This window comes from Notamacropus eugenii, chromosome 1, assembly GCF_028372415.1.
Source record: "Notamacropus eugenii isolate mMacEug1 chromosome 1, mMacEug1.pri_v2, whole genome shotgun sequence".
In the NCBI taxonomy this organism is placed as follows: domain Eukaryota; kingdom Metazoa; phylum Chordata; class Mammalia; order Diprotodontia; family Macropodidae; genus Notamacropus; species Notamacropus eugenii.
In genome coordinates, this window is record NC_092872.1 from 414,668,023 (window position 1) to 414,739,941 (window position 71,919).

At 43.6% G+C, this 71,919-nt stretch overlaps 1 protein-coding gene and 1 pseudogene across 1 annotated transcript; both read left to right on the forward strand.

The window, feature by feature from the left end:
- Positions 1-21,644: 21,644 nt before the first annotated feature.
- Positions 21,645-22,161, forward strand: LOC140526374 (large ribosomal subunit protein eL24-like; annotated as a pseudogene).
- A 38,627-nt stretch (positions 22,162-60,788) lies between these two features.
- N4BP3 (NEDD4 binding protein 3) lies at positions 60,789-71,139 on the forward strand. Its single transcript, XM_072631193.1, has 5 exons — positions 60,789-60,984; positions 67,364-67,759; positions 68,009-68,545; positions 68,778-69,020; positions 70,081-71,139. Exons 2-5 carry the CDS (start codon positions 67,394-67,396, stop codon positions 70,612-70,614), a joined length of 1,680 nt encoding a protein of 559 aa, XP_072487294.1. The 5' UTR covers positions 60,789-60,984; positions 67,364-67,393; the 3' UTR covers positions 70,615-71,139.
- Positions 71,140-71,919: the final 780 nt, after the last annotated feature.

The following is a 71,919-nucleotide window of genomic DNA, read 5'->3' on the forward strand; positions in this document are numbered from 1 at the left end:
TGGGCATCTCCTCAATTTCCAGTTCTTTGCTACCAGAAAAGAGCTGCAATAACAGTTCAAAATTGCTCTACATGATGGTTGAATCAGTACACAATTCCACCAACAATGCATTAGTGTCTCAATTTTCCAATATTCCCCTCCAATATTTGCTGTTTTCTTTTTCTGTACTATTAACTAATCTAATAGGTGTGAGGTAGTACCTTAGAATTATTTAATTTGCATTTCTCCAATCAATAGTGATTTAGAACATTTTTTTCATATGGCTATACACAGTTTTGATTATTTCACCTAAAAACTGTTCATATTTTTTAATCATTTGCCAATTGGGGAATGGCTCTTATTTTCTTATAAATTTGACTCATTTCTCTATACATTTGAGAGACGAGGCCATTATCAGAGAAACTTGCTTCAAATTTTTTTCACAGTTATGATTGCTAATTATATTTTCCTCCATCCTATTCCCTCCATTTATTCTATTCTCTTTCTCCTTCACCCTGTTTCCTCTTCAAAAGTATTTTGCTTTTGACTACTGTCTCCCCCAATCCACCCTCCCTTCTCTCATCTCTTTCCCCTCCTACTTTCTTGTAGAGTAAGATAGATTTCTGCACTCACCTGAGTGTGTATGTTTTTCCCTCTTTGAGCCAATTCTGATGAGAGTAAGGTTCAAGCATTCCCTGCCACCTCCTACATCTTCCTCTCCACTGTAAAAGCTCTTTCTTGCTTCTTTTATGTGAGATAATTTACCCCATTACCCATCCCTTTCCCTTTCTCTCAGTACATTTCTCTTTCTCACCCCTTCATTTTATTTTTTTAGATATGATCACATTATATTCAACTCACACCTGTGCCCTCTGTCTATATATACTGTTTCTAACTGCCCTAATAATGAAAAAGTTCTTAGGAGTTGCAAGTATCATCTTTCCGTGTAGGAATATAAACAGTTCAACCTTATTAAGTCCTTTATGATTTCCCTGTCCTGTTTACTTTTTTATGTTTCTCTTGAGTCTTGTATTTGAAAGTCAGATTTTCTGTTCAGCTCTGGTCTTTTCATCAGGAATCTTGAAAGTCCTCTATTTCATTGAATTTACACTTTTTCCCCTGAAAGATTATACTCAGTTTTGTTGGGTAGGTGATTCTTGGTTGTAATCCTAGCTCCTTTGCCCTCTGGAATATCATATTCCAAGTCCTCAGATCCTTTAATGTAGAAGCTGCTAAATCTTGTGTTATCCTGGCTTCATGATACTTGAATTGTTTCTTTCTGGCTGCTTGCAATATTTTCTCTTTGTCTTGGGAGCTCTGAAATTTGGCTATAACATTCCTGGGAATTTTCATTTTGGGATCTCTTTTGGGAGGTGATTGGTGGATTCTTTCAGTTTCTATTTTATTCTCTAGTTCTAGAATATCAGGGCAGTTTTTCTTGATAATTTCTTGAAACGTGATGTCTAGGATCTTTTTTGATCATGGCTTTCAGGAAGTTCAATGATTTTTAAATTATCTCTCCTGGTTCTGTTTTCCAGGTCAATTCTTTTTCTAATGAGATATTTCACATTGTCTTCTATTTCTTCATTCTTTTGATTTTATTTAATTGTTTCTTGATGTCACATAGTCATTAGCTTCCACTTGTTCAACTGTAATTTTTAAGGAATTATTTTCTTCAGTGAGGTTTTGTACTTCCTTTTCCATTTGGCCAGTTCTATTTTTTAAGGAGTTCTTTTCTTCAGTGAATTTTTGTGCCGCTTTTTGCATTTGGCCAATTCTGCTTTTTAAGGCATAATTCTCCTCATTGGATTTTTGTACTTCTTTTACCAACCCGTTGACTCTTTTTTCATGATTTTCTTGCATCACTCTCATTTCTCTTCTCAATTTTTCTTCTACCTCTCTAACTTGATATTAAAATCCTTCTTGAGCTCTTTTATGGCTTGAGACCAATACACACACATATACACACATATATGTATATGTACATGTTTATGTATTTAAGGCTTTGGAAGTAGTTTTGACTTCTCAGTGTGTTTTAATCTTCCTTGTCACCATAATAATTTTCTATAGTCAGAATTTTTTCTGTTTGCTCATTTTTCCAGCGTATTTCTTGACTTTAAAGTTTAAATTAAAGAGTTTAAATTTTAAACTTTTTGCTAAAGTGGGGTCTGCTTCCAGGGTGGAGGGCACACTGTCCCAAACTTCAGGGATTTTGTGCAGCTGTTTTCAGATCTATTTCTAGGGACCTATAAGTTTTCAGTTCTTCCTAGGTGGCATGATCTAAGGAGAGGTGTGTTTATTGCTCTCTGGGCCCATGCTCTAGTCTGTGAGTGACCCTGAGCACTCTTTTCTGCCCTGGAACTGTGACCAGGGTCCCTGTTGCATTTCAGCCACAAGCTCACTGTGCTAGAGCTACTTCTCAACCTGGGACTGACACCCAGGGCTGTGACCCAGATCTGAATGTGGGCAAAGCAACAGAGTCCTGCCACCATGCCAGCAAAGAGACTCTCCTTCTGATCAGTTGTTCAACATCCTTACCATCCATGTGTTGAGAGCTCCAGAAGTAGCTGCTCCTACTGCTGATTCAGTTGCTCCCAAGACCCTCTCTTGGTTTGCTGGAATCTGGTCTTATGCTGACTCAACCCGTGCTAGACTGCACTCCCCTCTCACCCTAGTGCAACAGACCTTCCTTGCTAAACTTTTAAGTTGTCTTTGGCTGGAAAATTGTTTCATCCTATCTTTTTGTTGGTTCTGCTACTCCAGAATCTGCTTTAGGGCATTATTTAAAAGTCTTTGAGGGATTTAGAGGAGAGCTCAGGTGAATCTCTGCCTTTCCCATCTTCAAAAAAATAAAAATTATAATATACAAAGAGAAATAATTTCTTTGAGGAGGAAAACTGTGAGTTTTTTAAAGAACACAAAAAACACAGGAAATTCACCAACCAATTTACCTTTTAAAAAGACATGTGCAAGAAGACAATGCCAGTAGAACACGGTCTCCAGTTGGATTCAGCTGTTTTGTTAGGTGTCTCTGCTTAATTGCTTTATTTTTTTCTTGCTGAGTCTGTCTTCACAATATTTTTTGCTTCTACCTCCTACTCTTTACTTATATGACCTTAATTTAGACCCTCATCACCTCTCACTGGACCACTGTAATAACCAATTGCTTACCTTTTGTCCCCTTTCTCTCCTTTGCAATTCATCCTCCACTCAGCTGCAAGATCAATACTCTTAAAGCCAGGGTCTGACTACAAATCACTTCCTTTTTCATGAAACTATTGCACCTTTCTATTGTTTCTAGGTAAAGGGTCAGCTCCTCTGTTTGGTGTTTAAATTAGCCCTTCACAATATGGCTCCAACCTGGCATTCCAGGCTGATTTCCCATTATTTTCTCCTCTTATGCTCTGAGTTCTATCCAGACTTGCTATTCTCCATATATGATAAGAATCTCTGGAAACTTTGTGTTTTTGCATAGGCTGGTTGGTCTCTAGGCTGGGAATGCTCTCTATCATCACCTCTTCCTCCAGGAATCTCTGGCTCCCTTCAAGGACCCCTTTCCATTTTAGGTCTTTCCTCATCCCCCCCAGTGGTCTCCACTCCCACATTCCCTTGCATTTCTTTGGCATATGTTTGATACATAATTATCTATGTACTTGGTGTTTCCCCTAAGAAAATATAAGCTTCTTGAGTATAGTGACTGTTTTTGTTTGTTCATCTCCCATGCCTGAGACATAGTAGGCCCTTAAATGTTTGCTGAATTGAATTGAATTTTTTGTTACAAGAGAGAATTTGATAAAGTGGAAAGATATTTTGCAAAATGACTGTGGCATGATAATAATAGCTTACATTTAGTTAGCACCTAGTAGATATCAGGCTGGAGAAGGAAATGGTAAACCACTTCTAGATCTTTGCTAAGAAAATCCCAAAGAAGGTCATGAAGAGTTGGACACAAATGAAATGACACAACAAAAAAACACTATGTGGCAGGCAGTGTACTATGTGCGTTGCAAATATCGCATTTGATTTTCGTGACAACTCTGGAGGTAGGTGATATTATTTATTCCCATTTTACAGACAATGAAATTGAAGTCAAAAGGGGTTAAAGTAATCCCTAGTTAGTAGTTGCTAGTAAGTATCTGAGGCTGGATTTGAACTCAGGTTGTCCCAACTCCAGACCCAGAACTCTATCCACTGTATCACTTAGCTGCTCCCATGCTATTAAGAAACAGGGAATCTGGAATAAAGAAGGCCCTAGCCCCCATGTACTCTATTCAATTGTGTTCTTTTTAGAGTAAGACATTGATAAATAGTGGAGTATCCAGAGCAGAAAAATAACAGTACTAAAGGACCTGGAATTTGTGTTGTGAGAAAATTGGTTTAAGGCACTGAAGGCTATTTTAGCCTCAAGAGGACAAGAGTTAGAGAGGACATGAATGCTGTCTTCAAAGAGCTGAAGGGCTATCACCTGAAAGAGGGAGGTTTGGCCTGAAATGGTGGAATTAGAAGCAATGGATGGAAGTTGCCAAGAGGCAGATTTAGGCTTGATATGAGGGGAGCTTCCTAACAAAAGTGGAATAGACTACCTAGGAAAATGGTGGCCTTTCCCTCATTAGACATCTTCAAGCAGAGCCTGGACCAGGGGTGGGGAACCTGCTGCCTTAAGTGTGGCCTTTTGACTGAATCCAAATTTTCTGTAAAATTTGGATGCAGTCAAATGGCCACACTTAAGGATCTAGGAGGCCTCATTTGTTCCACAAAATTTGGATTCAGTCAAAAGGGCTTACTTAAGAATTTAGAAGACTGTATGTGGCCTTAAGGATGAAGGTTTCCTACCCCTGGTGCTGGACACTTGTTAGGGTTGTTGCTGGATAAAGAAAAGATTATTTTTCAAGCATAGGATGGATTAGATGACTGCTGAAGTTCCTTCCAATGCTGAAATTCAGTGATTCTATAATTTTTCAGAATGGTATAAGAGCCAGAATGGCCTCAGAAGTCATCTAGTTTAACCCATATTTATTCAAAGCCCTCTTTCCAAACATCCCCAGTCCATGTTGAAAGACGAAGCCCACTACTTTCTGCGGCTACTTATTCCACTGTTAGAGAGTCCTATGAATTAGAAAGCTTTTTCTTATATTAGAACCTAAATTTGCCTTTTTGTAACTTCTGTCCCTTGCTCTTTTCCCTGCCTGCTAGGGCCAAACAGCGCAAATCTAGTCTTCCTTCCCCATGATTTCTGTTTAGCTATCACATTCCCCTTTGCCAGGTTAAACAGGTCCAGTTTCTTTAACTGATCCCCATATGGCCTGATTATAACACAAGCTTGAGAAATCACTGCTGGGCCCATAAGAGCTGGAATATGGCAGCATTCCCTTATGTTACCAGGGGCCCCTCTGCTCTGAACCCAGACATATAGTTGGACTGAGTTAAGTCCTGGGGAACCTGGCTTCTTTTTCTCAATATTTGTGTCTCATTAAATGTTAACTTGGTGCATGAGGGACAAATTTTGCTCATAGTTCAGGTTGTGGCTCACAGCTAGTGCTTCCCCAAAAAGGTAGGAGTAAAAAAGTCAGTATACAATAAAAATCAGTTATGGGACAGGTAATTTATTTCTACATCCAGAAAGAAGGCTAAACATTAAAAAAAAAAACAAAAACAACTTCACATTAACAGATGTCTTTAAAACAGGATTCAGTTGACTTTTAACTACTATTAAAATCTTTTAGAAGACATGTTTAAACTTCATCAGGACAGTACAGGACTGCTGATTAGGTATTTTCCATTTCTATTCTGTCCGAACAGCTCCTGATACGTCTGCTAGTTAAACTGTCAGGCTTGGGCCATCCTCTTATTAGTGGTTATGTTTTCCATGAGCAGTGGAATAATTGCAGGGAGGACTCCTATGATAGGACCAATATCTGCCAGAATTCCCTTACTCCCAAACTCTTAGTTTTCTCTGCCCCTGGGACATAATTAGTATCGTCTCCCTCCCCCCCCCCTCCCCCCACCTTCCTTGACACAGTTTCCTAGCAACCTAAGAGCACAACAATACTCACCCAAGCGAAGTCAGTCCCTCTGATTTGGTGAATATCTGAAGGCCAATAGAATCATCATACCCTGTCCTGTTGACCAGTTGAGTTTCCAAATGGGGATGAAACTAAGTGCTATTATTTCCTTGTTGCATATCCTTGCTGTGATTTGGGCTAAGGAACTCTTTTATTTTATTTGTACCAGGACTGAAACTGAACTACAAGGGAGTCAGGGTCAGACTCACTCTTAACATCTCCCCTGCTATGATTTTGCTCCAAGTCAATGGGATCACTGCACCCCTCAAATTCACAAAGTCATTCTACCTTGAAGTTGATGCTTAGTCACCTACTTAGGAAAGGAAACACAAAATGAAAAAGGCATACATAAGTCCAACCATAAGCTTGTCTAATTGAGTCCATCCTGATTAACTACCCTCACAAGGAGTCAAGAGACAAGAAATTTCTTGCAATACATGAGTGCTGAAGCAAAGAGACAGACCTGAAAGCAATCTCTGATTCAACATTTTGCCTACCTTGCTCCTGTTGGGTTTGGGGGAGAATGAAGGGGTAACTAAGGGCTTGCCATATCAAGCCCTCTCACTATCTGGACAGAATTAGGCACCAAAGTTCCCATGTGGTCAACTAGAACCAGGAAGGGTGGCTCCCATCCTGTTCCATGAGATGGCCTTTGCTACAATAAAAATCATAGGTTCCTAGATCTAGAGTTAGAAAAGACTGTCTAACCCAACTTTCTCATTTTCCAGCTGCAAAAACTGAGGTGGATAGAGGTGAATTGACTTGTCAAGGTCACATAGGTAGTAAGAAAGCAAACAGATTTGATCCTGATCCGTAAGAGATGAAATTACCAAGCAAGGAGCTGAGGCAGAAAGTCAGACAAAGAAAATGAATAACTCCAATTACTGGAAGCCAAGATTCAAACCCAAACCCTCTGATCACAAATCTTCTGCCTTTCCAATGCACTGCACGCCTCCCAGTCTCAAGGCCCTTCATTAATCCTCCACGTTCATTTCTAGATGTGCTTAGGTCTCTAAATAAATTAAGCAGTTGGTATTGGTTTCCATGGTGATACCCAGCTTGATTGACAGAAAAGCCAATCTGGCCTCTGTTTGGGGATCTAAATACTTTCCTTTGTTGCTATTGTCTCCTGCCCATTCTTTGGTCCAGCTGAATCCTGAGAAGGAAGGGCTTCTTGGTTTCTCTCATCTCTTTATCCTATTGGTGGGTTGTCATTGTCTCCTAGGACTCTGTCTTGGTGAGATGGCCTGTGGTATATGGTGGAGTTCATTTCTGGACTCCAGGTTTCAATAAAGCTATAATAAGACAATAAGACAATAAGTTCAATAAGACAAGCTAGAGAGCATCTGGGGAGGAGGATCAGGATGGTGAGGGACCTCAAGACCATCCCCTACAAGGTGGGGTTGAAGGAATTGGGGATATTGATCCTAGACAAAAGAAGACTTGGAGGAAGGGAGCAAAAAAAATAACTTACTTCAAGTATCTGAGGCCCTGTCATAAAGATGGGAGATTAGACTTTTCTTGTCTCATTCCAAAGATCAGGAATAGATAGAACTGGGTAGAAATTGCAGAAAGGCAGATTTAGGCTCAACATAAGGGAAAAACTTTCTAACAATCAGATCTGTCCAAGAAGTGGACAGGGGCAGCCTCTCACTGGAGGTCTTCTGATGGTGGATGAGTGACCACATGGGAGGTGCTGTTGAAAGAGGATCCCAGCTGTGGTATGGATGAGGCTCCATCAAACACTAAATCTATGATCCTAACCATTCTGAATCTCAATTTCCTCATCTGAAAAATGGGGTTTATAACACTTGTATGGTTACCTTGCAAGGTTCTTGTGAGGACAGTGTGGCAGCTGGTACAGTGGAGGGGCAGGAGACATGCTGGATTTGGAAGTAGGTGACTTCAGTTTAAATCCCTGCTCTGCCACTTACTACCTCTGTGAACTTTACCAAGCTGTTCGCTTTCTTTGACCCTCAGTTTTCCCAAATAAAAAAAGATGGGAGGACTGACTTCCCTAGGTGTTCTTTTAAATTCCCTTTTAGCTCTGGATCCTATGATGCTACATCAACAAGTAAGCATTAAGGCATGCCACTCTGGCCTGCAACTCAAACTGGTAATTTTTCACTAGCTTCTAAACCCTGGTGTAGTGGAAAGAGCACTGGCTTTGGACTCAAAGGACCTGATTTTGAATTTTGGTTTTACTATTTACTACTGCTGTGACCTTTGGCCAAGTCACTCAATAATAAATAATAATAACAATGAAGCTCATGTTTTATAAAAATATCACTTTAACATTTGCAAAACTCTTTTTTATCCAGTTTGATAACAAATCTGTAGAGAAGGTGCTACATATATTAGATCTATTTTACAGATGGGGAAACTGAGGCATACAGTGAGGCAATGACTTGCTCAGAGCCACCTAACTCATAAAAGTCTGAGTCAAGATTCAAACCCAGGCCTTCCTGCCTCCAAGTCTAATGCTCTATCTACAATCACAGGATGCCTTTCACTGTACCTCTCTGGGCCTCAGTTTCTTCCTCTGTAAAATAAAGGGGTTAGGCTAGGGGATCTTTAAAGTGGCTTCAGGCTCTAAATCCCACGATGAATGTTTTGAAAAAGTAGAAAGTGCTATAGAAAGGTGAGCTAGTTTCGTGGCAAAGAGCCAGGAACTGCAAGGAGCTAAACATAGATTAGCTAGGATGCCATCTGTAAGTGAAAAGGCATTAGGAAATAAATACCTTCCAGTTTCTCTGGTGACCTCAAAAGAGGTAAGACAGACGTAGGTGTTGGGATGATCTCATATTTGAATGTTGAGCTTTGCACTTCTCTAATTTCTGTTGAGGAACTTGTAGTCCTTTTGCAGGAATTTTCCCGTGAACTTTCTTCAAACACCCTTCTAGAATAGGTGGGTGGCGGATTTTCTTTCCTCATTTTACAAACAGGAGGATTGAGTCACCAATTGTGGGAGTGGTACGCCTAAAATCTGAGTCAGGGGTGGAACTAAGAATAGGGCCCAGGGATTTGGATGTAGTCTAGCCTCCTAAAATCAGAGTTTAACAATGTCTTTAACCCCCAAGAGGGAAGAGAGATTTTCAAGGAGTTTTAAGTGATGCCAATCATGCCCCTGGCAGGCCTAAGGTTTTGCCCAGAAAAGGAAATAAGGGAGAAGAAAGAAAGTATGGTGTTCCAGTGTTTCTAGCATCATAGGATCAGAAATCCCAGAATCTAAAGGACTGAAGGAATTTCAGAAGTCATCTGATCTAACTGGTATCTGGAGAACCCCCTGTAAAGGTGCCAGGCACTGTCCCAAGAACTGGGGATACAAAGAAAGAAAACAACCGTTCCTCCCATTCTAATGGGAGAGAATACATGCAGATCACTAAGTACATACAAGCGATACAGAGAGTAGATTGAAGACATTCTAAGAAGGGGAAGTTGTTAGTACTTTGGGGCACTGGGTAGATGGGGAAAGGCCTCTTGCAAAAGATAGAACTCAATATGAGTCTTAAAAGAAGCCAGAGAAATTAAGAGGAGGAGATAGCCCAATTCCTCTTTTCAACTGCTTTAACTGTTAGAAAGTTTTTCCTGCATGCAAACCTAAATCTGTAGTCCTTGCTTCAACCTCTGCCCTCTGGGACCAAACAGAACAAGTTTAATCCCTCTTCCACTAGCCTGATGTCATTGACACTGCAAATTCAACGTGGCTCCATCCTAACTCATCATCTCCCACACCAATTCCCCGCCTCCATCACTAGAAGTCTTCAGTGAGGTTGAATAGTTAATCTCTTGTCAGGGTTGTGGGGGAAGGGAATCCAGCTGGGAATAGACTGGTCTCTTCCAAATTTAAGATTAAATTCTATTTTAGGGTCTGTCCCTGTTAAGCCTTCCTTTCAAATGTCCCACTTCTGGTTTCATGGCCACCACCCTATTCCTGGCCCTTAATAACTCATGACTAAAAAACAGAAAGACCTGGTTTCCTTGCCTCAAATTTATACGCACACACACCTCCTCCCAATCCCTCTGCAGTTCTGCACAATGCTGATGAATTTAAAACATCAAGGATTTGTGATTTCATGAGTATAACGACTCCCTCCTGCTTTCTCACCCTCCTCCATGAGGTGGAGAAAACAGAACACAAGCACAGTGATGGATAGGGCTGAGGTTTGGAGGACCATGGTGAGGGAAGGCTTGGAAGAGCCAGATCCATGGATCTTTCCTGCCCTCTGGTGGTCATAGAAATTCTTTGCCCTATAAAAGTTCTAACTATCTTCTGCGAAAGTTTCCCCACCCACAGACTCTTGGGTACCAATTAGGACGACCAGATGGAGGACCTCAGAGCCAATATCTCTTTTCTAAAACTAGAAAAAAGACTAAGCATTTATTTGGGTGGAATTCAGAAAACTTAGTGGAAATTGTGTTCTGTGTTTGGAGAGAAAGAAAGATGGCAACTTAAACAAATTTTCTTGTCGGTTCCTCTGAGAGCTGGGACTCTACTCCCTGGCCTGGTGTTCATTCATTTATTCACACATGCAGGCATGCATTCATTCATTCTTCCTTCTAGCCAGAATGAAATGCTCTGTCCACAGCAAGCATTCTGCTCTCTCATCTTATATGGTTTTCTTTGCATTATTCAGCATGTCTAAAATATCCTTCCTTCCTCTGCTTCATCTGTGGAATTTCTATCCATCCTTGTAAAAAATTCCTTTTTATGATGAACTTAAAGAGCATGAAAATTTCAATATACCAAAGATGAACAGAGGAGGGCATTGTGAAATTCGGCCATGAACAGCTTATTTTTAAGTGCATCTCAAATTTGACATGATAATCAGAAAACTGCACTGCATTGCTGCTCTAGTCAGTGTATTTTTTAAATCTTCCGTTGACACCTTTCCCCTCTCTTTTTCCTTCTTTGTATCACTATCACTACCCACCATTCCCCTACTCCCAACTATTCACCAGATAGAGAAGTATTCTCTTGTAACAAGTAAGTGTTTTGTTGTTCAGTCATTTCAGCCACGTCCAACTCTTCATGATCCCGTTTGGGAAAGATACTGGAGTGGTTTGCCATTTCATTTTCCAACTCATTTTATAAATGAGGACACTGAGGCAAATAGGGTTAAATGACTTTTCCAGGATCACACAGCTAGTAAGTGTCTGAGGCCTCAGTCTTCCTGACTCCAGGCCCCGCTCTATCCACTGTGCCACGTGGATGCCCAGCAAATAAGTAAAACCAAGCAAAATAAATCCACACCTTGGCTGTGTCTGAAAATGTCCCTCTCATTCTGTACCTCTAGGTCATCAGTTCTCTGCCAAGAAGCTTCCCAGAAGTTTTCTTCATCTTCATTGTTTGTCACATTGTTGAGTCCTTAAGGCTTTCAAAGCTGCTTCCATTTAAATTTTTTGTAGTGAGTGTGCAAATTGTTCTCCTGGTTCTGCTTACTTCATTGTGCATCAATTTCTAAGTTCCTCAGAATCAATAATGATTTCTTGCAGTACAATAATATTCCATTACATTCATATGCCATAATTTGTTTAACTATCCCCCAACTAATCTCTTCTTCTATTCTGTTGTCTAGTTCTTTGCTCCAAAAAAAGAAGAGTTACTGTAAATCTTTTTGTTCATATAGATCCTTTCCCTCTGTCTTTGATGTCTTTGGGGTATAGACTAATAGAGGTGTCACTGGATCAAAGGGAATGCGCAGATCAATGACTTTTTCCAGACATCCTTTAAAGTCCAACTTTAGCGCTACCTCCTCTGGGAAGCTTTCCCAGAACCCTTCTGTCCATAATAGCCCTTTGGTTTGTCAGTCCTCTAACCTCCCCGGAGGTAACTGCGGAGGCCTGATGCTGTGGAAAGGGTGCTGAACTGGAGTCAGAGGAGCTGTGTTCAAAGCCCTGAGTTGCCTGTATGACATTGGACAAGTTATTAAAACCCTTTGGGGCTCAGTTTCCTCACCTGTAAAATGATGGGGTTCACAATTCCAGGGCCCCAGAAACGAAACATGCTGCCCACCTCCAAACAGTTTTGAATACAGTCAATGGAAGAATTGTTTTGCTTGACTTTGAATTCTTGTTATGAGAGTTTTCTTTTTCATTCTACTTAATGGCAGTGGGTAGAGGGAGTGAGGAGCAGAGGGAGGAGGAGAGAGAATAAATGCTTGTTAAAGAAAAATAAAATGAGGAGATTGGGTTAGAAGGTCTCTAGATCATTTCTATCTCTACATCTCTGATTATTATGTAATACTTTGCATAGTTGCCTGTGTTTATGTCTTTTCTCCCTGGGAGTTTCTTGATTGTAACCATATATGATCAAAATTTTAAAATATTTTTAGCAGGTAAAAGTTTATTCATCTCTGTTTGTATGTGTAACTCTTTTGAAAGAGACATTCAAGACAGGATGGACCCAGGAAGGGATTTTCTCCCTCTCATGGCTTAGAGATGCAATAGTAGTAGCTAACATTTGCATAGCATTAAGATTTGCAAAGTACTTTATATATTTAAAGTCTTTTGATTCTCACAACCACTCTGACAAAAAGATGTTTTCATTATTCCCATTTTACAGATGATAAGACTGAGGCTGAGAGATTGTGATTTGTCTAGGACCACACACTTAGTGTGTCTCAGGGATGATTTGAACTCAGGGCTTCCTGACTCTCAGTCTGCTTTATCTACTACTTCATCTATCTGCCTCATTAGATAGATTGATAGATATATAGCTACACACACACACATAAATATATACATTTGCACACACGTACACATACATACTCCCACTGTATTTATTGCAGTCATGGAGTTAAAATATTATAGAGGAAAGTTTAGAAAAGTTAAAAGGAAGAAAACAAAACTGATAACCTTGAATGAACAACCCAAAGATTTATGTAAAGCCCCAGGCACTTGCAGTCCTGAATATAGCAGTGCCGCCTTCCCACAAAGCCTGTCTTGATGGACTGACTTCTTGGGCTCAGAAGGTGTGATAGTTGGGGGATGTGCATGTGTGTGGTAATAACATGTATGTTTATTTCCCTTTCTCTGATTCTTCGTTTTTCTATCTCTGTCCCTCTCTGTCTCTGTTTCTCTCTCTTCTGCAATATCTTGCTACCATTCGGGCCTCCCTGTCACTGCCTCTCAATCCATCAGTTTCTCAGATCAGACAAAGGTAAGGTACTAGAGTCTCCAAGCTTCCCCAGTCATCTCATAGGATCACAAATTAGACTTGGAAAGGATCTTAGAGACCATTCTGTACACTATCTCTCCTTGGTGGATGAGTAAAATGAAACACAGAAAGGTTAAGTGATTTGTTCCAAGGTATTCCCAAGTAGTCTGAGGTCCCTGGGACCTTGGTGAAGAAAGAAAGGACCTTGGAGGGGAGGGGGAGCTTCATGAGGAGTACAAGTTGTGATCCTGGGCAAATCAGTTAAGCTCCCAGTGCCTCACCTTCTTCATCTGCAAAATGGACTTAATGGAAGTCTCTTCCAATTCTAAATCTATGATCCTACAAGAAGTCCTGGAAAGATAGAAGAGATTTGCCTTTGTCTGGCCTGAGATACTGGGTCACTGGATAGAAGGATCATGCTATCTTTGTCTAGTTGAATCTAATATCATGCCGTTCAGAGCACTAAGAAGAGTCAGACAGATAGAGACTGATACGGACAGAGACAAAGACAGAGACAGAGACAAAGATCCAGAGAGAGCCAGAAACACAGAGAGAGACAAAGGCAAAAAGGAGCAGAGAGAGAGAGAGACAGAGAGACAGACAATAACAGAATCAGAGACAGAGAAAGAGAGAGAGGGAATTTTCCCTTACTCTTCACTTTGTAGCCAGTCAAGACAGGTTTTGTGGGCAGGGACCTTTGTCAGTAGAAACTTTATATTCTAGACTGTAACTGACCAGTGGAGGGGGAGGGGAGTTACATTAACCCCCTTGAAGACCCTTGCCTTTTTCCACCTCCAATCCCTCCTAGCTTCCAGATCTACACATTATCAAAGAGGTTTATTCCTTCATCTTTCCTTCCACTCAAACAGGAGAGGGAGGAAGAAGAGGTGTTATAGAGAGGCAAGGTTTTGAGGTCGACAGAGGGTTGGCCCAGAAAGACCTGAGTTCAAATCTTTCCTCTAATACATACTAGCTGAGCGACCCTGAGCAAGTCATTTGGCTTCTCAGCGACTCAGGCAAGTTCTAGAGCAGGTGCTAATGTGAACTGATAAAGGGAATTTTCTCACTAGGAGTAACTTAAACAGACAAAATCACTGGTCTAGCTACATTTCTCTCCCCATCAAAAAATCTGCAGTTTCTGAAAATTACATCAAACATCTGTATGCTCTTTGTACAAATACATTTGTATATTGCTCATGATACATATTCTACAGTTTTCACACACAATCAATAAGCTCCATCTTCCCAGGAGGTAGTGTACTCTCCTGTGCCAGGAGGCATTGATGTACCACGCAAATGACATCCTCACTTCTAATTCCTTTCTGCCATAAGTTAGCCTAGTCACCATTTGTATAACCCAGCATGCTGGTAAATATTTAACAGCTGGCTCTCAGGGGGGAAAAATAACTGCATACTTTTAAACAATTGACACATTTTTAAAGTTTCATTTGTATTTCCTCTATCACTTGATTAAGATTAGACAATAAACAAAATAATAAACAAGCCTTAATTTATAGCTTTCGTGTAAATGTTCCCTCTGAAGATTTAACAACCAGCTTTCTGGATCCAGCTCAAACGTACTCACACTCTTCAGCAAAAGAACCACATTATTTAGTGGCAGATTTCCAAAGTAGGTTAAAGACTATAGGATTTTGATCCCTCTAAGTCCATGAGAGTCCTAGTAGGGTTGTAAGTAGGTTATCCCACAACCTCTGTATCACCTCAGGGCACAGCATACCAGCATACAAGTATTCGTTAAGCTCCAACTATGAACCAGGCACTGTGCCCAACACTTTACAAATATTATCTCATAACTGATTAATTCTGAGTGCAGACTGAAACATATTTCTTCCATTTTCTTTATTTTTCTTGGAGTTTTCTATGTGTTTTCTTTTGAATGTAACTAATAAGGAAATAGGTTTTGCATGACTTCATATATTTAATTGATATTACATTGCTTGCATTCTTAAAGGGTAAAGGAAGGGCAGGAGGGAGGGTAAGAATCTGAATGTTAAAAATTTTTTCAAATGTAATTGGGAAATATTAATGAAATAATAAAAGCATATTAAAAAACAAATATTATCTCATTTTATCCCCATAACAACATTGAGAGATAGATGCTATTTTTAATCCCCTTTTTTATATTTGAGGAAACTGAGGCAAACAGAGGTGAAGTGACTTGCCCAAGGTCACAGAGTTGCTAGTAAGTATCTGAGGTCACATTTGAACTCAGATCTTCCTTACTCCAGGCCCTTACTCCAAGCATTCAAACTCTACTGCAGAGAGCACAGCTCTGATGGACTGTCCATGTTATTTGACTACTTAATGTACACTTGCCAAAAAGACTATTTTGTGGAGAGACAGGGCCATGCTCACAAACTCTCTCATCCATACCTGGAGTACACTGGTGTGTGACTCTTCTGTTGCCCCAGGAACCTGGGATTTCTGGGGTCTGTCTTAGTGTCCTTGTCTTGTTCCCATGTTGGTCATAAGAAGCACTACAAGGACATTTGAGGACTTTGGAACTGATTGTATGACATGAGAGACACTGGCACTGGACTGCTCAGAATGGTGTGCCCACATCAGAAAAGGTGCTGTGCACTAGGAGCAAAGCAGAATTGAAGTAGCTCGAAAGAAACACAGATGTAGAGAATCCACCCCAAATATTCCCATGAACTATCTGTGCCCAACCTGTGGTAGAACATTCCGAGCTCATACTGGTCTGATCAGCCATAGTCAGACACACTGTAACTTGACTCTGGCAAGGTGATGTCATTTTGGTCCTTTACAAGAATGAAAGAAAACAACTGAGAGGCACAGTGCTCTACGCATTGCACCACCTAATTACCTAGAAGGCCCTGAGGATGTCTGTCCTCCATAGGCAGGTAGAGGCCATAGATGTCCTCCACTTCTCTGAAGCGTCGACTGGGGCCGCACTAGCCATGACTCTGCCTCAACTTTTAGTGCCTCTCCCTTGCCAGGCAGTTGTTTCCTATGAGCAAAGGCAGCCTTAATGGTCTCCTGCATACCCTAATGTTCTCTCTCGATTCTGTCTCCTCTTTGTCATGATCCTCTTTTGAGACACCTCCACACTGCGTTGTATTTGGAAAAGAAGTATCTGATTGTAATCTCCATATGGGAGCCTCCATGTGGTCCAATTCCTTCAGTCTAATGTAGTCTTCTGTTCCTGTTTTCTTTGTGGTCCAACCAGTTTCCCTGTAGGCAGCTAGGGGTTGTGATTCATTGTCTTTGTAAAGCTTTAGCTGATTTCCTGTGCTGTTCTAAAGTCTGGCAGACTTCCTAGTCTCTCCTTTACTTTTTTTAAGTTTTATTGATTATTTTTAATTACTACCCACTCTCATTGACATCCCATAACCCCTACTTCCATAGAACTCTCTTTTATAAACAGAGTCAAGCAAACCATATCAACCCATTGGCCCACGTTTGAAAATATACGGCTCACTTCCTTCTCTCTTTTGCAGAAGTGGGGGACTGTGGGCACACAGCATCACATATCCTATCACCTAGCCTGTCAGGCTCAGTTGATGCATTGGATGCTTTTGCTGAATTACTGTTTTTTTCTGCTTCTTCCTGGTCTCCCCACCCCTTTGATAAAACCTTTTCTTTTGTGGTTCTCTTGTTTGTAGCTGTTCAGCGATTTTTTAGTCCTGTCTGACTCTTTGTGACCCCATTTGGGATTTTCTTGGCAGAGAGACTAGAATGGTTTGCCATTTCCTTCTCCAGAACATTTTACAAATGAGGAAAATGAAACAAACAGAGTAAAGTGACTTGCCCAGGGTCACACAGTCAGTAAGTATCTGAGGCCAGATTTGAGCTTAGGAAGAGGAGTCTTCCTAACTCCAGGCCCAGTGCCCCTCCAAAAAAAGACCATAGGGAGGAATAGGACTTGAATATGTGGTCAAAATCCTGCTCCTCTGTCTTACCACTGGGAAACATTATATTAGGTAATTGAGAAACTAGAAAGTCTACTATATGAGCAAGTACAGAACAAAGGAAGTGGACTCATTTACACAATGCCCTCAATAATGTAAAGGAAAACTATATAAACACTTTGGAAACTCTGGTTGATACAGGGAGCACTCCTGACTTGAGAGGAAATGATAGTGAATGAAGCCTGTCTCCTGCCTTTCGACAAAGAGTGTCTGAATCCAGATTTGAGCTCAGGAAGAGGAGTCTTCCTGACTCTAAGCCACTGTACCATCTAGCTGATGTGTAACGCCCTTTCAGCTCTAAATCTTTAATTTGTGATTAGCCCTATTAAGTCATAGGGCTGTGTGGTACATTGGGCCTGACGTAAGGAAGACCTGAGTTCAAATCCAGCCTCAAACACTTACTAGCTTTGTGTCCTTGTCACTTGTCACCTCTGTATGCTTCCATTTCCTTCTCTATAAAATGAGGATTGTAATAGCACCTACCTACCTAGAAGTGTTGTTGGGAGGATCAAATAAGGTAACATTTGTAAAGTATTTAGCACAGTACCTGCCACATAAAAGACATTAAGTAAATGCTAGATATTATTATTATAACTAGCTATGTATCTTTGGCTGACAACATCCCACTTGACACTCATCAGAATGTAGACCAAATGTATTGACTTCTTTTGCTCATCAGTGTTTATTTTTGATAAGGGAGGAGGAGCTTCTATTTGAGATAAAAGGAATCATTAAGAAGTGACAGTGATGTAAAAAGAGAGTCAATAACACACTGAAAAAGAATAAAAAATAAGTATAGCCCAAGCTGCCTGTCCAAACCTGAAACTGTGCTCCATCTTACAGTTTCAACATTTTTCAGTGACAGGTCATTTCAGACCCTAAAGCTCCAACTGGAAAATCTACTAATGGGCCTTACTTTCAATAAGTTTTTAGCAGGGGATGGAAGAGACTTCTGGCAGTTTAATACTTTCCTGGGACAAAACTGCTCCTGTCCAGCATGCCATCTGTGGGAAACAAGAACGACTTACTTGCATCAATGAAAACCAACACCCATGATGTGTGAGGCAGAGAATCAGGTCCCTGAAGGGCTCATTTTGTCTCTCATCCCACTGACTTCCAAAATGGTGCTAAAAACTCCAATCCTTACTGCTCCTTTTGTCTGGGCTGCCATTTTGGAATGTTTGCTCTATTTTTTTTTTAGCTTGGGATTTCTTCCAAAAAGATATTCATGGGTGAGATCATCAGAAAGCTTTTTGAAGATTACATGTTGTTTTCCTTTCATTGCTGTGATAATAATCTCAAAACCACATAAATGTCTTCAGTTCATAGTAGTTCTTCATGTGTAACAAGGTAGAGAAGACAGCCTTTTCAGGGTCAGTACTGACTTCCTGTTGAGAAACTATTGGGGTGGAGGCAGGCTATTCTGACCCTGTGATTTCATTTGTAAGGGAAATTTCTAGTATGGAAACTCCTTCAAGAAGTCAGGTGGGCAATGTGCCTCTAACTTATCCAGTGCCCACATAACCAGTCTCTACGTGTCAGTTGTAGACTTAGACCTAGGTCTTCCTAACTCCAAGGTCCAGTTTGTTATCCACTACTCCACGCTGCCTCTCTTAACCAAAGTGTGGTCCAAATATTGAACAGCTGCCCCACAGGACTGACATTCATCAATGAACAGCTATATACCATCAAATTCCAATCTGACATCTTTAGATTTTTCTTTTCATTCTTTTAATGTCGATCTTCCCCAAATGAGGTCATATAGATAGGCCATAACCTCTAAATAGTTCTTATCACCTACCACATTCTCTACTATTTGATGAAAAGTAGATAGAATCCCAGAAAACCACCAGGAAACACATGCAAGTTGGTAGAGCCATGCTGGCCAAGTAAAGTAATCTTTTCCTTATCTTCCTTTGCCAAGGAAATTGTACTCACAGTAGTACTCACAGAGTACTCATGTGAGTACTCAGAGTACTCACAGAGAAATTCTAATATTGATGTAATGGAGAGGGGAGAATTCAACCCAACCCCAGATCTTCTAGACTGGGACAATGAGCTGAGCCTGAACTTTGGGTCCCTTTCTGTAGGTCTTAAACTTGGAACTGTTATTAAAAAACATGTGTGACCAGAGTTTCCTGGTTGGTCTCCATGGCTTCCATTGCTTAAGGTGGGAAGATGACTGACCACTGAGTAGAAAGAGCTGCCCACTGGGTAGGCCTTAAAAAAGAGAAACAACTTCTGCTCTGACTCCTTCTTTCCCTCTATTGAACCTGTGATTTGGGACTCCATCAGCTCTCACAGGGACTTCCTCCCAGGAGGAGAGTATTTCTCTTCCCTCTTCTTCCACGACAGTGAGCACATATGCTTACAGGATTTCAAATCCTTGTTTCCCCCTTCTGCTTTGTGTTTCTTCCCTAGGTACAAGTGATTAAAGAGAAAGCCTGAGATCGATATTTACACCTTTGGCAGCTACTTCATAAACTTGAGAGTTCAGGAGGTCAAGAATAGGATCCTAGTTAACTAGCATGAAGCGTTTTCTCTTATTATACCTTGCTCAGACAAGGAAATGACCACTGCCAGGAAAATAAGTCATGATGTGGCTGACCAGAAGATGTGTACTGAGGTTTTCTGTACTGTCCTAAGTTACTGCAGACTGGGCTAAGGTGAAAGTAACACCTGTCCATCAATCCCCAAAGTCTCCTGAGAGTCATTCCTACCTCCACAGAGAATAGAAAAGGAGTAATGGGGGATTGGTTCTTGTTTTAAGTATATGTCAGTATATGTTTAAGATTTTCTTGTAATGGAAAAAAAAAACCAAATAGCTCTCTTGTACTTTATATCTGCTGCTTTGTACATTGAGTAACTCTTCCAGAAGTCATCCTATTAATCCATTTTGGGGGGACCCTAGACATGAGCCAAACCAAAGCTTTATTTAGGAGATTTTCTCCAGGATTCTGGGAAGGTACAATGACACAGAAAATGTGCATTATCATTGTTGTTCAGCTGTTTCAGTCATGTCTGACTCTTTGTGACCCCATTTTGTGTTTTCCTGGCAAAGATCCTGGAGTGGTTTGCCATTTTCTTCTCCAGCTCATTTTACAGATGAGGAAACTAAGGCAAACAGGGTGAAGTGACTTGCCCAGGGTCACACAACTAGTAAGTATCTGAGGCCAGATTTGAACTGTCTTCCTGACTCTAGGGTAAGTGCTCTAACCACAAAGCCACCTAGCTGCCCCACAAGATCTTGCTTTCTACAAGAAGTCTTTCCTAATTCCCTTTCATTCTAGTGCTTCCCCCACACACACTTAATTATTTCCTTGTTGTCTTGAATATAGATATTTTGTACCTATTTGTTTGCTTGTTGTCTCCCCCATTAGATTATGAGCTCCTTGAGGACAGGGATTCTTTTGCCTCTTTTTGCACCCCTAGTGTTTAGCATGGTGATTGGCACATATTAGGGACTTACTGTTTATTAACTGACTGGCTGATGGTTGTCCCTCATCCAAGAATATTTTATTGTATGCCTTAACAACTAGAACTAAGAAAAAGGTCCTTTAGGAGAAGAGGAAGCCAGGATTCCTGCATTCTTATCCACAGGTTGCCCTGCTCTCCCCAGCTTCCCGACCTTAGACCCCTCCCCTGTCAGCCTTCCCAGGCAAACCCTAGCAAAAGAGAAGCATCTTCAATTTGGAACTATGCCCAAAGGGTTATAAAACTGTGCATACCCTTTGATACAGCAATACCACTACTAGGTCTGTATTCCGAGGAGATCAAATAAAAAGGAAAAGGACCTCTATATACAAAAATCTTTATAGCTGCTCTTTTTGTGATGTCAAAGAACTGAAAATTGAGGGGATGCCCATCAATTGGGGAATGGCTGAACAAGTTGTGGCATATGAATGTAATGGAATACTACTGTACAATAAGATATGATGAGCAGGCAGATTTCAGAAAAACCTAGAAAGGTTTACATGAACTGATGCAAAGTGAAGTGAGCAGAACCAGGAGAATATTTTACGCAATAACGGCAACATTGTGTGAAGATCAACTATGATAGCCTTAGCTCTTCTCAGCCTTACAACAATCCAAGACAATTCTAAAAGACTTGTGATGGAAAATACTATCCATCTCCAGAGAAGGAACTATGGAGTCTGAATGCAGAGTGAAAGATACTATTTTCACTTTTTTGTTTTTTTTTTTCTTGTGGTTTTTCTTTTTTGTTCTGATTCTTCTTTCACAACATGACTAATGTGGAAATATGTTTAACATGATTGTACATGTATAAACTATATCAGATTGCTTGCTGTCTTGAGGAGGGAGGAGGGAAGGGAAGGAATAAAGGAGAAAAATTTGGAACTCGAAATGTTATAAAAGCGAATGTTGAAAATTATCTTTATATATAATTAGGAAAAATTAAAATACTATTAAATAAAAAAAAAAGAAAGTTCTTTTCTCTTCCTCTTTGCCATCTTCCTCCAGCTTGTGGCCATGAAGGTCGGGCTGTGCAGCTTCAGTGGGTACAAGATCTACCAGGGTCACGGAAGGCACTACGCCCCTACAGACCAGAAGGTTTTCCAATTTTTGAATGCAAAATGCGAGTCTGCATTCCTTTCATAGAGGAACCCCTGGCAAATCAACTGGACTGTTCTGTATAGAAGAAAACACAAGAAGGGACAGTCGGAAGAGATTCAAAAGAAAAGAACTCGCTGGGCTGTTAAATTCCAGAGGGCCATCACTGGAGCTTCTCTTGCTGATATAATGGCCAAGAGGAACCAAAAACCTGAAGTTCAGAAGGCCCAAAGAGAACAGGCCATCAGGGCTGCCAAGGAAGCCAAAAAAGCGAAGCAAGCAACTAAGAAGACAGCTGCTTCTGCTGCTAAGGCTCCTACAAAGGCAGCACCTAAACAAAAAATTGTGAAGCCTGTGAAAGTTTCGGCGCCATGAGTTGGTGGAAAACGTTAATTGTCTACTAAACTGGATTACGTAAAATAAAATTTAAAGCAAATGTGTTTACTTTCAAGTGCTTTGTGAATTTTACCTCAACTCTGAAGATGTGGCTTGATGTTACTGATAGCTTAAGAAGCATCCTTTCAGTTTTAATTAAAAATCAAGCTGTTCTAAACTAAGGAAATGATGAAATTGCCCTTAAACTGTGAGTTTTTGAGGAGGATCATTGCTTAACTCTTATCAAGTTGAATTTCCAGTATTATTTTCATGACATAAAAGCCATAAAATTAGGTAATTTTGCTCTGATTTCATGCAGTTTGCTAGATTCTTACTTCACTTAAGACGATGAGACATGCCAATGTTAAAATAAAAAAGAAACAAAAGGAAAAGAATGATTTTTATTTTTTATTTATGGAATAAAAACAACCATTTCCATAATGGTACAATAAAAAAGATCCCATATGAAAGTGAAATCTAAAGTACAAAATTAAAATCACAGTACCTCTCCATTCCCCAGTCTAGAGATGTCTACCATTAAACATAAATAGTTATGTAAGTAAAATTATTCTTTTCATTCTTCTATTTATCAGTTCTTTCTCTGGATGCAGATAGTGTCTTCTACAATAATTTACATATAGTACTAATCATTTATTTATAACAATAAAAATAACTCAAAGTAATTCTTAAAACAATATTGTTTTTCATTATCTTATGCATGTTTTTCTAAGAACATTGTACTCCTCATTTCTTATAGCGCAGTTGTATACCATCACAACCTATTCAGCCATTCCCCCACTGATAGGGATCCCATTCCCAGTTCTTTGTCACCACAAAGAGAGCTATTTTAAATATATTATATGTTATCTTTTCCACATTGCCTACATTTCACCCTCTATCCTTTCCCTTCTCCCAGACAGCCTTGCATCAGTCCTCTGCATTCACTGTCTGATATAACACAGAAATATCCATGTGCCATAATTTGTTTGGCTATTGCCTTGATCAATTGTTATTAAATGTAATCAAGTTCTTCTAACATTCTTAGGTAACAATTTTTTTAATTTTAGGATTTTTATAGTATTTTGTGTCTGACACAGTAGAATGAAGTATTGTGGTTTTGTCAAAGAAAAAAAACAATCTGAAAAAAAATAGAGAGGGCTCTTATACCATGCTAGAAGACCCAACTCCAGGCTGAGGTCGACCCGGAACCTCAGGGATGCCCTCTCTCCCTCCTTTGGGTTGGGCTAGATTGTCTCTAAAGTCTTTTCCAATTTTGGATCTATGTTGCTATGATGATTCCCATGAACCTGAGAAGATAACTGTGGCCAAAAAAGGAGTTTCCCAAGCCCACTGACGGTGTTCCTTCATTCCACTCTAACTCGAGGTGAGGCAGGTGCTCCATGAACATGGGTCTGTCCTGGAGGAGGGACATGAAGCAGGGGAAGCCACTGGAATAAAGGTCTCCCCATGATCCCAGGGGCTCAGTTGTGAGCTGTCAGCTTCCTGTCATGGCCCAATCTGCTAAGGGGGTGGGGAGAGCAGTACGTGGAAGGCCTGGCCAGACTAAACCCTGTTTGGGAGGGGAAAGAGCTCTGAAGATCTGAAGCAGGTTCCACCTTAGGACTGGCCCTGAAGATGTCTTTAGTCATCATTTTCTGTAAATATTCTTTTCTGACATCTATACACAGATGAAAATTTGTACATTTTAATAAAATATTATTAATATTACTTAATAGTATATTATTAGTAAGTATGTTATTAAGGTATATACCATTAATTAAGGTATATGCCATTAATAATATGATATTTAATACTACCATTTAATAATATTTATATAGTGTTTTGAGATTTGCAAAGTACCTTACATACCTTATCTCATGTAGGTTTCCTAACAACTCTGTAAGATAGGTACTACAGTTATCCCTTCCACACTGCAACTTTCCTCCATTGAGGTTTTGATATATTGAGGGTTGGCATAAGAAATTAAATGGGAATTTGGGGGAAGTTTTGCAGAAACTGCAGACAATATGCCAAGGCCAGAAAATAACACAGAAAAAGTTTAGAAAGTCAGAAATGCATAAAATATATGTATAGTATTGTATAATATCAATGTATTTTATCTTATAATACCATAATAATTCAGACTTCTTCTCTAGTACTAAGGGAGCGCCAAAAATTTACATGAATTTTCCAGATTTCTGGGGCACCTGCCCCCTTCCCCCTCTATGTGGAAGGGATAGCTGTATAGGCATTATTATCTCCATTTTGCAGATGAGGAAACTGAGGTTCCGGGAAGTTGGGTGATTTTCCCATAGTTACACAGCCAGTAAGTGACTAAGGCCTTCCCAGTACCAAGCCAAATACTCTTATCTACTATAATGTAACCCTGTGGGTTTTAGTTGAAATTTTCACATGAAAAACCTCAACATACTCCACATCTCTAAGGTGATATATGTGCTCAGGTAGCCACACACTGTGATGGACTAGTTTTCCATTTTAACATGTATAACACTTCAAATATATGCACTCAGAGGCTCTGTCCCTCAGACTGAGTGCCCAGACTGTCTAGAGTGTTTAGACTGACTGTCTAAAAAAAAAGACTGGACTACTTGGAGGGTGGGAAATGTGGTGGGGGGTGGATTGCAGACCATCAGATAGTACACCAGAAGAGAGACCACTGGATCAAGATGTTACCTTGCCTGGTAGAAGACTCTCTATCTCTCTCTTAGGAGTCTAGAGGTCTTTAATGGGAGAGCCTAGCTCAGGACCATACTTTGCTAGTTTAGGTTTGGTGCTAGAACAAAATGAGACACTTTTACCTCATTTTTCAGTTAATAAATGGGAAGTTTACATAGTATTGAAAAGCTAAATTGCAGCACTTAGCTTGGGTAGAGACAGCATACCTTGCCTCCATGTGAAAACCAATCTGGTTAACAGGGGTGGGGAAGATTCAGTGATTTGCATGATCTTGGGATATTTACCAAGTCTGAAGGGCCTGACTCTAAGTAACTGGTCTTTTTTATGCTCTTAAGTGACCAAGAAGTCATGCCAATATGGTCAAAGGTTAGGTCAAGGGAGGAGCAGTTTTAGCCTTGGTCTTCTGGGCAAACAAGTCTTGAGGAGCAGGAGTTTTGTGACCTTTTAGGGGAAAACTAAACTAACTTATATGTGTGTATAGGGGGCAGGGGAGTGGGGAGAGAAAATAACTCTGGTAGGCTGTGGTCCTATCAGAAAGTGAAAGGCTATATTTGCCAGATTGCTGAAGAGATCTCAAGGATACCTGTAGGAGAGTGGCCAGAGGAGAAAGCAGGGATAGTATGGCAGGTCAGTAAGTAGAAATGATGGAAAGAGGTTGGGAATCGCTCCTGTTTCAACTCTTCTGATGAACTGTTTAATTAGTCACTTACGGGGAGTGGGATAACATAATACATCACTTTGTAACAGTGATATTAAGGGAAGAAAGAGTAGCTCTCCACTGCCTGGAGTCACTGAGAGTAGCAATTAGTTTCCCCAAAAGAATTATATGGGTGAATTCAAGCCATTCATGTTCAACTGTTAGGCATGAAGATGCCTCATCCTCTGTTTGAGTAACATGGCTCTCCTTAGGATTTTATTCTCGTGTCTTGTAAATTATGTTTTGTTTTTGCAATAAAGGATTCCTAGATGAGAATGTGGGTCTGTTTTCACGTACAGAGGAGAGAAGGATCTTAGATTATAGAAACGTAGTTTTAGAACAAAAAGAGATCTTAGAGAACATTTAGTCCAAATCCTTCATTTTACAGTTGGGGAAACGGGAAAGTTATGTGACTTGCCCAAAGTCACATAGGAGAGTCAGAGGTTGAATTTGAATCTACATCTTTAGAACTCAGCATCCCTATTCTTTTCATGGTATTAGTGTGCAATGTGATTAGTGGGAAATGAGATAGGTGTGATTTTTAAGCTATTTTGGGGGGTTTCTGGGAGTAAAATTCATATGGGGCAAAATTTGAGTCACACTTGTGATAGTTATGAAATGGTGTATGTGAATGAGTTGTAACTTTTAAAACCTAGATTGGGCTGAGAGAAACCTAGGCTAATGTAGGGAGAGTGGGAGTGGGCAGGCAGGTACTTGATACCATTAGGACAACTTCCTAAACTATTTGAAGTCACAGCAACTGTTCCTTATTCTGGAGAACTAACCCTGGGGACACATAACAGGGGATAGATATTTTCCCTCCTAACTTCTGCAAGAGAGAGTTTGTTACAATCCCTCCATCTGCTTCTATAACCTTTATATGATAAACATAGTATATTATGTTCCAGGGAGCCTTGTAGGTAGAGAACTGATCTTGAAGCCAAAAGACCTGAACTGAATTCTGGCACATTTTTGCTGTGTGATCCCAAAGAAATCATAACATTATTGATTGAGAGCTGGAAGAGATATGACTTCATTTTACAGGACCCTAAGGATCAGAGAGCTCGAATGACTTGTCCAGAATCACACCGCTAGCAAGAGCTGAGGTAGAATTTGAACTCAAATCTTTCCAACTCTGAGTCAGGTGCCCTATCTACTCTACCATGCTTATCTATCTTAATATAATCCCTCAGACAGGTCTTTAAGACTCAATGTTGCAGAGAATGTGCTGACCTGCATTAAGAGAGGGAGTCTCCTTATCCAGGAGTTTTATGTATCAGTGAAACCATAGGTCCATTCCTTGTCCCCTCTCTCTTATATTATGTTCTTCTTTAGAGACTTTGAGTATTTGGTGGATACTAATGTAGCATTCAGACTGTCCATCTGTTAGCCTTCTGTTAGTCTAAACTTCTTAATGTGTTCTGGTTACACTTACAGCAACAGTATCAATATGGATGGGGTTCAGTCGCTCCACTCACGTCAGCAGCATCACTAGAAATTCTGGTGCCTAGGGCAGAGTGTGGAGGAAGCTGAGAAGATACCAGAGAGAGCTTGCCCAGGGCACTAGAGGGCTTTTGGAGAGTGATCCGGCCTCGGCCTTCACTGCATCTTGGGTGACTTTTCTATAAGTCATTGGTGGTTAAGTATTATCATTCTAGGGGAGGGCCAACCCATCCCCCTAGATGTCTAGCCTGGGTTTTGTGAAGCACAGTCTAGGTCCCTCAAATGAGCCACAGTCTCCCAACCCTCCCTAAGAACACTGAGGTGGGATGAGTACAGTCATTCCCCTTACCCGATGTAGGCTTCAGTTTTATCATCTGTAAAATGAGAGTTTTAGACTAGATGACCTTTAGAGTCCCTCTCAGCTCTAAGTCTATGATTCTGTAATCTTATGATTCCATGAGAAGGACCTGTGGCAGACAGCGCAGGATGCCTCAGACCCTTTCCCCTGCCCTCTCCCCACCTTGGGGATGGTGGCCAGGCCTGAATGAAGAGTCACAGATCTGGGGATGGTTCAATTGGACCTAGGAGGAGAGGTCTCCTGGCTTTTTTCCAGAGTCCTCAGCTTCCTCAGCTCTCCCTCCCTGTGCTCCAGACTCCTCTGCCCCCCCTCCATGTTTCTATGGTAACCCTCTCTCACTGAGGTATCTTGAGCTGAATACTGAAGGTTCTAAAACTCTTCCAGAAATCTTTCCCTCCCTTCTGCTGGCCTGGGATGCTAGGAGTCAGTTGGGTGGCTGGAAGGAATGGTTCAGAGGCTTATGCTTTGCCAAAGGCTTGTGTGGCTGAGGTAGAGGGCTTTATATTAATAATATTTTCCACACCTTGGCAGACTCCTAGGCTGGGTCACTTGGGATGGTGAGGCTTGCTGATAACAGGTGAATGGGGCTTCCAGGTCTACAGCAGAATCTCTGGGGGAGCTGAGTGAAATGTAGCTTAGGAATGTCTATTGTGTCTTGAACCTGTCGAGGCTTTGCCTCCTAAAAGCTTTACTGCTCATAAACTGGAATGTTTTTTTAAATGCACTGCTTGAACCTGAGAGTGGAGAAGAAATACATCCTAAAGGATAAGCAGAGAAGCGGAAATCAGGGCCAAGTTGGAAGGACCTCTGTCCATGTTAGCCAAACGATTTGGGAGAAACTGAAGAACAATGTTCTTGGTATTTAGGACTGATCTTTACATCTGATGTCAGCAAGTAAATTGTCTGTGATTTCTTAGAAGGATAAAGTGGCTCCCTCTGAAGTCAATGTCCCAGCAAAGCACTATTTGCCCTGCCCTGGTTCTAGCACTGAATGATGTATGTAGGGAGTTTGCAAATATGCTTCATATCTGTGGGAGTTTGAAGAGCTGCCACATGGGAAACTGGGTCCACAAGTACGTTGAAAAAGCATGACTACTCAAACATGAGTTCAGACCCAAGAGAAAGCCATATGAGAGCTTAGGTGACAGAGACTTTGAATGTGGGCACCTAGCTCAGTCTTTTTCCTCTTGACTGTTTTTTCATGGGCTTGACCCTAAAGAGAGAATCCAGTCTATCCCTCCATTTCTTCCACATGGCTGGGAGCAGAGAGACCTCTGAAATGGGGACATCTTGGTGGGGCAGGAAATCTGCAGCTGCCTGCTATTTTTGTCTCTTGCCCCAGGCGCTGAGCTGCTGGAGCCTAAATTGAGAGCCTCAAGGGAAAATCTGGGCTAGACTCTGGACAGCTGTGGTGGTCAAAGCGGAGGTCTGAAGCAGAGGGAAAGCCCAGACAGAGGAGATACAAGACAGACCAGAAGCCAGAGGGAAAGACAGAGGAAGACTGAGCTGGACCAACCCCTGAAGTGAAACCCTTGTCCCCCATCCCAGTGAGAGCAAGCTGGGAGAAGTCCATTATGCAATCCCCTCTCCCATTCTTTCTCCCAACAATCAACAAGGAAGAGGATTGAGGAAGACTAGGGACAAATGGCTTCTTTATGGTTCTAAAGAGGTCACAGGACTGTAGATAAATACCTAGGAGGGACCTTAAAGAGCACCTAATCCAGTCCCTTACTTTAATATAAGAGGAAAATGAGGCCTAGGGAGGTTCATTGACTTGCCCAAGGTCACACATAGTAAAAATCTGAGGTTGTATTTGCACTCAGGTCCTACTATGTGGAAATTCCATCTACGGTTATTTCTATTACTGTTCCTTAATAAAGCCATGATTATTGAAAGTCAACTGAGTCTTTTGAATAAGGTTGGTTAATGAGATCAGAAGATTTCCTAAATTGAGGTAAAACAACTTCAGATTTTCATAATTCTCATATTCCAAAGCAATATTCCATTTTCATGGAGAAGCAAGTAGTGTGGCACAGTAGATGGAGGAGAATTAGTTGAGAAAATCTGGATTCAAATACTATGTCATCCTGAGAAAGTCATTCAACCTGTCCAAGACTATAAGTTGAAAAGAAGGTGCCAACCCCATACTGTTAGAGAGTTTCCTATCCAGGAGTTTTCTGTTCTAAATTAAATGCTAAGTACAGTAGCTATCCCCAATTCCATTTTCATGCTAAGCAACCAAGCACAGGGAGGGAGGGGAAGAGACAAGAGGAGGCATGTGCCAGGCATGTCAAACCATTGCTTCCACCTCCACCACCTCCTCCCACCTCCCACCTCCCATCAGACAGACATGGAGACAGCCCAGGGCCAGGAGCCAAAGAGCCCTGGAAACATGCCAAGTCTCCTGGCTCTGCTTTCAGCCCAGCCTCCATAGTTGTCATCTAGGGAATCAACTCTTGTGGAGATGTGAGGCAATCCTTGCTTTTGCACCCCCACCTCCTCAACAGCCACAGCTACTGAAGACCAGAAAAAGAGCCCTCTCCCTACCAAAGTCCTTGGCACTATCAAATGAGCTACAATGCTGACTACTCTGGGCCTCCACTGATGAAAGTCAAGTGTGTCACATTTCACACCCCCCCAGGGTTTTCTGGTACCCTTAAGAAGGTCTGAGGTATGTGTCTACGTTCTCTGCCAATGGCTTTTGTCCCCGCTGGTGATGTTCCTCAAGTATAGCAGGAGGGTCTCCTACATCCCAGTTTCATTTCACCATTAGCAGTCACAGTAGCTTTTACAAAGGAATATTTACTTCTGATGTATATTTCTAAATATGCAGACATATTCCCTCCATATGTGGGGCTTAATTACCCACCCCAACCCTCACTACCTCAGTCTCGGGGAGGGTATTAGATTCGTAGCTTAACTCAATTCCCATATAGCACAGTCCCAAGTTTCAAGTCCCCAAACCTCTTTGGGCTTGAGTCAGGCACCCCAGCTTCTCTAGGCTTCCCTGCGAGACTGGCTGGCTACAATATCCTGTGCGCAATTCTGGCTTCCAGGTTACCATGACTTGAACTCCTGGGTCTAGTAGAGATCACCATTGGTACCTGACAGCCAGAAGGATAAAGGACACAGAACAGAAACAAACACCCCGAGGCTGAGAGAAACCTTAGAGCCAAGGGTTAAGAGGGAGCTCAGGTAAAGGAAGTCCTTCCCCTTGCGATGGTGCAGTTCATGGCAGCCTAAACTGTCATCTTCATCCTCTGAATGCAGGAATAAAGAGAATTCAAGAAAGAAACAGAATGTCCTAGTGTGTCCAGCTTTAAAAACTCAGTCTTTCCATCTATATAGTCAATCAAAAGAGGCTATCCCCACCCATATGGTAGGGAATGCAGAGAGCTTCATGTTAGGTCACCTGGGAAGGCCAAAGACAAACCCTGCAACACATGCAACGTCATAAATGGACACAGATATGGTTTTATTACTATACAATAGTAAAGCACATGTATTACCAACTGCTTTGCCACTGAACCAAGGACCATGAGGCCTTTCCAAGTGATTTGCAGCAGAAACTTCCTATGTATGTTTTCTCCATTTTCACATTCTAATATAGAATTTGAATTCCAAGAGATCAGGGAATAACTTGCTTTTCCATTTGTATTCCCAGGGCTAAGCACATAAAAAGGACTTAATAAATGCCTTTTCATTTATTCACTCGTTCAGTTATGTCACTGGATCAATATTGAACTGAAAGGCCAGTTTCTAGTGCCACGAGTATGTTAGTGTAGAGTGGTGAAAGGGGAAATATTCAAAGACAGCAGTTCTCAAATGTTTTGGCCTCAGGACCTGTTTATACTCTTAAAAATTATTGAGGACCTCAAAGAGTTTTTATTTATATTGATTATGCCCATCATTATTTATCAAATTAGAAATTAAAACTTAGAAAATTTTTAAAATATTTATTTTGAAATACCAAAAACAAACCCAGTACATGTTAACATAAATAATACATTTTTATTTTAAAAAACCCTATTTCAAAAAAAATTAATGAGAAGAGCATCATTGTTTTCCATTTTTGCAAAAGTAAAGTGCAAGTTGCTTTTACACCAACAGTGCAAATTTCAACACAATTCGTTCCAGGATAAACCATGAGATTCAAAAAACGTTATTCAACACTTCAACTATTTCAGCACCACTTGTGTTTGTGGTCAAGCATTGCCATAAAAGATCTTCAGTGATTAGGTAGTGCTGATACTGGATGAACAGGCAAAACTTTGAGTCTAGCTACATCTGTAGATTCATCCATCCATTTGTGAGGCAAAAGTGCTGTTCTGCAGATGAGATATTTACTCAGTTTTGATGTTTACAGCTAAATATTTAATTTAGAAGTCATGTAGCCTCTGAAAAATTCTTTTACACTAGTGAAAGAATGAGGGTGAAAAAAGCAAACAATCATCCTAGTATTGTTATGAAGATAGTTTTGACCTTATGACTCTTTGAGAGAGTCTCCAAAACCTTCAGAGTTTTGGACCTTCAGACCTGGGCCACGGTCTGAGGATGCCTGGTCTAAGAGTTTGTAAGCTTAGCACTCTGCTATGATCCATGGAGATAACTGGTTTTGGAGAAAGCCAATGCATGCATGTAGAATACTATGAGTAGCACCCCTTACTGATGGATTGAGAATCACACCACCTAGTGATCAAATTACATACCTTACTCCATCACTGATTAATTAATTGATTCATTAATTGACTGCCTGACTTTACAGAAAAGAGGAAAAAGAACCATTTGCGGGCAATTATTACTTCTGCAGGACCTCCAAGTGTACACCTAGTCTACACCAAACACCGCATTTGTCAAATTGTTGATCATTAGAAAAGATCTGATAAGTTGATGCTTATAAACTGTATGGTTTTTAGCACTCTCTGATCCCCATAAGGCAAGGATTATTAATTTTTTTGGTATCATGAACCCCATTGAAAGTTTGGTGAAGCCTTATAAACTCCTCAGAATAATGTTTCTAAATGAATAAAACAAAATATATTGAAAAAGAAACCAATTATATTGAAATAATCATCAAAATATTTTTTAAAAAACAAGTTCACACAGAATAGCATGGGACACAGTAGTGTATTGATCAACACTATGATAGACTTAGCTCTTTTCAGCAGTACAACAATCTAAGACAATTCCAAGGAACTCATGATGGAAAATGTTGTCCACATCCAGAAAAAGAACTATGGAGTCTGAATGAAGATCAAAGTATACTATTTTCTCTTTTTGTTTGTTTTTTCTTCTTCGTGGTTTTTCCCTTTTGTTCTGATTCTTCTTTCACAACATGACTAATGTGGAAATATGTTTAATATGATTGTATATATACATATATATACATAGCTTGTATCAGATTGCATTCTGTCTTGGGGTGAGGGGAGTGGAGGGAGGGGGAAAAATTTGGAATTCAAAATCTTATAAAAGTGAATATTGAAAACTGAAACTCACTAATAAACAAGTTCGCAGACTCCAGGGTGCGACCCCTGCCTTAAGAGTCCCCACCCCCAATCTTCTAGTTTGTTTCATATAGTTTATCCTCTGTGTATGTGTGTGACACATCTATGACTTCATCTTTGTAGGGAACTCCCAGCCTGGAGACTTCCTTTACCAATGCCTATGGACATCTGTTCTACAATTTAGAATCTTTCAGTTATCTGGAACACTGATAGTTTAAGTGACTTGCCCCAGATGACACAGCCAACAACGTGTCAGAAGTGGGAATTAAATATAGTTTTTTTTGACTCCAAGACTGGATCTCTTTCCACTATATGAAACTGCCTTACTCAGTTTTATTTATTACAGAAGAAAGTTTTGTCAAAAGGAACAAAGCAAAACAGATACCTTTGATTTCACACTGCTTGGCCTCCTGGCTGTTCCGAAATGCTCCTGTCTCTTGGCTCCAGACTTTTTCTCAAACTGTCCCCCGGCCCCAGAGTGCTTTCTCTCCTCACCTCTGCCTACTGGCTTCCCTGGCTCCCTTTAAGTCCAGACTAAAATCCCACGTTTTACAGGATGCCTTTTCCAATCTCTCTTAATTCTATTGTTTTCCGGCTGGTAATTTTATCCTGTCTTTGGCTTGTTTGTATCTATTTGTTTGCATGTTGTCTCACGCATTAGCTTGTGAGCTCCTCGAGGGCAAAACTGTCTTTTGCCTCTTTTTGTACTCTAGTGCCTGGCACACAGTAGGCACTTCATATATGTTCGTGAATTTACTGATCTTCACAATCAGCCTGTGAGGCAGGTAAATGAGGTGGTTGGACTAGATCATTTCTACCCTTCCTGCTCTAAATTTACACTCCTGTTATCCCATTTTACAGAGGAGGAAACTGAGGCCCAGAGGGTCTTAGTGATTCTTCTGTTGGATTGTGGATTAGATTTCTTTTCCTATAGAAAACCCTTTTTCCCTAGGTCTGTTTATACATGTAATTCATTGCTCAGTGCCCCAAACTCTAAAGGACTCGATCTTGGAAAATACCTCTCAATAAAATTCCAGTAACCCACACAGGAAGATTCATTCAGAATTCCAAACAAGTGCTCACCACTTCTCTAGGATAAACTCATTGGGTTGAAGAAGAAACTCCCTTGGATCAACTCTTTGCAAACAAAAAGATCAGCTATGGGATGTTCAAGACTCCATGGCTTAAATGGATGAGAACAGGACTCCAGTGGGTTCTAATTCTGAGAGAAGCTTTGTCTGACCAAAGGCAAATTATTCCCCTTATTGGGCCTCAGTTTCCATATCTGTAAAAGGGTGCTCATAATAGTTGCAGTACCTACCTCCATGGAGTTATTAATAAACATTTAACCACTGACTATCAGATAAGCCCAGGAATAGATGAATCTCCCAGACACCTGGTTCTAGTTCTAGTCCAGTCCCTATAGCCATCATCTGAGACAGCAGCTCCTGGAGAGAAGGGACCAACCATCCCCACTGATAGCTGAATAACTTGCTCACTACTCCCAAAAGACAGGCAAACCAGTCTGCAGAAGAGGCAAGGTACCTGAAGGACAGACATGTGACAAGCAATTCAAACCATTCTCACCAACATCTTGACAATGATCCCTCACATCCTGATAGAGATAGCCTTTAGGACCCTGAACCCAACAACCTTGGGAACAGCAGCTCCTCCCAGAACTATGTCTCTGCTTCCAATTCAAGCTTCTAAGCCACCATGAGAGAGACAAACATTGAGAATGAGGGACCCACTTTCCTTTATCACCACCAATTGCCACTGCCAGGCAGGTAAGCCCAAGAGCCCCAGGAATGGTAACTCCTCCAGATCAACAGTCCTTCCAATTGAGCCCCTATGACCATCACTCTTGGAAGCAACCCTGGGGAAACTCAGTCTAGCAGCTGCTTCTGTTGGTGCAGTTTTGTACATTGTAAGGGCTTTTCCATTCATTCATTGTACACATGTGACATCATATAAACCACGTCATTGACAGCAACAATGACTCCTTTTGTCCTCCAGGGGGTGCCAAGCTGCTGGTGAACCAATGGCCTCCGATTCGATGGATTCCATTGTCCCTGATGGAGAATCCTCTTGGCAGAGAGAACAGAATCTGGAGGGGAACCAAGTGCAGAAGGTTATTCTTCAGCTTCCTCTTTTTCCCTCTGCTCTCTTCTCCTGAGAAAACTCATCTGTTCCCAGAGTTTTGGTTGCTACTTCGGCGGATAACTGCCAAATATGGAACCTTGGAAGGATAAGCCATGCCAAGGAGGCAATGTTGGGATGGGAAGGACTCACAGGGCCAAGGTTAGGGTAGATTAGGTCTCCTTTGCTGAGTCCTCTTCCCCTCCACAATTCCTGAATGGGAATGACGCCCAGACATCTGCCCTTGGTTCTCTGTAGAGGATTTCTAATTCTCTCTCTTTGTAATTTCATTCCCTCACTTGGTTTTCTCTATGTAAATGATTCCTAAATCAATAAAGGTTTCACAGATTTTAAAGGACCATTATAATTGTCTATTTTTATTATTACCCAACATATGGACATCACTATTAACACTTGTTTCAGACCCTGATGGAGATTCCATAAAGGGAAGGACAAGTATCCTCGGCCTTGTACTCACTGGCTAATTGTTACTTTATCCAGGATGATGAATTGAGTCCCACCAATGTGTCCCTGAGCTCTACTCTCAGATTTGGGTTTTAAAAGGAAGGAACAATAGCTGGCACTTCAAGGTCTATGCACACTTAATAAATATCTCATTTGATCCTCACAACCGCACCAGGTAAGTGTTGTTATTGTGTCCATTTTACAGTTAAGGAAACTGAGGTAGAGAGAAGTTAAGTGACTTGTTGAGGGCCACCCATCTGGTAAGTGTCTGAGGCAGGATTTGAATTCAAATCTTCTGATTCCAGGCCCAGGGCTCTATCCATTCCATGACACGGCTGCTTCTGGAGCTGACCAAAGAAATGTTTTCAATGGAGAGCTAACTTGGGTCCCAGTGCATGTGTTCAGTGATTCAAGAAATCCCTCGGTCCTAGAGATGGCAGCCCCAGAGGAGAAGATTAATTAGGATTTGGGTGATGTCCATGAGTCAAAGGATATTCCCATCTACCCTGTTGAAGAAGCTTCCTGGGAGTTAGTCCTTTCAAGTTCCAGAGCTCTTGCCATGTGGCCCACTGTATCTAATCATCCTCTAGCCAGACTTCACCTTCTGCAGGGCAATATTCTTATTTTCCCTACTGCTACAGAATCTTTCCTTCATCCTCCTTCCTGGTCTCTTTTCAGGTTTGGAACTACAATCAAGTCAATCTGGCTGTGGCCACTGAAAAGTGTCAATCAGCTCACGGCTCCATACTTAGGATTTCCCAAACCAAAATGCCCCTTCCTGCCCACCAGTCCACACATGTGTTTTCTTCCCCATTAGAATTTAAGCTCCTTAAGAGCAGATATTTTCTCAATTTTGCTTTCGAATTCTTTAGAGTTCCCTAGATTGTAAATCACAGAGAAGATTCCAATCTGCACTGGTAGATTTTCCTCAGCTGAATTCCTGTTCATATCATAGGACTCATTCAATCCCTGTCACTAAGGTTTAGCGCAGAGCTTAGCACAGGGGTGGGGAACCTGGACCTCGAGGCCACATGCAGCCCTCTCGGTCCTCAGGTGTGGCCCTTCGACTGGACCAATCAGCACTTAGTAAGTGCTTTCCCATTCTTTCACTCATTTGCACCCCATCAAAGATTTCATCAATGCTTAGGGAGTTAAATGAGAATACAGGACTTATTGCTAAATTGGCTATTGTTCCAACTGACTGTTACACTATGTGTGTGTGTAGTCCTGACCATAGACCTGAACATGTGATTCACTCTTCTCACTTCACTTACCACTCTTCTTCAATCCATCCAATCTACAACTGAGAAATAATCCATCTTATGCATAAGTTTGGTCATAGCACTGCTCAAAATTTTGTGATTTGCATGTTGTCTATTCCATTAAATTAAGACCTTTTTGAGAACAGGAACTGTTTCTTGCCTTTTCATCCCAGCCCTCAGTACAGTGACTGGTCCATAGTAGGCATTTAATAAACACTAGTTGACTGGCTCCCTGTTGCCCTCTGAGTAAAGGTGAATCTCCTTTGGCAATTCGCAGGCAATTTGGCAACAACCACCTAGCTTTCTAGCCTTATCTCATACTACTGGAGTCCAACTACCATCCCCTCTAGCATTAGTTGCACCCCTTTATTACTCCTACACATTATTCTTATAATGGGACTTTTTCTCAGGTACTTCTTTCCATCCCCACCCTGGGCTTTTCAGCTTCTCCTGGTATGTTGTCTTTACTCATTGCATCTCCAGCACTTAGCACAGGGCCTGCAATATGGTAGGAGCTTAATAGATGTTTATTGACAACATTAAAGGGGCATTTATTAAGTACCTTCTGTGTGTCAGGCACTGTGCTAGGCACTGGGATAGAGACAAAAATTAAGTAGTTCCTGCCCTCAAGAAGTTTACATACCATTCATTGAGAGAAGACAAGTACAGAGAAAGCTAAACTTCAAAAATATATTTTAAAAAATTGATTTCTGTGGGAGGGTACTATTAACTGGAGAAGTAGGATAGATTGGCACTGGAGCTAAGAAGACAGGGGTTCTACAAGGGACAGGAGAGGAGGAAGTACATTTGCAAGCATGGCAGACTGGAGATGGAACATTGCATTCTGGGAATAAAAAGAAGTCCACTTTGGGTGGAATGTGGAGTTCATAAAGGCAAGTAATATGAAGTAATCCTGAAAACTGGGTGGAGGACAGACTGTGAAGGGTTTTAAAAGCCAAACAGAGGAGTTTGTATATATCCTAGATGCAAGAAGAAGCTGCTGGCTCTTCTTGAGCTGGCCAAACTTGTACTTTAGGAGTATCAGTTTGGTGGCTATATGGAGAATGGATTGGAAAGGGGAGGTGAAAGATGCAGGCAATTCAGTTAGGAGGTCATTGCTACAGTCCCCGTGATTGGCATTGAAGATCTGAGCAAGACTGGGGCTGGGTGCATGAATGCTGAGAAGGGCACACATTACTAACATTTTCGCCATCACTTTCTTAAGTCTAGACAATCAATAAAACAATACATTAAATCCTGATTTGTAGCATTTGATTTCTAGGCAGAAATGCTCACACTGAAAATTTAACAATTAGCTTGTGACTGTAAGTACTGGCTTCAACACACCAGACATTTGTTGATGTGTGAGACTGGAATTCTGGCTAGGTATATAGATCTGAATGTTGACTATACAGAGATGATAGTTGAACTCAAGGGTGTTGATGAGATGAGAGAGAGAGAGAGAGACAGAGACAGAGACAGAGACAGAGAGACAGAGAGAGATGGAAGGAGAGAGAAGAAGAAGGAGGAGGAAGAGGAAAGGAGGAAGAAAAGGAGGAGGAAATGGAGGAGGAAGAAGAAGAAGAAGAAGAAGAAGAAGAAGAAGAAGAAGGAGGAGGAGGAGGAGGAAGAGGAGGAGAAAGAGGAGGAGGAGGAGGAGGAGAAGGAGGAGGAGGAGGAGGAGGAGGAGGAGGAGGAGGAAGAGAAGGGAAAGGAGGAGAAGAAGAAAAAGAAGAAGGAGGAGGAAGAGGAGGAGAAGAAGGAGGAGGAAGAGGAGGAGAAGAAGGAGGAGGAGGAATAGGGGGAACTTCACTATGTATCAGTGCATGTTCGTCTTTCCCAATTTTTCTGAAATCATTCTGCTTGTCATCATATACCATAGTTTGTTTAGTCATTCCGCAACTGATGGGTATCCCTTTGATTTCCAATTCCTAGCCACCACAAAAAGAGCTGCTATAAATATTTTTTGCACAAATAGGTCCTTTTCCTGTTTGTTTTTGTATGTCTTTAGGATATAGACCTAGCAGTGGTATGGCTGTATCAGAGGGTATGCACAGTTTTATAGCCCTTTGGGCATAATTCTGAATTGCTCTCCATAATGGTTGGATCAATTAATGTACTCCAACAGTACATTAGTGTTCCAGTTTTCTCATATCCCCTCCAACATCCAACATCTTTCTTTTTTGTTAGATTAGCCAGTCTGTTAAGTGTGAGGAGGTACCTCAGAGTTGCTTTAATTTGCATTTCTCCAATCAATAGTGATTTAGAGCATTTTTTCATATGACTTTGATTTCTTTCTCTGAAAACTGTCTATCCATATCTTTTGAACATTTATCAATTGGGAAATGACTTGTATTTTTATAAATTTGACTCAGTTCTCTATTATATTAAAAAAATGAGGCCTTTATCAGAGATACTTGTTGCAAATTTCCCCCCAGTTTTCTGCTTTCCTTATAAATTTTGTTGCACTGGATTTGTTTGTACAAAAACTTTTTAATTTTACATAATCAAAATTACCTATTTTACATTTTGTAATGCTCTTCATATCTTCTCTGGTCCTAAATTCGTCCCTTATCCATAAATCTGACAGATTAACCATTGCTTTCTTAATTTGCTTATGGTATCATCCTTTGTGTATAACCTGTACCCATTTTGACCTTCTTTTTGTATATGGTGTGAGATGTTGGTCTATACCTAGTTTCTGCCATGCCGCTTTCCAGTTCTCAGCAGTTTTTGTCAAATAATGAGTTTTTGTTGCAAAAGCCTGGATCTTTGGGTTTATCATATGGTCACTTACTATGATGTAATTTGTAGCTAATCTATTCCACTGATCCACCACTCTATTTCTTAGCCAGTACCAGACTGTTTTGATAATCCACAGTAAACATTTAATAAACATTCTCTCTCTCTCTGTCTCTCTCTTTCTCTCCCCTTCTGTCAGTCTGTCTCAAATCAGATAATAGAATATCAGCACTAGAAGAGACTCCAGAAGTCATACAATATAACAATCTACCCAACTAGTTGATCGATCAATCAACAAAGCATTAATTAAGTATAAATATACCAGACACTATACTAGGTTCTGGAGATACGAGGACAGAAATGAAATAGTCACTGCCCTCAAAAAGCTTAGATTCTATAAACGGGGAAACACAGAGCAGGGGATTGGTAGTTAGGAACTGGTATTCTGTTTTGGGAAGTCACCTGCCTGACCTGTGAAGCCACAGGGGATTAGATCAACTGAGTCCTCCCAGGATCCATGGAAGCACTGATTTGATTAAGATTCCAAATGGCAAACAGGGATGGGGTGAGGGGGAGGGTATCTTGGCTTCAGGGTGGATGGCAGGGTCCAGTGGTTTGGAGGGTACAGCTGCAGGCAGGGCAGAGGTCAAGAAAATGGCCAAGGTGATTAAGAAGTTCTTCCTTGCATTGAACCAAAGTCTGGTGCCCTAGAATGATCACTTATCACTTCTGTCTCTACCCTCTGGAGCCACACATAGGAAGTCTACTCCTTCTCCTTCATGATTGTCCTTCTGAAGACAGTGATAGATCCCAGAAGGCTTCTAGTCCCCTTGTCATCCTATTCACCCTTCTATGACTGGGCTCTAGCCAATGAACTAAGTTCTTTCTAAAATGTGAGTAAAGACTGTAAAATGAACTCAGGCTCCCCATGGGTTCTACTGAAGACAGAGGTCTCTCACCAACCTTAATCTCTTCAACTTTTCTAAACATTTGTTGTTAAACATTATCATCTCTTTTTGGACTTTCAAATTCAGCTCAAAAGGTAATGAAGCCTAGGTTGGTAGAATTCTCTCTAGGCAGGAGGAGACTCACGAGACTGGACAAGACTCCATCTCAGACTTCTGCAAGAAAGATAATTATCATTTACCTTTCCATATTATTTAAAGTTTACAGAACCCTTTCCTTACAATAATCCTTGAAGCTGTCAGGGTAAGGGTTATTATTTCTCTTTCACAGATGAGAAAACTTAAGGCGGGAGGGGAGACTGACTTGCCAAAGGACAGGAAGGAACAAATAATGATGATGATGATGATGATAGCTAGCATTTATATAGCCTTTTAAAGTTTGTAAAGAACTTTACAAATAGTATCTCATTTGATCCTCACAACAACTTTAGGAGGTAGATGTTTATTGTTCCCATTTTAGAAATGAGGAAACTGGAAATGAAAGAGATAAGGTGACTTGCCCAGTGTCATGAAGCTAAGAAGTATCTGAACCAGGATTTGAACTCAAACATTCCTTATTTCCAATCCAACACTGACTCACCTAAGAACAAAGATGGGAAAGTGGCCAAGATGAACAACCTAATGAAATTTCAAAGGATCTACCCTGAATGGAACCCAGAACCCAGAACTGGAGTAATAGAGAAGCAGGTGTGGCAAAGTTTACTCCTGGAAGGAGCAGGCAAAGTTTGATTTTGCTCATTGATTGTAAAAGTTGATTTTCATCCCTTGGGGTACCTGTTGGCGTTTTCAGAACTAGACAGATAGCCAGGTTTCCATTTCTAGTAAAATCAGTTCAATCCACCAAACATTCAGTGCACCGTGCTAGGTATTTGGGATACAAAAACACAAAGAAAATAGTCTCTACCGTCAAGGAGTTTACATTCTACTGACATAAAACAATATATACATAGGGAAGTATGTAAAAAGTAAATACAAGGTAAGGAAGGTGGATGGTACAATAGAAAGACTGCTGGGTCTGGAGTCAGGAAGACCTGAGTTCAAATCCAGACTCAGATACTTACTAGCTGTGTGACTCTGGGCAAGTTACCTAACTCTATTTGCCTCAGTTTCCTCATCTATAAAATGAGCTGAAGAAGGAAAGGTCAAACCACTCCAGTATCTTTGCCAAGAAAATCCCAAATGGGATCACAAAGAGTCAGGCACAACTGAAAAATGACTCAACAACAAAAAAGGGAGGTGAGGGAAAGGGAAAACTATTAACAACTAGAGTAGGCGTTCTTAACCTTTTTGATATATGAAATCCTTTGACAGTCAGAGAAGTGTATGGATCCCTTCTCAGAATAATGTTTGTTGCTTCCATTCATAATAGAAAAAAATGGTAAATTACAGTTAGAGGTGAGTGAAAACATACATACATACATACATATTTTTACATGTGTGTGTATATATCATATATATATATATATATATATCTTTACATTTTCACCCTATCCAAGTTCATGGACCCTCTGAAGACCCCAGGTTAAGAACCCCTGAGCTAGTGGATTCAGGAAAACTTCCATGTAAGAGATGGCACCTGAGCTGAGCCTTGAGGAAGCTCTGTATTCCAAGAGCTAGAATCAAGAAAGGAACACTTCAGATTTGGGGATCAAGGCATAGAGGTGTGAGATGAATGCTGAATTCAGGAACAGGCCAATCTGGCAGCAAAGTAGAGTATGTGAGGGGGTGTGATGTGAAATAAGCCTGGCAAGGTAGGCTGGAGCCACATTATGAAAGGCTTTTCATGCCAAGCTGAGAAGTTTTTATTTTATCCTAGAGGCATGCATGAGCGAGTCACTGAAGGTACTTGGGGGAAGGGAGAGGTTACACTGTACAAAACAATATACATTTATTAAAGCATCTACTATGTGCCAAGTACTGTGCTAAGTGTTGGAAGTACTAATAAGAAAAAGAAAAGAAGAGGGGTTGACATGGTGAAATCTATGCTTTAGAGAGATTATTTTGTCCTCTCTGTGATACATTGTCAAGAAAAGAGCCTGGGAGCAGAGTCCAATTAGAAGGCTGGCTGCAGAGATCCATATGAGAATGAATGAAACATCCCATCCAATTCCAGCCAATTAATCAACAAACATTTTGTTAAACATTTAATTATATGCCAGATATGGCCTGAGGGTACAAGGACAAAAATGTAATAATCCCTACCTTCAAGGAGTTTACATTCTATAAAGGCAGAAATGGTGATTGAGGGTGGGTGGTTTGGTTTTAGAAGTTACGTGTATTCAATACATAATGGTTAGCATTCTGGACATGGAGTCAAGAAGGCCAGGGTTTAAATCTTGCTTGGAAATGTTATTTAACCTCTACTTGCCTTAGCTTCTTTATCTATAAAATGGAGCCTGCCTCACTCAAAAACAAAGTCAAGTGCAAGTCATGTCATTATTTCTCTGATGACATGGTCTTCTTTGGCAACGAAGGAGGAGAACACGTAAAATGGAGCTAATAATAGTACCTACTTCATAGAGTTGTTATGAAGTTTAAATGAGATAATATAAAGTACTTTGAAAATCTCAGAATATAATATATAAATGTTAGCTTATCATTGTTTAACAAGGAAATTTGGAGAAGGGGTATATGTAGGAAAGATAATGAATTACATAGTGGGCACATTGAGTTTGAGATGTCTATTGGACATTGAGGAAGAGATTGCTAGCAGTCAGTTACCAAGGTAGGACTGGTATGTAGAAGAGAGATGAGGGCTGGATGTGTAGATCTGAGAAATATCTCCATAGAAAGATAATTGAAGCCACGGAAGCTAATAAAATCACCAAGAGGAAGTACAGAATGAGAAGAGACAGCTTCCCAGGACAGCCACCTTTGGGGGAGGGAAAGGGAAGATGAGACAAAGGAATTTGATTTTTTTTTTGTTTTTATCTGTAACAGTATTTTCTTCCAATTACATTTAAAGACAGCTTTCAACATTCATTTTTGTAAAATTTTGAGTTCCAAATTTTTCTCCCATCCTCCCTTTTCCTCACCCCCAAAACAATAAGCCATCTGATATAGGTTATACATATATGATCAAAACAAAGGAAATTTAGAAGGAGCAGTCAGACAGGCAGAAGAACCAGGAGAAGGAACCAAAGAAGAGAGAACATCTAGGAGGAATGGATGGTCAACAGTGTCAAAAGCTTAAGAAGGATAATGATTGAACAAAAGTCGTTGTATTTAAGAGATTGTTGGTAACCATGGAGTGGACAGTGTCAGTCCAGAAATGGGGCTGGAAGCCAGAATAGAACTTAAATGGTTGAGAAGCAAGTGGGGCTTAAACAAAGTCTCAAATAAAGGATTCCACCATTGGAGATGAGGAGGGAATGCATTCTGGGAAACAGTGCACAGGTGCAGCTGTAGGATTGCAATGTCTAAGGACCATGCTCATAGAGGTGAATAATGTTTGCAATGTATATAACTTGTGTACTTCTCAAGAACAAAATTCTGAAAAAAAAAGACAATTCTGATGGGGAAGATCAAGGAGGTCGTCTAAAATGTTCTACGTGGATACCCAAGGAACTCACCAACCAATCCAGATTATTTCAAAGATGTCAGAAGAGAGAAAGAAGGGAAGGTAGCAAAGCACAAATACAGCCCTGGCACAGTCTTGCAAGAAAAGTTCAGAATGAACAAAGTCTGGCAAAGACAAGTAAATGTAACCCAAAAGGGTTTTTTTGCTTTTCCTTTTTTTTTTTTTTTTTGCTATATTGTGGAAGAAAAAAAAAGACCCAAGCGGGGAATAGTGCTGCTGTGTGGAGAGGGATGAGGTGCTGACCACAGAGAGGCAGCAGAACTTCTCAGTTCTTTATTTCACTTGTTTTCCTCGCCAAAGAAAGAAAGAGACTAGAAAGGACAGAACAAACGTGACTAATAGAGGGCTGATACGCTGCATAATTAAGGAGATAGTAATAAAGCACCTAGTTAAAGTACCTACTTTTTTTTTTTAAAGACAGCATGACATAATGGCTAGAGAACTGACCTCAGAGTCAGAGTGACCTGTCATCTTTTATACATACTGGATCATTACATTGGAAAAATCACTTAAGTCCTCTGTGGCCCAGAAAACTTTTTCAAACTCTATTGGAGGATAGTTGCTGTTTTGCATTAGTAGAAAAAGTTTCCTCACTAGGAGGATGATTCCATTGCTATAAGAATGGAATCACAGGTCCACACTTTAAAAAAAAAAATTATTAAAAGAGAGGTTAGTAAACATTTTAAAAAGGAAGTGGTGATCCCAGTTTGGCCATCTGCTTCATCAAGAACAGGTCATGCCAGACTAATCTTGTTTCTTTTTTTGACAGTGTTACTAAACTGGTAGAACAGGGAATATTGCTGTACATACACATTACCTTCATTTTAACAAAGTATTCGACAACATCTCTCATTATCATTTTCTTTTGGAAAAGAAAGACAGATGTGAGTTAGATGACAGCATAATTAGACAGATCTGAAAATGGTTAAAGGACCAGACCCTCAAAGTAGCCATTCATAGTGAGATATCAGCTTAGGGGAAGGCTTAGAGCAGAATGACCCCAAGGATCTGTGCTTTTCTCCTCCACCAATCACCATTTTTATTCATGTTTATCTATGATTTGAATGCAGGAATAGATGGCATCTTTGGCAACATTTGTTGTTGTTGAGTCATATGTGACTCTGTGACCTCATTTGGGGTTTTCTTGGCAGAGACAAAGGAGTGATTTGCCATTTCCTTCTCCAGCTCGTTTTACAGATGAGGAAACTGAGGCAAACAAGGTGCAGTGACTTGCCCAGGATCACACAGCTGGTATCTGAACTCAAAAAGAAGAGGAGTCTTTCTGACTCCAAGTCCAGTGCTCCATCCACTGAGCCACCTAGAGGCCTCCTTGATAACATAGAACAATGCCATAAATCAAATAAGAAAACTTTAATAGAGATAAACGTTTGAAGCCTTGCTCTTAGAGTCCAAAAATCAACTTCACAAGTACAAGATGGGGTAGACATAACTAGAAAGAAACTCATAATAAAAAGGTCAGGATTGTCCTCTATCTGGGATATTTAAAAATTTTTTTTTCAACTAACAAGAATTCATTTTCTCTCTCTTTCTACCTACACTCCACCCTGCACCCAAATAGAAAAAGAAAAAAAAATCTTTATAACAAATACGCATAGTTACACAAAGCAAATTCCCATATTGACCATGTACAAAAATATGTGTTGCCTTATGCACTGAGTCCAACACCTCTCTGTCAAGAGATGGGTAGTATTCTTCAGCACGGCTCCTCTGCAGAGTTTTATCATTGTTCTGCATTGATTAGAGTTTAAGTCTTTCAAAATTGCCTTTTTTTAATAGTGTAATTGATGTATAAATTGTAAATATCAATTAAAAAACCAGTCCCTGCCCTCAGGAAGCTTATATTCTGGTGGAGAAGATAACCTATTACATACAAGGTATCTAGAGAACAGACAGAAGGCAATCTGAAGGAAGGGAACTGCTGAGGGTACCAGGAAGGGCCTTCTACACATGGTGGGATTGGAGCTGAGTCTGGGTAGAAACCAGGAGGCAGAGGGGAGGTGTGTGGTGCTGTTTGTGTGTATAGTATCTATGTGTGTATACAGCATGTGTGTGCTGCGTGTATATACAGAATGTGTATGTCTATAGAATGTGTTCACTTGGAGGTGTGTATGGAGGTGTGTGCAATTCAACCATGCTGGAACATTTATATATCATGAGCTAGTTGGTAAATAGTGGGGGTGTGGCCATGTCAAGTGTGTGCCCTGCGCCACAGCGTGGGCGTGGGGGGCCGAGTGGGGAGGGAATAAGGCATGCCCCACCTGTCTGGTTCTCCTGGGCTGGGAGATGCAGCAAGTGGGTAGCTGTCACATGGGTCCTTTTTGTGGGACAGAGGTCAAAGGTGGCGGGCTCCTAGTCAAGTCTGGGTGTACTTTCCTCAGCATGTCTGTCCTATCACCAGACTTGGGAGGCAGATCCAGCTAGAGGTAGGCTGGGGACTTAGGGCTGATTCACAGAGGGGACACAAAGTGACAGCCACACTGGTGGTTTTACTAGCTGGGTTACCAGGGCTGGGTCAGGTCAAGAGGATTCCAGGCTACCTGGCTCAGTGACTGGCTGGGTGGGGTACTCCCGGATGTTAGGCAGTAACTGGTCTAGGCTGTGGTTTCCCTATTCTCACATAAGCCTCTTAAAACCCAGGACTCTCCCTTCCCTCTCTTGGGGACTCTCTTGCCAGGGTGTGGCTTTGAGGGGGTCTTTTGTCACACTGAGCCTTCCCTTTTTCATTGGATGCATCCCAGGCTGGGGTTGAATAAGAATAACAAAGAATTTTCAGTGTTAGAATTGAAAGGTACTTTTGAGATTATCTAGTTCAATCCTCTCATTTTTATAGGTGAAAAAAATGAGAGAAGAAAAGTGACTTTTTTCCCAAGGTCACATAGCTAATAAGTGGCAGAACCAGTACCAGAGGAGAGACAGTCCAGTACTCTCTCTACTAGAGTACCTAGCTTTCCTTCCTTCCTTCCTTCCCTCCTTTGTTTGCATCTTTCTTTCCTTCCTCCCTTTTCTTCCTTCCGCTCCTCCTTCTCTTCTTCCCTCCTCCTTCCCCTTCTCTTCTTCCCTCTTCCTGGCTTTTTTCTTTCCTTTCTCCCTCCCTTTCTTTCTCCTACCATTTCTTCTTTCCTCTCTCCTTCCCTCCATTCCTTTCTTCTTTCCTTCCTTCTTCCTCCTTTCTCCTTCTCTCTCCCTCCTTCCCTTCCTTCTTCGCTTCCTTCCTTCCCTCCCTCCCTTTCTTCCTTGCTTCTTTCTTTCCTTCCTCCTACGCTTTCTTCCTTCTTTCCTTCTCTTCTTGCCTCTTTTCTTACTTCTTCTCCCCCTCCCCCCTACCCTTCCCCCTTCTGTCACTGCTTCCTTCCTCCCTTCTTCTTCCTCTCTCTCCCTTCCTTGTTTTTTTCCTAGCTCCCTTCTTTTTTTTTCCTTCCTTCCTTCCTCAAACATTTATTAAGCATCTACAGTGTGCAGAGCACCATATATAATACTGGAAGAGACACAGGTTAAGATAAAACTGTCTCTTCCCTCATGGAGCTTTGGTCTATTAGAAGGAATAAGATGCCAAACACAGAAATGAGATCTCACATGAAAAGAGTTCATGAGAGAAGGACAGGATGAATTTCTGGGTGAAATTTGAGAAGAAACTTTGTTAGAAAAGGTGACATGTGACAGAAGCACAGAATTTTAAGGTTGGAAGGGACCTCAATGGGCATCTAGACCAACTCACATGGAGGGAGAATCCCTTCCTCAGTATCCGAAGAACTGGGTCACAAAGTCTTTTTGGAAGGCCTCCAAGAGAGGGGAAATTCACTCCCTCCAGAGGTAGCCCATGCCACTCCAGGTAGTTCTAACTGACAGAAAGCTCTTCCCAACACCCAGACTAAATTCACCTCTTCATTTTCAACCCAACGCTCTTTCTGTCATTGGCAGCCAAGCAGAATGACTGTAATTCCTCTTCCACCCAAGGGCTTCTCAGATACTTAATGAGAGCTATCACACTCCCCTAAAATCTTCTCTCCAGGTTCAACATCCTCAATTCCTTCAGCTAGTCCTCATGGGGTGTTTATCTGGAGGCCCTCCTCTAGACACTGACCACTTACCAATGACACTCCCAGAAAGTGGTACCCAGAAATGAACAAAGTCCTTAGGTGTGTTCCAACGAGGATGAGTACCACAGTACTTCCTCAGTCCTGGATACCAAAGCTTGGGCTTTAAAAGGTAGAGGAGAATTCAACAGCCAAATAAGGGGAAAGAGGATATTCTAGGAAGAGAACGAGCAGAAGCAAAAGTAAGGCTCAAATCTTTTTCAGGAGCAAAGAACAACCAACCCTTTTGAGTGGAGTGTAGAATGAATAGAAAGGGGGTGGGAGTACAGGACTGTGGAATTATAGCTATCAATTCCCTATTTTACTGTTAACTTGAGAAGACCTATGAGTTCCAGATTGTATCAGATCAGGAAGAGCCTTGAATGCCAGATAAGAGCTTTAATTTCTGTAGCCCCTTCAAGTTTACAAAGTGTTTCTCTCCTGCAGGAACCCTAGGTGGCAGTTAATACAATTATTACTGCACTGTTGTTTTGTTCGTGCTTCGTTGCCAAAGAAGACCATGCCATCAGAGAAATAATGACATGACTTTCACTTGACTTTGTTTTGAGTGAGGCAGGGCTGTGCAGGTCTCCAGCCTCACTTCTCCTCCAGAGCCATCTGAACCCAGTGACCAGATATTCATCAGGATGAGTGTAGATGACCCAGGGTGGGGTAACACCCATTCATTGAATAGGCCTGTTGAAGAGGTAGCCAGGGCATGGCCCCTTTAATGAGGCAACGAAAAGAAAGACTTCAGGCTGGGTGGGAAACAGCACCAGTTACTACTAACAATCACTCTGAAGCTAGGAGGTCCAGAGGGTCCCTGAGGCAGGGGCCCAGTGGTTTCCGAGATTCACTGAACTACTTTTAACAAATGAGGGAACCAAGGCTAAGAGTAGTAAAATGACTTAGTCAAAGTCATCCTCCTTTCAAGGAAAAGAGGTGAAATTCAAACCCAGGACCTTTTCACAATGCCATATCACAGGTCCCAAAGGAGCCATCCAAGATGTCTGCACAGGGAAGCAACTTGACCAGATGCAGCCAGGGCTCCTGGGCTTTCCTTACTTTTGAGTGACCTGTGGCTGATTTGGCAAACCTTGGCTGCTTCCCACCTTGTTGGCTTACTACTCGGAGTCTGGCTCACCAGACTTCCTGTTGTCTGCCCCCAGTGGGTTTCACAATGGGAATCCCAGATCCTACAGGGCTGATAAATCTTTCAAGGCACTTAGAGCTGACCTCCGGGCCCCAGTGCCAGGTGCTGGAGCAAGTCCTGGCAGGATTTTGCAATCTGAGCTCCCTCCCACCTCCCCATCCCCACCCCTTGCTGGGAGCTGCCCAGTCACCTCCTGGAGGGATACGTGCAAAGCAGCTTCAGCAGAACGCTTAGGATTTATGAAGGTTCCATAGGATCTTAGTATCTTATTTGAATTCAGTTCCAAGACACTTTCTACTGCACCATGAGGAACATTACAGTATCTTAATGTTTAAGGCTGGATAGGACCTCAAAGATGATATGGAAAGGACATTGATTCTACAAGTGTTCAAATCCTGACTCGGATGATTACTATCTATAGGCCCCTGGACAAATCACTTCCTGTATTTTGTCCTCAGTTTCCTGAACTATAAAATGAGGAAGTTGGATGTGGAGGCCTCAGAGGTCCCTCTCAGCTCTAGAGCTATGATGCTATGACCTACCTCTGTCTTGAAAGGTAAGGAAACTGAGGCTCAAAGACAGGAAGTAAGGTCAGTCTCCAACAGGAGTCCATAGCAACTCAAGGCCTTTTTGTAGTCAGGTCTCACTCAGCTCAGCAAGGGCAGACTAATGACATGAGCTCTCAGGATGTGTGCCCAAGGCACCTCAGGCATAGAAGAAGAGCTTTCCCCAGGGCACCTCCAATGAAGGGGCTGCCCTTTCTGTTGCCTCCCATGCAGATGGGCTGTGCCGCCCCTGTCCCCCTCCCCCCCAATGCCTGCATTAGCACAGCCCGGCAAGGTACACTGTCAGGAGTCCAGTTCTGGAGAGAGAGTGGAGAATGGGCTTCCTGAATCATTTCCTGGGACTTCAGGGTGCCCAAGTATCCTGCAAGAAGGTTGATGGAGTTCCACAGGAAGGATTGAGATAGTATCAGAATCTCAAAACTTCAAGGAACCACTGAGGGCCTCTAGTCCAACTCTCTATCAAAATAACTCCAACAAATGGTCATCCAGCCCCCAAATGAACATTTCCACCATTGGGAAATTTACTACCTCCCAAGGAAACTCATTCTACTTTTTGGCAGCTCTGTTCAGTGGGAAGATCTCATTTAGATTGAACTATAATGGGCCCTTTTCTAACATCCTCATTGATCCTTGTTTTACCTTCTGGTACCTCACAGAATAATCTCTTTCCACTTTCCCATGACAGCCCTTTGGATATCTGGAGACAAGGTTCATGTCTCCCCTAAGTTTTCCCTTCTCCATAGTCAACATCCTTAATTCCTTCAACTGATCTTCATATAATGTGGTGCCCAGTCCCCTTCTCATCTTGGCCATCTTCCACTGGCATTGCTCAGGCTTACCAGTGCCCCTGCTCAAATATGGTAGACAGAATTGCACACAGAGTGCCAGATGTGATCTGACCAAGGCAGGACTATAACCTCCCTGACCTTAGTTAGGACATTTTGCCTTTATTAAAGTACTCTAAGATTATAGCTAGTAGTGCCCTACTAGCTAGGTGGTGCAGTGGATAGAGTATGGGCTCTGGTGAATGGAGGACTTGAATTCAAATCCAGTTTCAGACACTTACTACCTGTGTGAACCTGGGTGAGTCACTTAACCCTGTTTGCCTCAGTTTCCTCTTCTGTAAAATGATCCAGAGAAGGAAATGGCAAACCATTCTAGTATCTTTGCCAAGAAAATCCCAAATGGGGTCATGGAGAGTTGGAAACAACTTAACCACAATAACAAAAAAGATTGCAGTAACATTTCTAGCTGTCACATCCTACTGTTGAGTCACAGTAAGCTCTCAGTACACCCAAACCCCCAGGTCTTTTCATCAGAACTCTTGCCTAGCCATAGCTTCCCCATTCTTTACTTGTGCAATTGACTTTTTTGAACCTAAGTGGAAGAAGTAGGATGGCATAATCCAAATAGCATGAGATCAAAGGGTCAAAAGACCTGGGTTCAAATCCAGGCCCTTTCACTTACCTCCCACGCCACCACTGGTAAGTCACTTCCCATGGCTAGGACCTCAGTTTCCTCCTCTGTAAAACAAGGGGGTTTGGCTAGATGATATCTTAGGTCTCAAAGATCCTGTGATTTCACCTTTATCCCTGTTAAGTTTTACCTTAAGATAGTTTTCCTTCCATCTTTCTAAATGGAAACCTTTGGAGATATTGGTCCTCTCATGCTGCTGTGCTAGCTCTCCCTTCTACCACCCTGAATCCAATAAGTGGGCCTTCAGTTGGCCTTATGTGTAAAGTTGCTAGGTAAGAGTCAGATAGGTGTGGATACAAAGACAAGACTTTGTCCTTAAGGAACCTACTTAGATAGAGGGCTGGGTCAGTAATCGGGAAGATCTGAATTCAAATCTAGCTTCAGTCACTTACTAGCTATATGACTGGGAATATACTGGGCAAGTCACTTAACCTCTCTTCCTTCAGTTTCTTCAATTGTAAAGTGAGAATAATGATAGCACCTGCCTCCCAGAGTTGTTGTGAGATTGATTATATTAAATAATTAGATAGTATTTGTAATTTAGATTAGATATTATTTGTATTAGATACAATTTTTAGATTATATTTGTATTAGATTAGATAATATTTGTAAAGCACTTAGCATAGTGCCTGACATATAGTAGAAACTTAATACATGCTTGTTTCTGCCTTCCTTAGTAGGGGAGAAAAGGCATAACATAAAACAGAATACGATATGGTAAAATTCACCAGAGTGTAAAGTATAGAAGGATAGATCCATTCTGTTCTGTGTGGGAACTTGGATTAGTGAAGGCCTTGGCCTCAGGGAAAAGGTGACATCTGAGCTGGGCCTTGAAGGAAAGGCAGGATTTCAACAAGTAGAGATGGGGGAAGAGGGTGTTTCCATGTTGGGGATCAAGATGAACAGAGGCACAGAGGCAGGGGAGGGAGAGGGGGATGAGTTCAGTGAGCAGCCCAAGGTTACTGAAGTTTGAGTTTCGTGTGGAGGAAGGTCAAGAACCCAGAAAGAGTTATAGAGCTAGAGATTTGAGTTTAAATTCTTATTTTGTCAATAAAAATCATTGTTAAGTATTGAATTGTGGCATAATGGATAGAGCCCTAGATTTGGATTCAGGGAGCCTCTATTCAAATTCTGGCTCTGTACCTTTTTTGCATTACCTTGGTCAAGTCACACAACTTCTGTGGTCCTCTCTTCCCTCCCTTGTATGATGAAAGAGTTGAACCAGATGCCCACTAAAACCCCCTCAAACTGTAAATCATATGATCTGCATTGAACAGAATTAGGGCCAGGGACAGACTCCTAGGGTTGCCCCAGAGAACATACTCCAGGGTGACATTGGCTTATGAATTCTCTCTCTTTAAATGTGATTATTCAATCAACCGCTATTTAGTAATAAATATGTAGCAGTTGCCTTTTAATGCTAACTGCTCCCATATTATGCAAAGGTCTGGAGATGAGAGAGCCCTAGCTAGAAGTGATTGACAGGCCGTTTGGGGTTGGCAGAGGTGAGGGAGGTTCTTGGCTAATACAGAACGTCTCTCCTTCCACCTCCTACCCCATGGGATGGGCAACAATCCCAGAGTTCTTGGCCCACACACATTACACCATCTTGCCCCTTGCTCCCCTGAGGGGATAGTGGGGCCTTAGCCATCCAAGTGTTCATTCTGAGATCCTCTGACTTCCATCTAACTGATTCCAAGCAGGGCTAGGAGTTGGGGGTGGGGGGAGACAGACAAGAAGAGGGAAAGAGAGGGAGAGGGAGACAAAGAGGGAAAGAAAGGAGGGAGAGAAGAAGAAAGAAGGTGAGGAGAGAGCAAGAGGGAGAAGGGATAGGGGGAAGGAGAAGAAAGGGAGAGGTGGAGAGGGAGAGAGGAGAGAAAGAAGGAGAAAAAGACTGGGGAGGGGGAGATGGAAGGGGAAGAGGAAGAAAAAGAGAAATGGAGAGGGGGAGAGGAGAGAAGAAGAGGAAGAGAGAGGAAGAGGGAGGAGGAGAAGTAGGGAGGAAAGAGGAAAGAGAGACAGATACCCTCTCTGGGTCTTAGTTTTCTCATCTATAAACTGAGGAAGTTAGACTAGATGGTCCCTAAGATCCCTTTCTAGCCCTGAGAATTCCTAGTTCTTCGAGGCAGAGGTCTGGTTGAGTCTTAAAGGAAGAGGAGATGAGTACCTTTGAGCAGATAGAGAAGCAAGGGAGAAAAATTCCAAGTTGTGAGTAAAATATGAGCCAGTTCATGAAGATGGGGGACTGGGATATCAAAGATAACAAAGTCTGCTTTTCCCAGGACCTTGTTGAAAGAGGTGGTCTGGGTACAGTGGTTTCTGAATTCTCTGAGAGCTGCCTGTGACCATCCATGGGGTCAGAAGAATATTGGCTGACTTTTCCAGTGGATGAGATGATGAGGATGAGGGTCCTGTAAAGAAAATTGGAATAATGTTGCCTCCCCTTCCATCGTATCACTCCCTGCACATAGAAAGTAATGTTCTTTATCACAAGGCCCTCTGAAAGCAGGTTGTTCACAAGGTTTATGAAAACTCAGGTAGGTCCAGGCAGGGCATATGAATACCATTCCTTTTCCCTTTGTCTTCCTCTACTCTGGGCAAGCATAATATCTGGATGTGAAGGTCTTGGCTTGATTTATAGGAAGACTGCTTCTGGTAGTTTCTAGAGCCAGTGGGCACAGCTTTCCCATAAGATTCCCTCCCTCATCTTTGCTGTCAGTTGGCAGCCTGTGTTTTGGCTCTCCTAGACCCTCCTACCCAATGCGGATAAGCTCCCCCTGAGACAGAGAGAGTGATCCATTGTGGGGGCAGACAAAGCACTAATCCAGGAGTTAAGAAGGCCCCAAGGTATATTTCTTCCCCTGGCTTTGCCCTGCCAAGTTCCTTGGCACATCAATGTTCCTCTCTGGGCCTCACTTTTTCTCCCTTCTCTAAAATGGGAGTCATGGTCTCTACCCTTTCTCTCTCTGTATTTTAGAATATTAGGGCTAGGAGGGCCCTCTAGTTCTGTGATTTTCAGAGCATCATCCTGGGATTAAAATTGTTCTGAGGGTCTTCTAGACCCTAGACTGATCATAATAGCATCCCTCAAACTTCTGTTTCTGGCATGAATTAACTGAGTCTGGAAGAGTTCAGGAGCACTGACTGGATCTGGAATCAGAAGTCTTGGGTTCAAATCTCTCTCTATTTCTTGTGTGACTTTGGGCAAGTCACTTAACCTTTCTATGTCTCAGTGTCTTCATCTACAAAATGAAGTGGATAGATTTGATAATCTCTAGGGTCTCTTCTAGTTCTAGGTCCTAGGAGTCCATAAGAAAGAGATAGTGACAAAGACATGGACAGGAAAAATGAAAGATGCAAAAACAAATGAGACTATACATATTATATTCTGGTGAGATCTTGGCTGTCCTTTGACCTCTCTCAGTCTCTGATGCCCTCTCTCCCAGTAACATGGGACTTGGAGTTGAACTGCTATCCTGGGTGCTGATGGAGTCCCCATTACTGAAGCCTCTGGCCCTGCTAGCCAGAACAGAATATGGCCTAAGGAGGGGGAAATCTTATGATACTTACCTAGTTTTTTCCTTTTGCCACCTACCCTAAACTCTAGAGTACTTCCTGTCTGCTTAATGTCCTGAGTTCCCTGCTGTGTCCTTCCATTCCTTCTCCAGGAGCCTACATGGTCCTATCATCTATATCTGAAAGTAAAGAAGGAAACAAGCATTTATTAAGTACCAGGTAATGCACTAGTGCCTTATAAATATTATCTCATTTGATTCTTATAACTACTGTAGGAGGTAGGTGCTATTATTATCCCCATTTTACAGTTCAGGTAACTGAGGCAGACAGAGGCCAAGTGACCTGCCCAAGATTCCACAGCTATTAAATGTCTGAGGCTGGATTTGAACTCGGGTCTTCCTGATACCAGTGCTCTCTCTACTCTACCACCTAGCTGCCCCCTCAAAGGAGCCTTAGAGATCATCTAGACAAACTTTCTCGTTGTCTCGTTGAAGTGACTTATTCAAGTCATACAGAGAGTAATTCTCATGCAGGACTTCTGACTCCAAATTCAGTGCCTTTCCATCATGCTAGACTTTGAAATGTCTAGTCTAGCTATTCTCTCATTTCTGCTATCTTGGTGATCACCCTAGAGCAGGTTCCCATGGCCTCTTACCTGGACTATTGCAACAGCATCTTAACCAGTTTCTCTGGCTTTAGCTTTTTCCTTTCTAATCCGTCCCATACATTGCTGGGTTCAACTTCAGAAAGCACAGGTCAAACTGATTCCATTCAATTCAACAAGCTTTTATGAAGCACCTGTTTATGGGAGAGGCATCAGAGCCTTCAGGATGGGGAGCTGGCCTCAAAGTCAGGGAGACCTGGGTTCAAGACCCTGCTCTGATACATACTGGCTGTGCAACCCTAGGCAAGACTCTGGGCCTCAGTTCTCCAATCTGTAAAATGAGGGGGCTAAACTTGATATCCTCTAAAGTCCCTTCCAACTCTAAATCTATAACCCCATGAACATCTCAATGCCCTCCAAGAGTTCTATAAGGCAATAAGTTGCACAGCAGATACCCAGGTGCCTTGGGCATCAGTGAAATTACAGGTCTGGTTCCAAACAAAAACAGCATGCTAGACGATGGCTCTTGGCACTCCCTTGTTCACTCCCCTTTCACCTTCTTCTGAATTTTCTGATTGCATACAGGATGAAATTCAAAGTCCATGGCCTGGCATTTGACTTCCTTCCTAAGGACCTTTTCCAGCCTTATTTTCCACTGCTGCCTTTCACATGCCCTATAAACCTAAACACCCTAACCAAATTCCTTACTCACCATTATCTGAGCATAGGACCAATAACTTGAAATGGGTAACTCTAGTCGAGGAGGGTGATTGAAGAGGGGACAGGCAGAGGAAGGTGTCTAAGATATGGGCACGTCTATGTGTGGTCATGGTAGACTGGAGACTGAGGTAAAAGGAGTTGAGGAGGTTATGGAACTGAGAGGTCAAGGTGTTTGGAGAGGGCAGGGTTAGGGTGGGAAAGAATTAATTTAATTAGGAAGGAGATTGATCTGGAGATTCCCTGAGGACATCAGCAAGAATCTGGACAGACTGGAGTGAACTGTCCAGTGAGGAGGTAATGCTGAGTGATGGGACAGAAGGAAGTTCTGAAAGGGACGGTGACAGACAAGAAGTATGCCAACATTTCCCTATTTCCCTGAAGGTCAGGGGGCTTGTGAGAGAGGGAGCAGCCTGCCTTGGAGAAGATGCCAAGAGATGTCATATCTTCAGGGGAAAGATATGCTTTCAATGAGCACTGGAAGATGAATTGAATGTGTGAGGAAGAAAATGAAGGTGAATTTGTTACCTATAAGGAAGGTTCCAGAAACCTCAGTGGAAGAGTGGAGCAGGGGAGAATCAGGCCTGGGGGGAGACAAGGCTAGTCTGGATAAGGATGAGGGTTTGGGAAGTGGGTACAGAGGAAGGAGTTTTTCTCCTAGGCAGAGGATGGTTTTGAATCACAGGGACGAGGGGAAGGGGAGTCCCCAGAGGCAGGAATTTGCTAACATTGGTGCTTGGAGTATGCCCAGGACAGAAAAGCTCAGTCCACTCTGAGGTTCTAATTAGAATGGTCTTCTGCAGCCCCTCACTCTGAGCTGGAGCCTGCTTCTCTCTACTGACATTCTAGTGGGAGAGGGGGAGGATTATTTGTTTGACAGGAAACCTATCAACTCTTATCCATCATAGACATATATTTACTTTGTGTGGGGCACTGTGTTTGGTGCCAGTCCAAGAAAGAGCTATGAGGCACAATTCCTTACTTCAGACAGTTTACTTTAGAGGAGGGGAATGCTTTTTCTGTACTTTCCATATGGCACAGGTCCTCCAGGACCAGGTAGCATCAATAATTGCAGTCTACTACAGTGGACAGTCAGTCCTGAGAGAGGGCAGTGATCCACATGGGAGCCTGGGAAGTGGCAACCTGAGACTAGTTGAATGGCTGGTATTTTCCCTGAAAAACGTGGAAATCATGTCACCTTGGATGTCAGGGAAAAGGGAAAAAGCCCTGGTTGCCCTGTGCTAGTTCTAGTTTTATCTAAAGAGGCTTCTCCCTTTCCTGCTTCTCTCCCTTGCTCATACTATTCATTCTGCTCTGAATACTTTCCGCTTCCAACTTTCAAGGTCAAGCTCAGGTGCTACCTCTGATGTGAAGCTGTGTCTGGTCCCCCAAGTTATATTAGACTGATCCTATTTTTCATTATTCTCTATTTTTCCTGTGCCTTATAACCCCTTACTTACTCTGTTCTTAATCCTCATTGTGATCCCCAATCCTCAGGTATTTCCCAGGCCATTACTCCTGTACTGACTATACTCTTTCTCCTTCCCTATCTTCATGATGGTGAGCTGGTTCAGCTCTATGCTATTCTCTGCATTTGTCCCTTTATTTATCTTTCCATTAATAAAGCCTTGCCAAGTCCCACCTGAGGGTTACTCTAACCACAACCTGCCTTCATTCCTTTTCAGGTGTCGCTGAACGAAACTGGAGGAAAGAATTAAAACCATGCTGACTGGGAATACTCCAAACTTATATTACATAATCTCAACTGGGCCCTCCTTGTGGCAATGCAATTTTTTAAAACCTCCCTGATCACTTTTCCATTCCCATTAATACCTCCTGATTCACTCTCCCATTCACCACACTGGCCAATCCTTTTTATCCCTTTCTAAGCCTCCTTCCCACCATCATCTCAGTTGAGGACTGTGCCACAAATTTAACCAAAAAATTTGAAACCATTGCTGAAAGCTCTCTCTCTTCCCTCCTCCTCATCTTACATCACTCAGCTATCTTTCTCTACTATCTCCTCTTTCACCTGTCTCACATGAAGAGGTGGCCCTTCTCTGTGCCAAGGCAATTACTTCTACACACATTCTTAATTCCATTTCATCTGGTCTTCTCCAGTAAATTGTTCCTTCACACTCTCACTAATCTGCAATCTCTCCCTGCCTACTGGTGGTTTCTGTACTGCTTCTATAAATGTGGGTCCTTCAAGTTTAGATTCAGTCAAAGGCCACACTTGAGGACCTAGAGGGCCACAGGTGGCCTCAAAGCCTCAGGTTCCCCACCCCTATATAAATGCTTATTCCCTTCTCCTCACCCCCATCCCACCCATCTCTCTCCTCTTTGTTGTTTATCTCATTGAGAAATCCATCCACAAGTACCTCTACTTCCTAGTCTTTCACTTGCCAGCCCTCTGAAATTTGCTTCTGACTTCAACTATCCAACCAATACTACTTTCTCCAAACTTAAGATGATTTCCTAAATGCCAGTTGGAGTGGTCTTTTCTCACTTTTCTCCTTTCTTGACTTCTCTGCAGGCTCAGAAACTATCAAGTGCGCTTTTCCAGATACTCTCTTCTCTACAGGTTTCCTTGCTGTGGCTCACTCCTGGTTCTCCTCCTACCTCTCTGATCACTCCTCAGTCCTCTTTGCTGGATCTTCATCCTGGTGGCATTGGCTCACTTTATGGCCTTGGCCTTCTTTTCTTTTCCCTCCAAACTACCTTGCTTGGTGATCTCATCAGCTCCCATGGGTTCAATTATCACCTCTCTGGAGATGATTTTCAGATCTACTAATACTACTCAGATCTGACCTCAGATCTATGGTTCTAGGACTTAGAGAGTGGGAGGTGGGGGAGCCTTGGTTCACAGCTTCTCCACAAGAAGGCTGATAGGGCTGCTGGACCGCCTCGATCATTCTGGACCTCTTATCCAGTCCTAACCTATTTCTTGACTTCTATCATTACCTACCTGTTGACCATCTTAAATTGGATGTCCCATAGACTTCTCAAACTCACTGCATACAAAATTGATTCATCATCTTCCTCCCTGAATCTTCCCTATCCTCCTTTCTTCTGAACTTTCCTAGTATTTTCATTTCTATCTTCACAGCATCTCTGGTTCCCTCCTTTCCCATCACCACCCTAGTACAGGTCTTCATCACCTGGACTACTTCGATAGCTGCCTTAAGTCTCTCTCCACTCCAGCCCATTCTCCACTCACTTATCAGAAGGATCTTAAAGTGTCAGCTCCCTACTCAATAAAACTCCCAGTAGCTCCCTATTACCTCCAAGATCAAATCTAAAAACCTGTTTGGCTTTTAAAACCCTCTATAGCCTGACCCCTTCCTAACATTACAACCTTCTTACACTTTATCTACTTCCAGGTATTCTACAGTCAAGCAACACTATCGGCCTTGCAATTCCTCACACATAGAACATTCTATCTCCAGTAAGCTTAAGCCTGAAGTCACATTTGAATTCAGGTCTTCCTGAGACTTGTGGTCCAGCATTTTATCCATTGTACCATCTAGTTTCCTGACTCTATGTACAAGTGTATATATTTGGGAAAGTATCCACTGGCTTTATACTTAGAAAGCATTCACCGGCCTCAGAGAACTGGTTTGGAGTTCCAGTTCTGACATCTAAGTGACTCTAAATAAGACAAAACCCTTCTGAGGTCAGGTTTTGGGTTGAATTTTTTTTTCACCTCTAGAATGGGGAAGCGAATATTAGTACTAGCTACCTAACAATGTTATTGTAAGAAAGCACTTGTAATCCTTAAGATATTAAAATGTACAGTACTATTATATGGACTGCCAACCTCTGAGTCGGGAAAACTTGGGCTCAAATCCCTTTTCTGACCCATGCTGTAAGTGTGTGACCTGAAACAAGTCAACCTCTCAATGCCTTAGACTTTCTCCGAGACTGGGAGTTGGAGAAATCTGCTTTGGTAGAGGGCGTTTGCTCGTGTGAAGTTCCCTGTCCCAAGAATATCACCAGTCCAGGACAAGCAAATGCTCAAATGGCTGAGATCTCTCCAACAAAGCAGATGTCAAATGCATATATACATGTATACATACATACATATTCATGTATATTTACGTATGGGTGTGAGACTTGTGTATTTTTAAGTGTTCCGCCTGTAGGGTTCTTTTCAGAATCTCAAAGAAAATTATCTTGGTTTTATATGCAGTATTACTGGTTGGAAGAGGGAAGAAGAAATAATAAAGAGGTAGGCTAAGAAGCACTTTACTTTTAATAGCCGGTTCTGCCAGAAGCCAGGCGTACAACTCAGAAATTCACAACTCCCAAGCATGGGCTCTGTCCCACCCACCTCTTGCAGCTGGGTCAGAAGTAGGGGTGTGCCTAGGGCGCGCCAAGGGGGCAACTGGATGGGGCAGCAGCCTCACTTGAATTAGTGTATTCCAAAGAGGAGGGGTGAGGCAGACGGTTCTAAGAATTTGTCTCTGCTGGGAGAGTGGGAGGCGGGGGATACCGTGGCCCACAGTTTCCGGACAAGAAGGGCGGTGGTGCGGCCGGACTTTGCTTTCTCCATTCTTGCTTTCCCAGAGAGGTTGGCTGGTTGCCTATTCTGGGACCGGTCCAGGTCTCAAATTCTGGGATTGAGTCAGGCCGGGTTTTCCCTCCGCCTTTGGGAGCAAAGCGAACTATTCAAATCGGCGTCTCTAGCTCCAGAGCCAGAACCGGACCGTGTTTTCTCTGTGTCCCTGCGGCAGAGAGGGTGGCTGAGGTTTCAGTACCGTCTAGAGCCGGGAGCCTGGAGCAGAGGGTTCGAATCTCGGAGAGGGAAGAGGCCGCCGTGCCATTGGAGAGCTGGGACCCCAAAGCCTGGTCCCAGACCCAGGAACCGGTGGGCTGACAGAGAACGAGAGCCGGCACCAACATGGTGAGTGTGCCTGGCTGCGCCTCTGGAATGTGGGGCAGGGTCTGGGAGGAACGGTGCACAGTAGCAGCTCATCCCGCCCTGTCCCTAGGACCCTCAAGGAAGAACTCCCTTCATGACCTTGGGCAATTCGCTGCTCCTCTTGGGGTCTCAGTTTCCCCCTCTGTAAAATGGGGTTAGCAGGGAAGGAGGAGGCTAGGTTTAAGAAATCTCCAAGTGCCCTTCCAGGATTCTTGCTAATGGAGGGTTTTCAACGGCTCGGTCCCGCGACACCAGCGGGGTGTTGCGGAAACGGGTTTGGGATTATGGGCTGCAGGGCTCCGTTAGGGTTCTCTCTTGCAGCCTCACCAGCCCTCAACTCCTGCCCCCGGCAGGATGATGGATCAATCTGGCTGGCTAACCTTGGGACTCAGAGTCTAGCTCCCTCTCTCCTCCCCAACCCCAGCCCTGGAGCAGCCCTTGGGACCATGGAAGGTGGGAGGGGCAGAGAAGAGCTGTGTTATACCCCAGGTCTGTTCACAGAGAGCAGCTGCTCCAGGAATGCGGATTGGTGATCCGGGGCGGCCCGTCTCCTCTGCCCTACCCGTGGTCAAGTCTATTTGCATCCTGTGAGACAGCCTTGAGGGGAGCCCCACGCCTGACCTCGCCTCGCTTCCCCATCCCCCCGACAGCCAGCCCCCAGCGCCCTTTGCTGAGTGGGAGGGAAGACACCCCCATCCCTCGAGCCCCAGGCTTAGTGGCTCAAAGCCCCATTGAGAGTTCTAGGTGACCTAGACTAGGTGGGTCACCTTCACCGGGGTCTAGGTGAAAGCTATAACGCATGATGGGGGGGGGGGACAGACGGGGGGCGCTGGGGCAGGTGGCCTGGGATGTTGACCAAAATCTGTTTGGAGCTGTGGCTCCCAGTGTGGGAAGGTTTGTGAGGTTGTCCTGGGCTGGGCGCCTCCTAGACCGGCGCAGACATGGGTGGGGACAGTTCCCTCCCCTGCCTCTTGGGGCTGGCCGTTTGGCTGGGTTACCTGCTGGGGACTGGACTTGCCTGCTGAGCCACCCCTTGCTTCTGGCTGTCCGAGAAGGGGAGTGGAGGCCGGAAGCGGTTGGAATTTCCTGGTGTGTGTTTGCATATGTGTGTATGTGCACATACATGTACATGTGCATGCATTCACATATACAATACATGTACATATGTGTATGACACATCCATGTATATATACACATCCATACACATATACATTCTCCTACTGGTGTTATATGCATGCATGCATACAGATATGTGCACACCCACACATGTGTGTATATGTATCTATCTATCTATATATGTGTGTGTTATACATCTATTCCCTCCAAAAGCTGTTATCCCCTTCCTGCAGGTAGCCCAGGATTTCACAGGTGAGGCTTTCTGCTTTTGCCTAGTGGCTCTGTCTTGTGAGGGAGGTATTTGGACTTCAGGGTCAGAGTGGGATATGGTCTCTGTCCACTACAGGATCCCAGACAGAGCTCTCAGAACCAGGAAACTGTCTTGACCTATTGATCAGATGGGGAAAATCAAGGCCCAGAGTAATAGAACAGGTGAAAGGTGGAATTAGAATTCTGGAACTTTCCTTCTTCCTGCCCACCCCTTCCCTCCCCCCCCAATTCTTCAGCTAGAATTCTCCCAGGGCATTTTCCCATCTCCCTCCTGGAGAATTCAGCCTTCCCTGACTGAGCAATGGATAAAAATGCATCCGTATCACTTCATGCGCTCAGAAGGCTTTGGTTGGGTCCCTAAAGAATCCACCCCCATCCCAGAGCCTCTGTCCAGCTTGTCTGGGATCCACAGAATCATTCTGGAAGAGTCCTTGATCTTTAATCAGTGCCCCTCTCAACCTTTTCTAGAGAGACCTGTAGGGAGTCAAGGTTTACATTGTCTGTATCAAAAGGATGTCTCAGACCCTCAGAATACTAGGATCTGTTCCCTGTCTGTCTTCATCCCCATTTTGACTAAGGAGGGGGGACTCCTATGCCTTTAAGTCCTGGCCTAAGCTTCAAAGTCTGATGTGGGGGAAGATCAAGCAGCAGCTGACTGTTGGGATCAATGTCCCTTTGAAGGGACCTACCTCCTCCCCAGCCCCAGCCTCATATCTGGAGCCATAGTGACATTCTGGACCCCTGCCCAACCCCATTCCTCTGGAGAGTAACATTCCTAGTTTCTCCTCTCAGCTTCATCCTCTTTCCCTCAGACCAGAGCAGTCTTTGCAAAACAGTCTCTCCAGCAGGAGGTGGGGCCCTTTCCTGGGTGAGACCCCCAGCCTTCTGTAGTTAAGGGACTGGTCTCCTCCTATCCCATCCTTCTAGCCCAACTTGGTCTCCCTGCTAAGTAAATCCTAGCTAAGAGTTGGGCTTGGGGTAGAAAGACTAACTGAATGGTCTGTGATGCTCAAGAGCTAGATTTGACTGGTCTTCAGGTTTGGGGGACCTTAGAAATCTAGCCCTTGGAGTGGAGATCCACTCCCCTGGTGAGTGAGTTCTGTGGGTCAGCTTTTGTCTCTCAGCCCATAGAAAGGTGCTAGCAATGGGCATGAAGGTTGCCTCGTGGGGTTCAGATATTGTGTGTCTATCTCTCTGAGACACATGTCCTAGATGGAATCCATACAATGGTGCGTGTCAGAGTTCGAAGGAATCCTGGAGACCATTAAATCTAGCCCAGTTCCTTTGCAGAGGAGGAAATCGAGGACTTGCGGGGGGGGGGGGGGGGGGGGGGGGGAATAGGGCCTGGGAATGAATAGCAGAGTTTAGCCTGATTGAATTTGCCCTACCCAAGGAAGCCTCATCTGGCTGCCTATGGGGACCATGAGGAGGCCCTGATTCACCTCCAAGGCTCCAGTTTAGTCATCCTAATCCCAGGAGCCGGTCAGGAAGCTCCCTTCTTCCCTCCTGCCTCCTTCCCCCGCTTGGGTGGCTAATCCCAGGTTGCTTCCCCTTCCTGCCCTACCCTGAGTTCTTAGTTCTGATGCCTCTAGGCAACAGTCTGGAATGTGGGGGGGGCAGGTTCAGGGGGTAGAAGGTGGACCTCAAAAAGCAGCTGAAAGCTTGGAGGAAGGGCTGAGGATATGGAATCCCTTTAAACTAAGGGATTAAACTGGCCCCCAGAGTTCTGCATTCCTTGGAGTTACCTCTGCCCCAGGGCCAGCCCCAGAATTTGGACCACTCCCTGAGCAGGCTCGATGGGGTCCCTGGGGGAGGACTGAGACTAGAGAATGGTGCTGAGAATTAATCTTTCTATCTCCAGCCAGCTCAGCCCAGCCCAGCTCAGTTCAAGGGCTCAGATCTTTAGAGAATTCCTGGTACAGTGGAATTGGGGCTGGATTTGGAGTTAGAGGACCTGGGTTCAAATCCAACTCTGCCACTGTATGCCACTTGTATGACCTTGAGTAGGTCACTTAACATCTCTAGGTCTCAGTTATCTCTAAAATGAAGAGATGAGAGTAGTTGGCCTCTGAGGTCCCTTTCAGCTTTGTTCACTGATGCATATAGTAGAGCAGACCCAAACCCTATGTGTTGGGAAACCTTGCTTTCTTCCCTGGCTTTAGCCCCAGGGTGTGTGTGTGTGTGTGTGTGTGTGTGTGTGTGTGTGTGTGTGTGTGTGTGTGTGTGTGTGTGTGTGTGTATGAATGTGCATTCATGTTACACTGTATGTGCATGTGGCTTCAGCCGAAGGACTCTCCATTCTGCTGCTACTGTCCTACCTCTCAATTCCAGGCTTTCAAATTCCTGGACTGAGCCCCAGACCCAGAGAATATAGTCTGTCTTGTCAAAATTAGAATCAAGGTTATGTGCCTCCCCAGCTCTAAGTAACCTTCCCCTAGGAATTCAGTGTCTGGACTAAGGTGAGGAGGAGTACCAGCATATGGGCCCTCTCTGATAGTTAGATGACAGAACAAACAAAATGGCCTTTGGTAGAGGGAGTCTAGACCTTTCAGCCAACCAGAGATCCAAAGGAGGACAAACTGTCCTCCTTCCCTATAAATCCCCTCTGAATCTTGTTGAGCTCTGGATGGGAGGCAAAAGCGGATTGGGTCAGGAAGACATGAGTTCATATTCTGTCTCAGACCCTTAATAGCTTAATTACCCTGGGCAAGTCACTTGACTTTTCTTTGCCTCAGTTTATCTATAAAACAAGAGGGTTGGACTTAATGGCCACTAAAGTCCTTTCCAGCCCTGTTTCTATGAACCGATGCTCTGTGATCCTATGGTTGTTAGAAAAGAAACAAAGGCACAGAAAAGGCCTAGGCTTGTGTGAATCCAGTAGAGAACGGAAATGAAATGAAGAGTCCTGGTTCCTGGCATGCCTTTGAACAGAGTCACTGAACAGAGTCACTTTGGGGCTTCCCCAGGCTCTGCCTCACCCTCTCTCTGCCCCTCCCTTCAATTCCACTCTCCTGCTCAAGCTCCCCTCTCCACTCCCATCACCCCCAGCACCCTTGGTGGCTGGGGGTTGCACAGGCAGGGGCAGGAATGTGCCTGAGGGTGACTGGGTGAATGATGCCCGGGTCATCATGGCCTCGGAGGCGGGGCTGCCCCGTGTGGGTGCCTGTGTGTGCATGTGTACGCTTCCAACATGGAGAGTCTACTCTGAGGAGAGCTCTGGGATTAACACAGTAGGCTTCTAACAAATGCTTGCTGAATTAAATGAAAAGGGAGTTGGAGGAAAGCACTGATTTGGAGTCAGAACCTGGGCTCAAATCACTCAACTCTCTGCTGTGTGACCATGGTTGTTACTTGCCCTCTCTGGGCTTCTGTTTCCTTTTCTTTAGAATTAGAAGTTCAAAGCAGGTGATCTCCGAGGTCCCTTCTAGCTCTAGTTAACTGTGCCCCAAACCAAGAGATAGAACTCCTGGGTTCTAGTTCTATTTGCAGGAGGCACCTTACTTCATACATCAGTCCTCCAACCTCTGGCATGGCACATGGCACATGGCACCCACAATGAGAGACCTGAGCAACAGATGGGAAATAAAGCCCAAGAAACCCAGGGGGAAATTGGAGGGGAAATGTTTCCCACCCCTTCACCCCCATCCCCACCAAGGCTTTTCGGTTGTTGGTTTTGTATTTATGGAAAGTGGGGAAGTCCCCTGGGTGGGAGGAAAAACAAACAGAAATCTTTCCCCAAAGTTTGTACCTTTTTATTTTTTTAAGGCTTTCAAGTTCCGGACTTGGGGGTGGGAGCTCATTGATTCGTAGATCTCCACATACATACTTTGTCTTTCAAAAACACAAAAGCTGGAAATGGTTCAGGAGAATGGAGCCTGGGGTGGGGTAGGGGGTGGGGGGAGCTGGCTTTATCTGGGGGGATGGGGAGAAAGGGGGGATCTGGAAGGCCCTCAAGGGGATAAACTCCCAGGTGCATCCCCTTCTGTCCCTGAGTAAGTGGGAGCCTGGGGTCTGAGGGTCTGAGATGCTTAGGGCTCTGTGTGTGATTGTTTTCTTGTGATGGTGGCTTGAATAAGCAGGCTCACTCCCCCTCACCCCCCCTCCAACACATGCACACCTGCTCCGGATGTCACTGCCCATTGTCCAGCTCCATCCTTCCTCCCCCCAGGCCCTTCCTGTTTGTGTCTCTCCAGCTGTGGGACCCAGGGTCCTACCCCCGTCCCTGGGCTTCCCTTGGGGCCTGTCACCAGGGAGAGTGAAGGCATGAACTGAACTGTGTCTTTTCCCCTGCTTTTCTCCTCGAACATCCCCACAAAGCCCTTCTGCCCAGGTTCAGCTAGGTCCCAGAAGGAGAAGAAAACAGGTCAACTCTGCAAGGAGCTTGTCTGGGCTCAGAGAAACCCCTTGCCCATACTCCTCCTGACCCCACTGTGTACTTGGACCTCTTCTGTGGGTTTGGGAGGGACAGGTCCAAGTCTAGTCTCAGGTTTTCAAGGGCAGTACCTGCATCCCCAGTCCTCCTTGAGCCCTTCAGAGTAGATCCAGCTTAGAATATGTAAAAAGGGAGAAGGAACCCCAGGAGGAAGGATCATAGGTCCAAGGAGTCTTGGTAGTACTTGATTACTCCTGCTGGCTAGGACCTATTTACCACAGGGAATGAGCAGACATGGTCAAAGGCCTCCCCTTCTCCCACTCATGACAATCTGGATTTGGATCCCCAAGACTCGAGACCCTGCTCTGCCTGGTATTGGGAGGGGGTGTGTGAAGAACAGAGTGGGTGTCTCCTAGATAGAGGGGCTGTTCTCTGGAATGGTGGCATCTTGGGCCAGGCAGACCAGAGCTTCTCAGGAATGGGGCAGACAATGGCAAAGGAGTTCTGTGGTTCTTACAGTAAAGTCATACATCCTTAAGGGAAATATCTGCCTGGGAAGGGGTTGGGGGAACACCCCTCTGAGCCAGCCTTTGATCTTCCCAGAGCCGGCCCTTTCAGCCCTGCTGAAGCTTCATGGCAACAGCCCAGAGACCTCCCCGAATCAGTGATACTGCCCTCCATACCATGGGCAGCGTGGGTAGCCTGCTGGAGAGACAGGACTTCTCCCCTGAGGAGCTGCGGGCTGCCCTGGGCAGTGCCCGAAGCTCACGCCAGCCCGATGGGCTCCTTCGCAAGGGTTTGAGCCAGAGAGAGCTCCTCAGCTACCTTCACCTAGCCAAGAAGGACTCCAAGGCCACCAAACGTTGGCCATCAGGGGGGTCTCACCGGCAGGGGGATGATGACCACCATAGCAACTACTCTGGTCTCTACTACCGAGAGCACCCCCGGGGGGCTGACTTCACCAAGACTTCCCTGCCTGAGCGGGGCCGCTTTGACAAGGTGAGGGAGCAGCAATGGGAGACAGTCTGGGGTAAGAGGAGGAAGGGGGCTTCTCCTCTGCTTGCATGGCTGGGGGAATTTTACCAGTAGGGAAAGGTGCCCAGGGCATGATGTTGAGACAGGGAAATAGGAGGCTTCCCCTCTGGGGGTGTCCACTCTATGCAGTTGGGTGGGGGAACTTCTGAGAATGAGCAGAGGGGGCATGAACATGGATCTCACATACCCTTTCCCCTCCCTTTCTCCATCCAGTGCCGCATCCGACCCTCGGTCTTCAAACCAACAGTAGGTACAGGGAAGAGCTTCCTGTCCATGCAAAGCCTGGCAGCCCACAAGGGCCAGAAGCTGTGGAAGAGCAATGGTAGCCTCCATACACTTGTGTGCAACCCACCCCTGAGCCCTGGTCCCCAGGCCAGCCGAGCTCGGGCCCAGCTGCTGCAGGCACTTAGTCTGGATGAAGGTGGCCCCGACCCTGGCCTGTCTGATTCCTCTAGCGGTGGTAGTGGTGGCCCTGGCCCCTTCAGTGCCTCTGTGGGACACGTCAACCACCTGGGGGGCTCCCTAGACCGAGCTGCCCGGAGCCCTAAACAACAGGTGATGGTGACTGCTGGGGAAATAGGGCCATTGGCCACTCTGAGCTGCCTGCCTGAGCCTCCACCCCCCTATGACTTCACATATAATACTCAGATGGCCCAGGACTCAGTGACCCTGCGGCAGGGTCAGTCTGGGGGACTGTCAGAGCTGAAAGGAGGCCTCGGTGATGATGATGGCCCCAGTCCCTTTGCACAGGTGAGAGCTACAACCCCAACCCTCCTCCTACAACCTGTCCTTTTCCATCTCTCTTACCATCCTGGCCCTAGCCTCATGTTCTCTCCTCTCTTCATCTACTCTTCCCACTCTCCTCCCTCCTTCTTGCTCTGTTGGGACGTACAAGCCTGTCCTCTTGGGTTGTGTGCATGTCCAGGGAGGGAGGCTTGTATCCCTGGGCTGGTCTCCCCTGAGGCCCTGATGTCTTCTCCAGGAGCTGGAGGATAGGCAGCAGCTGTGGCTGGCTGAGCTGAAGCATCTCTATGATGAGAAGCTGCAGGAGATAGTGCAGAAGGCCGAACGGAACGAGCGCAGCCTCCAGCTGCAGCTCTTCATGGCTCAGCAGGAGCAGCGGAGGCTGCGGAAGGAGCTCAGCGCCCGGCAGGATCTGACCAAGGAACCGCCACGCTCCCCGGAGAGCACCAGCCCCAGTCTGGAGGAGGAGACCAAGTGGGAGGTGAGGGGGCACTGGTGGCTAGCAGGGACTGGAGGCCTGGCCCAGAACAGCCCTTCAGCTGTGATGGAGATTCAGTGATCCCTTCTGTTACAAGACCCAGCTTTGCTTTGAGGAAAGAATACCAGTTCTAGAGTTCACATGCCATGGGTTCAAATCCAGCTCTGCCATATATTACCTGTGTGACTTGGACAAATCACTGAGCCTTCCAGAGCCTCAGTTTCCTCATCTGGAAAATGAGGGGGCTGGCCTTGATGACCTGAGAGATCTCTTCCCACCCTAACTCTGTGATGCTGGTTTGGTCACCTGTAAGCTTCCTTCTGGCTCTAAATCCCACAGGCTGTCAGCTGCATGACCTTGTGCAAGTCACTTCTTAGATGGGCTCAGTTTCTTCCTCTGTAAAATGAGGGGGTTGGACTAGATCAGGAGTTCCCAACTTGGTCTGTGTGTACATAGACCTCAGTTTAATCCTTCAGTTTAAAGGTAATGTTTGGTAAATAGTCATATTATCCCATTGAAATGGATATATTTTATTTCCTATGTCCATATGCATAGTAAACTCCAGAATGTGTGTCCTTGTATATTCTCTAGGGGGTACTGGAAGGTTAATTGAAAGCCAATGGGCATGGTGCCCAAAAATGTTTGGGGAAACCCATGTTCTAGATGGCCTTTATGGTTCCTTTCAACCCTAGATCCTATATTGTGCTGCTGCTTTACCCTAAGTATCAGATGAGAAGGGGAAGGAACTAGGCTGAGGGAGTCATGCATGTGGGGAGAAGGGACAGAGGCAAGAATGAAAACACACTTCCCAAAGGTGGAGCCAGAATAGCTCGTGCTTCTGGGATGCACCAGAGTCTGTAAATCATCTGAAACAATCCTGAGAGAGCTGCATGATGCTCTCCCACTTTTACAGATGAAGAAACTGAGGCCCACAGAAAGGAAGGTGCCTCCAGCTTCCAAGTCAGAGCTCTAAGAGACCTCTCCTCCTCTTCTGTCCACTCTTCCTTCCCCGCCCCCTTCCACTCTTATCCCATCTTCTCTAACGCCTCCATCTTTCTCTTAGGTGGGTCAGAAGACTTCAGAAATCTCAATGTTAAAGCAGCAGTTGCGGGAGGCCCAAGCAGAGCTGGCCCAAAAACTAGCAGAGATCTTCAGCCTGAAGACAAAACTCCGAAGCAGCCGGGCCCAGGCCGAGGCTAAGGACAGTGAGCTGGCCCGGCTCCGGGACACCCTCTGCCACCAGAGCCCCCAGGATGGCCCAGGCCCAGGGGAACTGCCTGATGGGGGCTGTGAAACAGATGATTCCAAGAGCCAGGGACTTAGGGGGGAGACGGGCAGTGGCGGGGCAGAGCGGCTGTGGACCGAGCTGCAGCGGGAGCGCCAGCAGGGCAGAGAGCAGGCCTTGCTCTTTGAGCAGGAGCGGAGGACATGGCAGGAGGAGAAGAACAGAGTCCTGCGTTACCAGCGGGAGATCCAGGTGAGCTACATGGAGATGTACCACCGCAATCAGACTCTGGAGCAGGAGCTGCGGGAGCTGCGGGAGCTGAGGGCACCACAGGCACCTTGGAGCCCAAGGCTTGAGTCCTCCAAGATCTGAGTGATGCTAGAGCTGAGTAGGTGGCTGCCATAGAACCCCATGGGGATAGTCCTTGGAAAAAGTTGGGAGGGTATCCCCTTCTCTCTCTCCCCATTCCTTTGCAGGGTCCTAGGCCCTGAAGAAGGATAGGATGGATGGCCTCAAGCAGGATTAGGCCAGGCCCGGGAGGAGGGCTTCCAGTGGGGGTACTGCCCTCATTTTGGTGCTTGGAAGCAAAAGCGCAGGGGTGATTTTCTCCCCCTTTATCATATGCTCAAGCCTAACCAAGCCTTGCCAAGCCTAACCACTCCCTGGATTGGCTATGTGATCTGTATCCCAGGCCCAGTGAAGAGGCTGGGAGGGTTAGAGTGGAGCCCCCGATGATACAGAGCTTGGTGGGGGAAAGGGCTGCAAAAGGAGAGGGAGCCTGGAGACCATAAACCCCTGTGTCATGTCCTCCCTGACTCCCCAGGGGCCAGTGTGAGGAGGCTTGGACACAGGTGCTCGCCCCTCAAAGAATAAAGTCATGTTTTGTCTTGTTTTTAATTGGAGATTCTGGTTGCTTTGTTGAGACCTATTTCTACTAAATGGTGTACAGCAGGAGTATGCTTTGGAAAGGGTGAAGGAGAGCCTTGCAAAGACTTGATCCGGGTGAGGAGGGGAGCTAAAAGCTCAGCTTTTAGACCACTTTCCTGTCAGGATTTGCTCAGTCTCAGGCCAGAATCCAATCCTACTGGGTTACAGTAAGTAAGGTACTTCCCCTGGGCCTTGCTGGGCTGCTGGGCCTCACTGATTAATTCTCCTACCTTTCTGGTCTAGTTGAGGAAAGAAAGTCTCTCTTTCCATAATTCAGTTACTAAGACAAGGATTAAAAAAAAAAGCACCCAAAACTTTACTAGGGATCTAAGGGAGGAGGTGTAAAGGGAAGTACTAAGCACAAGAATGAGAGAAAGGAGTCCATGACCAAGTTTACAAAGGCACAAAGCCATTCTGTCCTTTGATGGTAGCAGCTGCTTCTATGGGGACCCCACTTTCACCTCCCCCCACTAGCAGGCAGCCCAGATACATCCTGAGACACCTGGAGGACCCCAGTTTGAACTGATATCCATCAGAACTCGATTTCCTCCTTCCCAGTGATGGTGGGCTGCTCTTCTACAGCATCATGAGTACTCCTAGGCCTTGACATTGGTCATTATCTTTGGCACCTCTAGGCCTCTCCATCAGACCTGTAGCTGAATTATCCTACAGTGTTGTCTTACCCACTCAGGGTGACCTCCTTGAGAGAGGGGTTGGGGGTAGAAGAGAAGGTTGCTTTTTTTTCTCTTT

What these genes read in the sequence shown, in the direction of transcription:
- N4BP3 (XM_072631193.1), top strand. Translation starts at nt 67,394, where the DNA reads ATGGCAACAGCCCAGAGACCTCCCCGAATCAGTGATACTGCCCTCCAT. An exon ending in GCCCCAGTCCCTTTGCACAG is followed by an intron (nt 68,546 to 68,777) that starts GTGAGAGCTACA and finishes TGTCTTCTCCAG; the next exon opens with GAGCTGGAGGATAGGCAGCA. An exon ending in AGGAGGAGACCAAGTGGGAG is followed by an intron (nt 69,021 to 70,080) that starts GTGAGGGGGCAC and finishes TCTTTCTCTTAG; the next exon opens with GTGGGTCAGAAGACTTCAGA.